Source organism: Aythya ferina, assembly GCF_964211825.1.
Source record: "Aythya ferina genome assembly, chromosome: 23".
Classification (NCBI taxonomy): domain Eukaryota; kingdom Metazoa; phylum Chordata; class Aves; order Anseriformes; family Anatidae; genus Aythya; species Aythya ferina.
In genome coordinates, this window is record NC_140321.1 from 6906167 (window position 1) to 6961773 (window position 55607).

Here is a 55607-nt window from a genome sequence, read left to right on the forward strand (position 1 = left end):
GCACCCATCACTTTGCAGCATTTGGGATGTGCACACACACACGTACAGCAGAACAAACATCTCGACCGGGTCGAGCCGAAACCCTGGGGATCTGCCCATACAGCGAGAGATTTTATTATTATTGTTGCTGTTGCCAGAAACCAGCAAACTTTACAATCCAGATGTTTTGAGAGTGTCAGAACAACTTGCTGCTGCTGCTGTTGTTTTTATGGTGAAATCAAAAGCAATCGCAGTAGTTTATAATCCGAGAGCATCCAGCCCCGCAAAGAATGCAGGTTGCTCTTTGCTTTATACCTATCTAACCCAGATGCTCCGGGTATCTCCCACTGTTGACAGCCGTTTTCTTCAAAGGCTTGTCTTCAGTGATCCATCAATTAGGATAAAAAATGAGCTCTCATTCTCCTGCATTTGTTTTGGGAAGAGGGAAATTATTTAAACAACTGTATCTCCATTAAATGAAGGAGCGAGGGAGGAGAGCAGATCCCCTGCTTTCTGAAATGGAGCGAAATGCTGTTTCACAAAACATATGCTCCCTGGGCTGCATACCACCTCTCACAAATGATTATTAGCTCATGCACAAGAACGTGTACAGTAACGAGCCAGAGAAGCAGTTTTTCAAGGGTAGGAGGAGATGCCTTTCCCCTTCATTTCCTCACGTAGTGCGTGAAAAGACAAAGGGTGAATATTAATGCTGATGTCCACTCTAACCTTTTTTATTTCATTCATCCCCGCTGATTACATTTTAAAGGCCTCGCTTCCTCTCATTGTACGGTGACCAGACCTCGGCACGAAACGAGGCTACAGCTTCCCAGTTCAGCCGTACGCAGACACCCGCACACATGGATGCACGGAGAGAGAGAAGGGGAAAGAACTGGGGTGCAACTGGGCATTTTCACTGATTTTCTGTTTGCGTCCTTAAAGGAGGTTGTGATTTTAAACCTGAGCAAACTCAGTAACTTTGTGAAACCAAACAACACTTACCGAGTATCACCCAGGCAGCGGGGAAACTGAGCAGGGCGAGTGTCAGCCGTTCCCCTTTTATTGTCGCCAATTAGGCACATGGTGCTGCAAAGAGGGCTCCGGCACTTCCAGCATTTCCCGTACAGAAGATAGCTGCAATCCTCCAGGACATGTTCCTTTAAACACCCCTTTGCCTTTTTATTTACAATAAACACATTTTTGTTAATGAAACCCTCGCCCACTTGCAATCACGCCTCCCCTCCCCAAGCCCCATAAAGCTCCAACTTTGCATATCTGAGCCCTGTTCTGTTGGGCTGGGTCCTTCGGGGGTCCCAGGGTCACGCTGGGGGCAGCAGGGTCATTGTATAGCCATCATGGGTCAATAAGCAACTGGTCAGGCTCTCAATCCACATCAGGCCTTGAAGAGGACTGGGAAATGGGAGAATCCATTCATAATAATAATAAACTTGTCAATCAATAACAGGCAGGAGAAATACTTTGTAAAAGGTAAAAAAAAAAGTTTTTCCTTTTAAAGTTTGACAACATGAAACTTTAGACAGTTTAAAAATGCTCCAAGACTATTTGTCTTTCACGGAGGAATCTTAAATCATAATTGCTTTAATATATAACGTTTAAAGGCTTAGGAAGAAGTGTTGTAGGTATGAGTTTGCTGTGCAATTTAAATAAGAATTGATAAATGTTTTTTTTTTTCAAAGAATATAAAATGCTCTTTGAGAGAAAAGGCAATATCTAAGACCATTCTCTGTTTTATAAAAGGACTGAAAGATCGTGGGTTTCTTGCCTTGCATTGCCTCTAATTTCTACTGATACCAGCACGCATTGAACGGTGAGGAATAGTTTTGGTTTAAGCTTATCTTAGCAACAAAAATATTTTCCAGCATTCTTTTAATTCTAACCTGAACTAGTGAACACAATCATGCGTTAGTAGTAAATCAGTAGGTTAGACATAATGAGACTTTTCCTGGTTTATCCAGGTTGGATTTAAGGGGAAAAAAACACAGAAGCAAAGCAAGAATTAAGATTCCTTTGCTTGAAATTTGCTACAGAGAAAATGTATGGGGTTTATTATTTAACAATCTGCTTTTTTTTTATTTTTTTTATTAATAATTGTTCCATGTGAAATGAGACAAGAGACTGGATTAAACAAGAAGGGCAGAAACGACTAAATCACAATGTAATATGGGAAACATCAAAAGGCGACGGAAGAATAATGCAAATTCTCTGCTGGCTTTAAGATCGAGGCATGAAATCTTCGATCTACAAACTCGCTGTCCCTCTCTCTTAGAAGTCTGCTTGGTTTTTGGTGGTGTTTGTTGTTGCTCTTGCCTTGTTTTGTCTTCGCAAGGCGCACACTCAGCTGTCACAAAAATCATCTTTGAAATCGTCGGGAAAAAAATAGCTTGTGAGAGGCAGCAGGAAAATGGAGGTTGTCCCCCTCCAGCCTCCCGGCGCACCCCCGGCAGCTGCCGAGCTCACCAGCACCCTCCTGCACGCCTCTCGGCGGGGATTTCTGCAGGAGAAGGAACCCTCTTGGAACTGCTCAGTTGTATTTGCTTAGGAAAACAAACAAACATATTTTTTTTTCAAGCGGCAGTGTTTATTACTGTATAATTTCCTTCAGCTGCTCTCGAGAAAATGTGGTTTCTTTGTTAGAGGATGCTGAAAGACAGTTTATTAAGAAAGATAGAAGTAAAGCACAAAGTGAAAGAGTGCCCTTGGGATGGTGAAAGTAAGGGGAAAGATGGGTGCATTTTTAATTCCCCGAGCTGGGACCCTCCTCCCACACCAGTAAAACCCTGCAGCGCAGGGAGAAAACACGGCTCGGCCGCCAAAAAGGCACCGACTCGTTCCTTCTCCCCTCCAGCCCCGACTCTGCTGTGGCCCCACATCCTCTGCGGGCACGGGGCGGCTTCCTGGGACCTGCCCGCTTTGCACGTAAATCTGTGGGTTTTACTCCGAGCAATTCTCTAAATGTTTTAAATGTCGTTGCAGTGGCACCATTTGGTCTGACGCAATTTATTTCTCTCCCTAGGCCCCTCCGGTGGTTTAAATCCCCCAGTTTTCATCAGTTTGTACTTTTTATTTTTTTTTTCTTCATTTTTTTTTCCTTCTAAAAACATGTTGTTTAGAGGAAAAGGGAACAACAGCAGCACACAGCCCTAGCCTGCAACAGAGCTAGCTGAGCCTACTTTCAAAATAAGCACACTTTTCTGTCTTTGTATGTTGAAACAAAAGAGAGCGAAGCGGGATTTGCATCTTTATAAATTGTCACTAAATACTGCTTTTGTTTGCATGGGGTAGTACCTAAAGGAAAAATCCCCAAAGAACCAAACATCTACTAATAATGCCCCGTGCATCATAGCACAAATTCGCTGCAAATTATACGAACTGGTTGCATACAAATACAGAGCTCTGCGAAGGTTTATGCTCTGCCCTTCTCTCCAGCCACTGGTTTTCCCGAAGCCTATTATAAGCATGAAAATAAATAAATGGCTAAATTCACATATTCTTTTATTAACAGCAGGATTCATTAAAATACTAGTAAATGATGATGCAATGAGCTTGAGGTTTAGATGAAGAGCCGAGAAACGTTTTTTGGTGGCTGGGTTCAATACGAATCACGAACTGCCCAAGGAGAGGAAACTTTCTAAGGAGAGAAATCCTGAAAAATAACTCTGTCCCATGGGAACGCGAGGGAATATCTCTGCCCTTGAGTGCATCTGAGAGCATTTTAGCAACCCCTGGCTGCTGGCAGCATGGAGCTGGGTTCTGGGGAAGGGAGGCAGTCGCAGAGCCACCACGGCCCCAGGCGAAGGCAACGTTTTCACTCGGGCCTGGCTGTCTGTCTGTCCATCCATCTGTCCTGCAGGCCGGGCTGGGCTGGTGGCGTTTGGATCTGCTTCTCTGGCTCCCTCCTGTAGCCTGTAAAATGTTACAGAGACGTTTAAAAAGCCAGTGCACCAAGTGATTTGTAGAAATATTTTCATCCCGGACAGTTTAAGTGCCTGTCAGGAGTAACTGCCTCTGATCAAAATATTACGGGTCTTAGGCAGTGCCTGGTGCTGAGGCTGCTTTCAGCTCCCTGCAGACGCGGTGGGCTGCCTCTGGGTCTTCTAAAGCCATTCGAAATACATGTATTAAAAAATAAAAATAAAAATAGCAATATTTTCCTTGCAACCCCCCTTCCTACCCGAGCCAAAGGCTTTCTCCATGATCCCCCCAGAGGTGTGGAGTGTCCTGCTGGGAGCACGAGGCCCTTGCTGCCCTCCAGCAGGGAGATGCAGCCTCGCCGTGAGGGTTTCAGGATGGGACCAGCTGTGTGGGTGCTTTCTGAGGGGTGCCTGCTCTGCACAGGGGCGCGCTCAGGCTGTCCCCTTGCTGTGGGGACCTCTGTGTGGAGCGATCTTGGCACCATTTTTGCCACCTCATTTTCTGGAATTTGTTTCCCACCAGAAAAAAAAAAAAAAAAAAAAAAAAAGATAATAAAATGATTCTGTGCAATTGACATAATTAAATGGGACCAATACTAATCACCTTTTCTGTGGTAAATCGGACATAGCTCCTTACTAAGTGCTGCCTGCTCCGTGAAGCTCCCTGGGCTTTCCCCTGCCCTCACCCCAGCTCCCCCCAGCTCTGTCCCTTTCCTTTTCCACCTGCCCTTCACACACATCTCCCCCCTTGCTTGCTCGATGGGCTCTCCACGAAGGCTGGTGAACTTGGGAAACCCCCAGGTGAGCTCTGGGCAGTGTGAGCAGACCCAAATGGGCCGTTTGCTGCCACAGCCTCACCCGTGCTGAGAGACCTGACATACCGGGAGCCCAGCCCCAAAATGCTTCCTCCTAGGGTCAGCCCAAGCCTATCTGGAGTTTTCTTGGGGTTTTTTGTTTTTTCTTTTCCTGCCTCAGCCTTTGATTCCCACCGGCACCCTCACTGCACGTCAAACAGCAAGCGAGGTGCTGAGGAAGCTGCCAGCTGCGGGCCCCAGCTGCTCGCCCTGGCCGAGGGAGGTGTTTGCAGCCTCCTTGCCTCCTACAACCTGAGAGCCTCAGCACTGCTGGCGAGGGAAGTCTCCTCCTTGCCTGCAGCCACCCATACCCTGTCCTCACGTGTGAACTCCAATGCCAAGCAAAACCACACCTAGACACAGCTAGACCTGCTTGGGGCATTGCTTGGGGGTCTGCTTTCCAACCAACCAGGCCCCTCAGCAGAAAGGTAGCCCGAGAGGCTCCCCCTCCTTTTATTTTGCTCCGAATTGCCCACGTACCCCAGCTAAAACACTCCTCTGCCGAGGGGAAGGGAAAAGGCTGGGAGGTGGGGGGCTGCTGCTGCACACCCTGTGCTGCCAGGACCCTGGGAAATGGGAATATCCCAACAACCTGGTAACTTTGATTGCTTCCTGCAGAAACTGCCAGCCAACCGACAGGTATAAGGCAGAAACGTGCCAGGGCCTCACGGGTGGCATCACCATGGTGACCCCCGGGTGGTTGTCCTCTGCCTTGGGCTGAGCCCCCCCTGCCCACCCCAAGACCTGCAGCTCCTCCTGTGTCCTCTTCCACAGCAGGCCTGCCCCGACCGCAGCGATGCACATAGGTACGTGTAAAAGCTGTCACACCCCTAACAGCTCCAGCTCCTCTACAAAATCATAAAGCAGCAGCGAAGGTGATAAGGCAAGGGCCAATGGGCTCGTTATGCATACAGTAAGTGACCTAGGGCTGGGGCAGCAAGGGACGCTTACGGGGTAACACGGAGCTGTTACGGTGCCACTGAAACCCGTGCGCCTCCAAACCACGGCCCTGCTGCGAGCACCCAGCCCACTGCTGCGGATGGGTGGGTTTGCAGGGTCTGCGTGTCCCACATCGAGCTGTCTGTGTCTGTATAGAGACATCAGCACGCGCACACGCACACATATTCCATCCCGAACTTTATTCATAGCCAAAATATTGTCAATCTGGGTTTCTATTGACGGAGATTTAATGGGAAATGACGTATCCATACATTTGCCTGTGCGTGGCTTGTGAGCCCTGTTTCCTCCTGGCTTGCGATCAGGGGTCTCTGTGTCCTCTCTAAAGCCCTACGAGCGGTCAGAAGCAGTTTATTGCGCTGCTCGAACTTGTATTTTCTTTACAAGAGCCCCTCATAAACCCCGCGGCTGCATCAGCCGCATCGGACAGGGATATTACATGCCAGCTCCTTCCCTCCACCCCACGCTCCCCTCCTCCAGTCTGGCACGGAGCAGTGCTCAGCCTATAGGTAAAATGGCTCTGGCTTTCTGTGGAAACAAAAATACCCAGGATCTCCCTTCTTATTTGCAAAGGGAAACTCCAGTCTGGCTGCGAGCAGGACTTCTCGTGGTCCCTCGCGGCGAGCTGCGCCGACAGCAGCCCCTCTGCAGCAGCCAGCTGCAGGATCCCCGGACCGGCCACGTTCCGTCCAGCGCGATGCAAACTCTCCCCCCTCCCCTCTGCCCAAACAAAGAGGAATTTCGTGTTTGTGTTGGACGGCAGACCTTTACTCACAGGAAACTCTCTGCCTGTGGAAAACGAGGGTGAAATGTGCTGGTTTAACGCAGCCAGATCTGGAGAATGTGGCATTTTCTTTTCTCAGCAAGGCCACGAGTTTGCGGGGTGTGTGCGCACATGTGTGCTAGGAAGGGGAAAAATCCTGCCATTGATTTCTTCTGCAGCAGGATCGATACGGCATCGGCTCGCCTGTGCGTGAGGCTTGCCTCTCGTCTATCGGCGAGAAGGTAAATGCAAATCAGGTGATCTCCGCTCCCAAATTAAAGGCAATATTGGAGTTATTTTAATTTTTTTTACACACGTACTCAGGAATGTGCTTCCTCCTCCTCCTCCTATGGGATTGTTTCTAAATCGGGATCATTTGTGGTTGATTGTACATATAGTTTAACAAATTATTATTATCAAATTACTCAGATTTTGCCATTTGAACCACAAAAAAGCAGAGGAAGACTAAAAGCAACTTTTCATGTGGGAGACAGACGAAGCTTAAAAGGGAACAGCATGCGCTGCAGAGCTGCAGCCTCCCTTCCCCCAAAAAGGTTTCCGAGGTAACTGTTTCCCCAAAATTAGCCTCCTGAGCAGAGAGTTAAAATCACTCGGTCCAGCCTCCGCGGCTGCACGCCCTTCGCTCAAGTAGCTCCAGGTTTATAAAGAAATAGAAGGGACGGGACAATGGAGCTCCGGGCTGGGTGAGGGTGGGTTTTTTTCCCCCTCCCTTGGAGACAGAAATCTGCAATCCTCCTTTTGGGAAAACGGCGTCTGGTTTGTAAGGCAGGAGCGAGCTACCAAATGCCGAAGAAGTCTTGAGAAGTTTGAAATAAAGTTAAGCAGCACACAAAGGCATGCAAATGAATTTCCTTTTTTTTATCCCTCTCTTTTTTTTCCTTTTTCGTTTTCTTTCTTTTTTCTTTCATTTTTTGTTTTCTTTTTTAAGAGAACGTTTGGAAGAAAAGATGAAAAGTGAATAAGGCAAGCGTGTGAGTAAAAAGGAATACGAGTATCTTTGCATTGCTTTTATTTGCACTGTTGCCGATGTTATTGTTGATTCTAAGCTCCAGTCCGTGCTCATTCCAGATCATAAATACAGTAATTGGCAATTAATAAGCATTCCACTCCGGGTTGCACGATGAATTGTTGCAGAGTCAATCGTTTTGAACAACTCGCTCAGAGTAAAACCTTTCACGGTTTATTAAATATATACGTGCACGCACACACACCCATCCCAGAGGAATTCGGGGAGATTTTTGGAAAGCGCAGCAACCTCCCCGCAGCCGAGCCGGAATGCCCCAGCCCGAACAAAGCAGAGGCTCCGGGCGAGCTGAGCCTGAAACTACCTCGAAAACGCAGCGTTTTGTGTGTGTGTGTGTGTGATTTTTTTTTTTTTCCCCATTTTAATTTTTTTTTTTCTTAAAAGAAAATCCCGGTGGCTATTGTGTGGGACTGCCCTGGGCTGGATGGGGGGGGGGGGGGCGGCGCGGTGCGGGGCTGCGCGGCGCGGGGCTTGCGCGGGGTTCGCGCGGTGTCGGGGCTTGCGCGGGGCTTGCGCGGGGCTTGCGCTGCGCGGGGGTGTGCGTGTGAAATGTTGGGGGGCCGTGACGTCACGGCGCGCCGCTGCCCAATCAGCGCGCGGGCCGCGGGCCCGGCTCCGCGGGGTGTTCCCAGGATGAAGCGGCCGCGGCGGCGGGGCCGCGGGAGCGGAGCCCGGCCAAGGTGGGAGCGCCACGGAGCCCCGGGGCTCCCCCGCCTCGCCGCGGCCCCGCCGCTGCCGCTTCTGCCGCCCCCCCCGCGCCGGTAGCTTTGTTTGCTCAAGCATCTCAGGGGCTTCGCGCAACGGAGCGGGGGGGGCTGCGCTTGTTGCTCCCCCCCCCCCCCCCCCACCTCTTCCCCCCCCAGTCGCCCCCCGGGGGTTATTTTCGGAGGGGAAGGTGGGGTGCGCGGCCGCGGGGTGGGACCTGGCTGGGGGGAGCCCGGAGGATGCGAGATGTTTGACTTCTTTTTTTTTTTTTTTTTTTTTTTCCTTTTTTCCTTTTTTTTTTTTTTTTTTTTTTTTTTTGCCGGGGAGGGGGAAGACGAGGAGTCGAGCCCCAGCCCGGGAGGAACGGGGTGTTTGGAAGATGTTGCGAGCCATTGACCGGAGCGTTTGAAGGGGTGATCGGCTGCTTTGGCTTTTTTTTTCTTTTTTTTTTTTTTTTTTTCTCCCCTCCCCCCTCCCCCACCTCTCCGGAGGGGTAGGGATGTGTGATCAGGGAGTGGAAACAAATATGTCCTTATTTTCAATGCCCCCTTTGAAAGAGACAAAGTAAACGCTCCTTGCAAAATGTTCCTGACCTGCGAAGGGACCTTCGGAATTGTTCCAGCCACCATGGATTACAATGGGGAAGCCAGGCCGGGGGATTTTCATGCCGGCTATCAAGAAATCGAAGGGATAAACTTGGGATACTTACAGATCAATGGCACCCAGATGTTTGCCTTGGCCCAGGTCCTCAGCGACCTGTTTAAGGATATCCCCAGGACCACCATCAGCAAGAAGATGGAAACCTTAAAGATCAAGAGCCGACGCTGCGATCTCAAGGAGCTCCGGACCCTCAAAGCCATCCACTCGGTGCCCACCCGCGCGGTGAAATGCTCGCTCATATCCAAGGCGGACCTGGAGGCTCTCTGCACCTCCTGCAAGAGCCTCAGCCCCAGGAGGAGGAAGAGGAAAAGGAAGAGCAAGCGGAGGGAGCAGCTGCTGCTGCCGGACCCCGGGGAGCTCTTCGCCTGCCCCCGGCCCCAGCTGCTGCCGCCCTGCCGAGCCGGCGCCTGCTGCGCGCCCCCGGCCCCCGGGCGCCCCAAGCTGCCCCCGGCCTTGGCCAAAGCGCGCTCGGCGCCGGCGGCGCTGCTGCCGCAGCCGTTCCACCACCGGCCCTTCCCCGGCCTCGAGAGGGCCCCCCGGGGCCGCCGGGGCTGCGGGCTCCCGGAGCGCGGCGGGCTCTTCGGCGGCGTGCTGGGCGCCTACCCCCGCGACCTGGCGCTGCTGCACCCCGCGGCCGCGCACCCCGCCGCGCACCCCGCGGCGCTCGCCGAGCCGGGCCGGCGCAAGCGGGGCCCCTGCTGCGCCAAGGGGCTCTTCCCGGCCGAGAAGGGTCCCGGGGGCGCCAGGAAAGGCCGCTCGTCCGCCTTCCCCGGCTCCAAGCGGCAGGGCACCTCCGCCGGCTACTCCAGCGACTCGGACTCCAGCCTGGACTTCGGCGGGTCCAGCCCCGCCACCTCCAGCGACTCGTCGGAGGAGGAGGAGGAGGAGGAAGAGGAGGAGGAGGAGGAGGAGGAAGGGGACACGTCGTGCAGCAGCGAGGAGGGCAGCTCCTCGGAGTCGGAGAGCAGCTCGCTGTGCAGCGGGGACTCGGTGCAGAGCACCCGGTACAGGCAGGCGGCTCTGCCCCGCTTCCAGCCGCAGCCCCCCCGGGAGCCCCTCGGCGACGAGCGCCCCGCGGAGCCCCCCCCGGGCGCGGGCAAGGCGCTGCGCCCCGACCCCGACCTCCTCTTCCTCTCGCAGCAGCTCTGGGCCAGGACTTTGCGAGCATCAACTTCGGAAAGTTTGAGCCCGGCTCCAGCCCTGGGCTCGGGGGCCCAGCCGCAGCCGGAGCTGTACGCAAAGCAGGAGGCCTCCCCTTCCTCCTCCTCCTCTTCCTCCTCCTCTTCCTCCTCCTCCTCCTCTTCCTCCTCCTCCTCTCCCCCTCCCTCCCCGAGCAGCACCCCTGGGGGGGACCCGCAACAAAAGGAGGGCGGCTTTGGGGACGCAGAGCCCTGCGCCAAAGGGAAGGATTTGCACAAAGATGCCTCGAACAATAGAGCCTCGTTAGGCCCCAGTGACCAAGCAGAGAGGCAGAGCGAAGCTTTAGCCGGCCGAGCGGCTTCCCAAGAGCCGGCCCCGGGCTCGGCCCCGCAGCCCCCGGCCCCGGAGCTGGCGGGGAGCCTCGGCCCGGCGCCCCCCGGGGAAGCGGGGGAGCCCCGGCGGGAGCACTTTGACAGGCTCATCCGGCAGTCCAAGCTGTGGTGTTACGCCAAGGGGTTCAACGTGGACGGGAAAAGTTTGCGCCACGGAGGGAGGACGGAGCCCTGCAAAGCTGCAGAGCTCAAATCCCCCGGCTCCAAAAGAGCAGAGAGCCCCAGCACCTTGTCAAACAAAGCTTTGAAAGGCAATGGCTCGGAAAGGAATGCCAAGCGCAGACGCCTTGCCAGAGGCGCTGAGGCAGAAAGGCAACAGAGCTCCTCTAAAGGGAGGCCACAAAAGACTCAAAGGAGGAATGCCAAAAAGGGAAACACTCATTGCAAACGCCTCGGCAGCGCCGGGCCAACCCCGCCTCGGAATTCCTTCAGCCTCATGGGCAACTTCCCCTGTATTCCCTCCCTGGTCGTGGGGGAAGATGGGGACCTGTGTCCTGCCTCCTCCCTGGGGGTCAAAAACTCCTGGGCCCTCTCCAAAACTCACCCGCTGTGGAGCTGGCACCTGGGGGGCAACGCCATCCCGGTGCCCCCCAGCCTCAAATTCCGGGGCTATAGCTTGGAGGATCTCTAAGGACCGCGGACGGCCCGGAGGAAAGGTTTACACGCAACAGATGCGAGCCGCAGGGCGGGCGGGGGCCGGGGCCGGGGCCGGGGCCGGGACCGGGCGGGGGGCGCGGGGCCGGGTGGGGGTCGCGGGGCCGCCCCGAGATGCTGAGCCCCGGGGGCGGCCGGGCCGGGCTCTGCCGGCGAAGGGGGCCCGCGGCGGGTGCGGGGCCGTGAACGGGTGCGGGGGCCGGGCGGGGGCTCCCCGCTCGGGCCGGGGCTGAGGTTTCGGTCCCCCCCCGTGCGCCGGTTTCACGATGCTGGAAGGAGCACTCGGACCGAGGGGCGCCGACCCCTCGCCCCCGGGCTCTCCGCTTTTGTCCCAGCGCCGAGCTTGGGGCGGGGGCGCGGCGCCAGGTGGGGGCGCGGGGGGGTCCCCCCGGGCCGAGCTCGCCCCGGCCGGCAGCGTCGCCCCTTCCCCGCCCTGGCCGCGCTCCGCTCCCCACCCCCGGAAGCCAAAAACCGCTGAAACGAGGAAAGAATAGAGCCGATTTCTCCCTTTGCCTCCATAAATGCAGTGGATTAAAGTAATAATAATCACACGCAGAGAGAAATAATGATGTCATGCAGCATAAACACTCCTTTTCGGCCCGAGTCAATCCCGGCGAAATTGGGAGCAGCTATTGCAAATAACTATATTAATAGCAATGTAATGTTTTCTGTCTACTTAAGAGACAGGAAGAAAACACAAACTTTAAAAAGACCAGGAAATTCTGTTTGCTAAAAGAAAACAGGAGGCTTTGAGAGGAAGTTATCTGAAACTGCTGCATGTATATTAAAAAAAAAAAAAAAAGTGGGTTGTTTGCTGGATAATAACCCTAACTGCGCTAGCCTAAAGGTAGCAGGCCTGTAAAAGCTTTACGGGCACAAGAAATAGGATCCAGGAGCATTAGCAATAGAGTACAGATGGACAATTTGATCTCTCCCGAGCTCCGAAGTGGAATGCGGGGAAGAATGTGGGGGGAATGTCTCTCCTCTCTGCAGAGGAAATCATATCCCAGTTTAACTTTTCTTGCAAACCACTGTCTTTGTAACTGGCTCTTTTGACTATTTCTGATGTGATTTCCACCCCGCTTTGGCATCAAAGCCCGCCGGGCCCTCTGAAGCCTGCTCGTTCCGGAGACGTTAGGCAAACCAAAGCTGCTGCGGCTCGGGGGAGCGGGGGTGGGTTTTCCCCCTTCTTTTCAACGGAAAATGTTCGCAGCCCGCGGCCGGGCAGGCGCGGCCGGGATCCCGCAGCGCGTTTCGGCCCGGCCCGGGGCCGCCGTTCCCCCCCCCGCTGCCCCCCTCCCGCTGGGAGCAATCCCCCGGCCCTCCGCAGCGGCCTCCTCGTCCCACGGAAAGGGAAGGGAGAGGGAAGGGGAAGGGAAATCATCGCAGGATTCAAAGAAAATATTCCCGTCTGCCACGGCTGATTTTGATTTTTTTGGTTTAATTCCACCAGCGGGTAAAAAAAATGGCATTTTTAAGGTCAAACGTATTTTGTATCTATTAAGCGATGTTTTTCTTGGAGCTGGTGAATTGTTGCTAAAAGCGGTGTTTGTTTGACTTGGGTTTGCAGCGGGTTTTTGGTTAACTGCGGTTTTTGTTGACTTCAGCCCGCCGCCCGGAGCAGCGGCGGGGCCGAAATCGCCGCGTCCCGGGGCCGGGCAGGCTTCGGCCGCAGCCATGGGGGGGTCCCCGGTGTCCCCTAGAGCTTTCGGGGCGCGCCAGGGCCGAGCCGAGCCGGGCCGAGCCGAGCCGAGCCCGTCGCCCTCCCGCCCGGCCCGCGCTAGCACCGCGTGTGCCGGGAGAAACGAAAGGAACCGCGGGGCCGGGGCGGCGGTGCGGGGCCGTACGGGGCCGTGCGGGGCCGTGCCCGCGGGAGGAGCCGCACAAAGGCGGCGCGGGGCTGCGGGCTGCAAAGCCCCGGCCCCAGCTCTCCGCGCCGCCGGCTAGCGCGCAGGAATTACCGAGCGAAAAGCGAAGAGAAAAAAAAAAAAAAAAAAGCAAAAAAAAAAAAATGCAAAAAACGAAAAGCAAAAAATAAAAGGCAAAAAGCGAAAAGCAAAAAGCAAAATTCGAAAACCAAATGCAAAAAGCGAAAAGCAAAATGCAAAACGCGAAAAGCAAAAAGCAAAACGCAGCCGCAACCGGAATCCGCAGCTCCGGCTGCCGCGGGCAGGGGCGCGCAAAGAACTCAGGAATTTCTCTGCGGGATGAAATCACCTCAAGCCGCGCGGGGCAGCGGCAGCAGCCACCACCCCGGGCGCAGGCCCACGGACATTTCTCTCCGTGGATGTGTGCATTTGTACACGGGGGTGCGTGGGAGCCCGGCTGGTAACACACGGCCTGTGCGTGCACTGTGCACGTACACATTTCTCTGCTCGCACACGTAAGTACGAGCGTGTGTAGCTGTGTACATCTGTATATAATGCAAGGGGGTTGTAGCAGGGCTGTGAATACAATACAAAGATTACCTCAAAACTTTCCACACAAACACACCTTGAATGGCTCCTCAAGCAGCAGAAACATCTGGTTCACAGCAGAAATTAACAATAATAATTCCCCCTATTTGTTTCTAAATGTTTCAAAGAAATTGAGTGATCCATAAAAATAATCTTCCCAGCAATCCCCCAGTAAGAGGCTGGAGAGGGGAGTGGCAATGCATCGAAAGTAAACTGAAAAAAAAAAAAAAAAAAAAAAGGAAACAAACTAAAAAAAGGAAAACCCAAATTGTTACCTGAAATAGCCTGGTTTGGACTTCAAAAATGAGAAGCCCGAGCAGTAGTTTGTTGGAAGAAGCAATACCTCTGTACAAAACAATGAGCCAGGAGAAGGGGACGCTTTGAGTGTAACAAACGAGTTCTGGTTTTGAGCAAAAATTCAACTTGCATTGCCAGGACGGTATAAAGGGTATAAAGGCACCTTTATAGTGACGTTAGTGAGATTGCTTTATTTCCAAACGGGTGCAAGAGAAACAAAACCTGTTTTTTTTTTTTTTTTTCTTTCTTTTTTTTTCTTTTTGTTTCATAAAAAATGTTTGTCTAGTTAGGAGAAAACGGAAAGTATCTTCTTGTAAAAAATAAAGAAAACTTTTATAAAGGGTGCTGCTTTTAAAAATGCAGCAAGCTTTAGACTCAGGAAAATCTCAGCTTGGATACGGTGTGGTGCTTTGTAATCACGGTTTGTAAGGGTTTTTTTTTTTTAGGGGCTGGGGGTTTCAGGGACCTTTGCTCTTGCTTTGCGTTGCTGGATTAAAAACTCACATCCCTCCGTCCCCGTCCAGTGGGTTTAAAAATGTCATGTCATGGGTGCTTCTCCTCTGGGCCCCGGCTCCAGGGCTGATTTCTTTGCGGGGTTGCTGCGAGTGGGGCGTGGAGCCGGTCCCCTTCCACGGGTCCCCGCTGGCATCAGGCCCCAGGGGGCTGCGAGCCCCCGGCCCAGGCTGGGCACATCCAGCTGCCGCCACCGCCTTTCCCTGCGCCCCGGCCTGGAACACGTGTCCAAAACGTCCGCCGCGGGGAGGAGAGAGCTGTCGCCTTTTCCAGCCTTGTCTTGGGTTTTCTGTTTAGATTTCCTGTACCTTTATTTATTTGAAGTTGTTGTAAGTATATGACGATGAAAGTGTTAATTCCTGCGTGCAATATGGAATCTAGGCTGAGAAATAAATACGTTTTTTACAGAACCGCCTGCCACTCGGCCCTGTTTGTGCGTGTGTGCGTGCAAGGGGGCGGGTGGGTGGCCGGCGCGTGCCCACGTGTGCGGGAGCTGGGGGTGAGATCTCGCTCTGGGGGGGCCGTGTGCTTGCACACCCGGGGTGCACATGTGTGTGTGTGTGTGTGTGTGTGCACGTGTGTGCACCCACGGAGGTTGGGCGCCTTGCGGAGGGCGCGCGTGCCGCTGCTCTATTTATAGCCGCGGCCGTGTCGCCGTGCACATCTGGCTGCGTGTGTTTATTTACGCGCCCTGCCGAAGCTCACGCCTCCGCACGCCCGCGTGCATGAACCGGCCCCTGGCCTCGCACCCGCGTGGGCTCGGCACCGGCTGCGCGCGGTGATGTGCGTGTGTCCGCCCAACGTGCCAGCACGTGGGTGGGTGGCTGCACGCATGTGTGCTTGGCTCCGCAGCACGGTGCTCCTCCGGACAAATTTTGCCCCCACGGAAGGTTTTTCCTAAACATTTAGTCAGAAATCACTAGCGACTTCCGTCTAATTTGTAGGCCAGACGCGAGGACGCAGGGACCGTTCCCCGTCCGTGTGTTTCTATTTTGAGGGCCTCAGGAGCTTGTGCCCCTCTCGGAAGGAGCACTTCAGATTTATTTTTAATTCTTTGGCAAAGACAAACGGCTGCAGACTGAGAGGGCTCATCAGAGCAGGGGTGGTAGGTTTAGACCCAAACACTAGAACCAGAACAAGGAGGAGCAGCACGAGGGACTTGTACCTGTGCAGCAGTTTGGGAAGGGCCTTGGGGATGTGACTGGGAAGGCAGAGATGCCAGCCCAGGGAGCAGCGATCCGGCTCTCTCCAGGGCAGAAATCTGCCAGATTATCTTTCCAAACCGAGAGAAATGGAAAGAGAAACGAATGGCACCCCCAGTCAGGACCTCATTAGTTATGATTAATAACTGTGCATTATTCGATTGCCACAAAACCGTCTCATGCCTTCGCTTCTGCAGGAGGCCAGGTAAAAACCGTCCCTGCCCTTAAAAATCTCAGACATCCAGATTACACCAGAAAATGGTTATGCAAATCACACGCTCGGCATTTGAAACCGATTTGCAGCCTTTCTTCGTCCCCCTTCTGGCATGGAGGAAAGGAGGCAAAGTCAAAATGACTCCCATTAAAAAATGTAAAATTCCCAAAGGCGAGGTCCGGAGCCCCCAGCCCCGACAGAACGTGGGAGCAATGCGGGAAGGATGCAAAGGGGAGACTGCAGTGGCCTAATCACAGCCAATGACCCTGCTATTATTATTATTATCTTTTAAAGAAGGTAATTTAACAACGACGTTAATTATCTGCTGGGACAAGCACAGGCCTTGCTGGGGAGTGGGCTCTGAGGGGAGCTGAGCCCCTGCGTTTGGGGCTTTTCCATGCCCAAAAGCTGCAGGAGAAAACCCGTGGGCACAGAGCAAGGTGCCGGGGGGCACCGGGGGGGGGCACGGCATTTATTTAGTTTAGTGTCAGGGTGTTAATGATGAATTAGATAGCAGAGGAGGGGCTCGGTAAAGCAGCAAGCTGTGAGAAAAAAAGCAGCGCCCCCCTCCCCGGGCGGGCTGGGGGCAGGGGGGAGCTGGGGGGGGGTGAGGGATTAAGTGTCACCGAAGGCCTTTCATTTACCGTGTTTACATGGAGTCAATAGAAGGGAATGGACAAGGGTTTATTGTGAGTTATGAGGCTCTTTCTAACTCCCGTGTTATCAATATCTCCTTCTTAAAAAAAAAAAAAGAATGCAAAAAATGAGTTTGCTTTTTGAAAAAAAAAAAAAAAAAAAAAAAAAACACCAACAAAAATTTCTCTGCAAACCTTTCTGGAAGGTGGGAGCCTCCCCACCCAGCCCACAAAGCGCTTCGCGGGATCCTTCAGCTGTTCCATATAAATCTACGGGCTCAATAGGTGGAGTTTATGCTTTTAGCAATTGAAAGAAATTGCCCTAAATGAGGCCATATGGGAAACTGTGCTCATCCTCCCCCTTCCCCAAAACCGGGGGAGGATTCCTCCTGCCCTTTGTCAGAAAGGGAGCTCCTGGGGCTGGATCTGGCTGCTCGGGGCTGCAGTGCGCTCCTCCAGCTGGGGGGAAAAGAGTGGCCAAAGGGGACGAGGAGCTCTGGGGCTGGGGCTGGGGTCCCTGCTTGGGGTCCTGGGGGTTTGAGCGGGCTGGGGGCTCGGGGGGGCCCACAGGGCTGTCCCCTTTCAGGGCCAGGCAGTGTGGGCACCCTGCACCCCGACAGCCCCTCGGCATCATGCCCTGCTCCGGCTCCTCCACGCGCGGGGCCTCGTGTGCCGGGCTGGTTCCTTCCTCCCCAGCTTTTTCCTCCCAGTTTGCAGGCTGGGATCACGCAGCCTTCTCATCAGCTGGAAATACCAGCAACCGCCCGGGCGACTGCTTGTAATTAACCATTCGTTACAGTGGTTAACCCCCCTCCCCAATAACTGAAGGCGTCGTGTAGGAAACTCGGGATCCCGCACGAGAGCGGCGTGCCATAAAAAGGGAGCGACCCGTCGGGATGTGCTCTGAAATCGATCCTCCCCGAGCAGAGTGCGGGGCCCGGGGCGGCGGGGGCCACGTTTCGCTCTGCGGCTGCAACGTGCCGAGGAGCCCCCCTCGGCTCGCGGTGAAGGTCTGAGCCGAGGATTCGTTTCAACCCGATCCTTAATTTCTCATCAGCGGTGGCTGGGGGGGGGGTAGGGGGTCGGGGAAATAACAAAAATGCTGCTGTTGGATTTGTAATTTTATACCCTCAGCTCCGACTGGTTCTGTGTGCTCCTCGCATCGCGCACATGGGCTTGGTGTTGTTTCTCCCCATGCTGCACGAGCAGAAAACGGCGGTGAGGAGGAAGGGAGGCGAGCCCAGAGGCTGCATTTTGGGAGCAGGAGGCTCCGAGGACGCACGTGGGAGCAGCTCGGGCCCCTGGGGAACGGTGAGAGCATGGGGGGGTTACGGGGGGGATGTGGGGTGCTGCCATCCCCCCACCCCAATGAGCATCCTCCTGCGTCCCCCACGGGGGTGCTTTGGAGCAGGGTTGCTTCCTTCCCCTGAATCCTCCGAATAACCCCCATTCTTTACTTACATATTTGTATTTTTTCTTGCTAATTCACGTTTTTCCCGATGCTTACCCAGGTGGGACTCCCTGCCCTGGAAGGTGCCCCAGGGGAGAGGGCTGCACGTGCCCGAACGCTGCCTGCACCCCCAGACCCGCTTGGGGACACCGGTGTCCCTCCAAGGGTGGCTGGTGGCCGTCCTGGGTGCTGTCGGGGGGCTGCGGGGACAGGGGGTGGGGGCCAGGGCAATGCAGTGCCCAGCAGCATCCCGGGGGGGGTCCTAGGCCGGCTGGGGGCTGTCACCTGGCTGCACCCCCCCCCCGTAAGGCAGCAGTGGGGTTGGGGGCCGGCTGCTCGCCCTGGCCACGGGGGCTCCCCGGGGTGTCAGCTTTCCCCTATCTCTCCCAAAAATCTCGGCGGTGTGAACTCTGTGAACCCTGGGCCAGGACCAGCTGTGCTGCCTGGGGGGGGGGCAGGGGAGAAGCCCCTTTCAGTTGGTAATGGGCTGCCCAAAGATGTGCCCCCCCCCCCCCCCCCCCCCCAACTCCCGCCTGTGGGGTGCGGGTCAGGACGTGGGACCCTAGGGTGCAGGTCGGGACCCCGAATGGGGGTGATTTGGGGAGATTTCCACAATTTGCAAGATTCTGTGTTTGTTTTTTTAATTATGCAGTTACAGTGGAGATTCGCTCCTGTTGTATGCTCCAATTTCCTCTATTTTCGTTATTAATTCCTACTGCTCCTACAACTATAACGATCATTTCAGCACTTATTCTTTCAGGAACGACGCCGGTACTGAATCTTTGCAAAACACTTCCGTGGAGGAGAAAAAAAAAATCCATTAATAGCAGTTTGTGACAGAAAATCGTTCGGGCTATGCTGTCATCATACCTCCTAATACCTGAATAATTAATGTCCTACTTTTTTCCCCCCTCTTCAAATATTAAAATGTTTGAATCCTTGTCAAAATTGAACGCCCCTCCTTGAAATTAATTGCCAGTGAAGATAAGAAGAGGTACACGGTTTACAAAATAGATTGTTTTTGTTGTTTTAAATGGGAGAAAAATCCAGGCAGAAGGATTGCTGCCTGGCAGCTGCTGCCTTCGCTGCGTTTCCAACTTTCTGCGCGCAGCGATGGGCGCAGCAGCTCGCACGCTTGATGGGTGCTCATGTGCGCAGCCCCTCGCATGGAGCACACGTGTGCACGAGCAACGTGCTGCTGGGGGGATCCGAGATCTCTTTTTTTTTTTTTTTTTTTTTTTGGGAGGGGGAGGACGGGGCAGCTCCTGGGGCAGGCCCCCCCCCTGCTGCTGCCCTAGGGTTGCGGCTGCTGGCTGACCCTGCTGGTGGCTGGGCTCCTTTAGGAGCCTTCTGGAATATCTGAACGGCGAGGAAAGGCTTTGGGGGGGCTTTTGGGGGAGCCCCACTGCAATCAAAGGCCAGATCCAGCTCTGGTGAGCTGGGGGGGTGCAGGGTTGCCCCATCCAGAGCTGCTGAGCAGGGCAGTGGAGCAGCCCCCCTCCCCACGTTGTCCCCCAGGACCTGTATTTCTAACGTCCCAAGGGTGCGGCGCTGTCTCTCTTGGTTTAAAACAAAACCAGACAGAGTCTTGAGGGTCAAAAGGGAGGTGGGGGAGGGCTTTTCCCTACCTACCCCCAGACAAAGATCCCTTTGAATCTAATCAAGCAGAAAAGAAACCCCTTTCCTGTGTGTTTTTGTACAAGGGGAGAGGGGTTAGGGCTGCCCTGGAAGGTAAAAGGAAAGGAGATCCCATTTTGCCTTTCAACAATGAGATCTTTATAAATGTTCTCAAAAACCCCTGGCCGTGGAAGGGGAAGGACGCTGCGGCGTTTTCCCAGTGGACAAGGGGAAGGTGGGGGCCGCAGGAGGGGGGCAGGCAGCGGGGGGCTCTGGGGTGCTCGCAGGGCCACATTTTGTGCTGCGTTTTCCACGGGAAGGGGACGTTTCCTGCCCCCATCCTGCTCCACCACCCCGCTGCAGGTCCGGGCACAGCTCCGCTGGTCTGGGTGCTGTGGAGGGGCTGATCCTGCCCCTGTCTGGATCAGCTGGAGAGCTTTACCAAGGCTCGGTGGGGATAAGGTGCAGGCGAGGTGATGCGGGGAGATGCTGTGACGAGGGCTGTGGAAGCCCCCGTGCAACCCTCAGCACCCCCTGCCCTGGATTTTGGGTCCAGTGCCGGTGCCCCCGGAGCTGCAGGATGGGGTCCGGCTGGTTGTGGGGCTGGGTGCTGCCCCCCTGGGATGGGACCACGCAGCTGTCCCCCTCCCCAGCCCCTGTGTCCCCACATGCTGAGCCCAGCAGGGTGCTGGTGTCAGCGCTGCTCGCTCTCTCCATCAGCAGAACAAACCCGGCCCTGTCCCCGCTGCAAAAAGCCCCCCGTTGGTGGCAGGGTGGGCACCTTCCCCACGGGGCTCTGCAGCCGTAGCTGTGTCAGCAGCCCTGGCCTCCCTCCACCAGCTCTGCTCTGCGCGGCGGACAGCCTCAGATGCTGCTTTTTACATCCTTTTAACTAATACCACATGACAGTGATTTAAGCTAATCAGCACAACCTCCCGTGTCAATGCAGGAATACTCATAACCTCCGTGTTTACATTAAGTACAGCAGTGTTTCAGCTATAAAAGCACTTTCAAACTGACATTAACTGCAGTGTAACGATGTTAGATTGACTGGAGTTGGGTCAAATGCCTACCAAAAGGCTGCTAGGAAGAAGCTGCTGTTGTATTTACTGCCAAAGCATTAGCGCGGCGTTGTCCTCACGAGGCTGCCCCCCCCCCCCCACCGGGGCCCACGTAAGCTGTTTTGCCTTCATGTGCCAACGCTCTGGGTCGCTTTCCTTCACCAATTCCCATGGGCAAATTCGCTGGGACGCTGCCCTGGGTGCAGAGCATCTTGCTGTGAGATGGGGGGGCCGCAGCACACCCCTGCCCTGCAGCACCAAACCTACACAGCGACAGGGGTGGTTTGCAGGATCGCTGCCCCACAGCCCTGGGTCTCCTTGCCCATACCTCACTGCCCCCCAGCCGGGTTGTGTATGGGGGGACCAAGGGGGACACAGCAGCCCCAGGCAGCTGGGGCAGGGGCTGATCCGAGCACCCTGGGGTGCCCCTGGGTGCCACCCGGCGTCCCTCAGCCTCTCCGAAGCACAGCCCTGACCTCCAGGTGCTGTTGGGTGGCCAGGGAAAGGGGTGTGGGGGGGTGATGCTTTTTCTGGTTAATCCCAGATGTTCCTGGGCTGCAGATGGTGTCAGGGCACATCCTGCCCCCCTTTTACAAGGCTCCAAACACCTGAATTTATGAAGCATTTCATAACCCTCGCTTACCCTGCGCACATCCTCGCTGCAGATGTCCCACGTGGACGGAGCCTGCCCGTGGGCAGAGCCAGCACCTCTCCTCCTGCACCAGGAGCGGGGTTTTTGGGGCTGGCTCTGGGACCTTTCCAGTTCCCCAGGGCAGGGGCAGGGCTCCTGGTGCCACCTCTGCCCTGGTGGGGGGAGCCCCAAACCCACCCAGCACTCAGCTCCTGCACTTTTCCTCCCCTGCATTTGGGTTTCTCAGGGGTGGCTGGCACCCCCTTCCCTCCCCGCTCAGGCCAACACTGGTGTGTTTAAAAATAAAACGTATTTTCAAATAAACAGCAAAAGCCTTTAATAAACAATAAAAACTTTAAAATGAAAAGGCTGTAAAAACAAACAAACAAGCTCTTATTTCCCGGGGCCCCCGCTCTGCAGGCACATCCCCACGTGTTTTCTGGCGACCAGGAGGGCAGAGGGGCGATGCTGGGGCTCGAGGCCCCTTCCCAGCCCCCCCACCAACCTCCTGCACTTGGGGGCTTTAGTGGGGGCAACACACCCCAGCTCACACACGTGTACACCCAGGTTTATCCGCATCCACCTCCTCCAGCTCTGCCTAACCCCTCTGCCCACGCAGCAGCAGCTTTTTATTTCACCCCAACTTATTTTTTTTCCATGGGTTTCGTGGCCGGGAGGGACCGGGGCTGTCATTCCCCTGCTGAGGTCCTCGCTGAGCATCCAGCACCCACCTCCTCGGGGTCGTCCCCGCAGCCCCGGGCCCAGGAGGACCCTGGCGAGGGCCGAGCTGAGCCCCCGGGGCTGGGGCTGGGGCCGGTGCTGGCGAGCGCTGCCCACACGGTGGCAATATCTGCCCGGAGAGCCCGGGCTGCGCTTGGATGCCGGGGCTCTGCTCGCACAGGTGTGGGCTTTGCTGCCCAGAAACGCGTGGTGGGGTTTGATATTTTATTTTATTTTATTTTATTTTATTTTATTTTATTTTATTTTATTTTATTTTATTTTATTTTATTTTATTTTATTTTATTTTATTTTATTTTATTTTATTCTTTTTTATTCTTTTTTATTCTTTTTTATTTTATTCTTTTTTATTCTTTTATTTTTCTTTGGTTCATTTGGTTTTCCTCTCCTCTTTCTCCACCACACCATGCCTGAGAGCTGCCAGGCACTGGGCAGGGAGGTGCAAGGTGCTGGGAGCCCCCTTTGCCCTGGGCACGCGGCTGCTGGCAGCGGGTCTGGGGGGGCCGCAGGGGCTCCCTCCTCCCAGGTAGGGCTGCCCCGGGGGCAGAGGCTGCTGCCAGTGCTTTGCCATGAGAACGGAGGCTTCCACACGTGTTCCTTGTCTTGGGCAGGGTAAAAACTCAACTTTTATTCTCCAGAGCTGGGGGAAAGTTTCCAGAGCTACCTGGCTGCTGCAGCATCTCTGGTGCTAGCACTTCAAAATATTGACTTGATGTTCTGATGTTCTTCGCCTGTAATTTAAATCGTGAAATAAAATGTTCTGTGGTTCAAAGGAAGTCGCATCCCACCGTGTTTTTCTTCAGTCCTTTTCCTTTAACTGGAAAACTTATCCGGACCAATTATTTCAGGCAAATGAATTCATTCTCGACGAGTTGGAATTTTCTGTGAAAAATGTTTAATCAAAACATTCCCAAACAGCCCTACTGTTAGCAACCAACAGATGTGTTCCCGCTCATTAGCCTGCAGCGAGCCGAGCAGCCTCGGGCCGAGCTCCATCCCCTGCTCCGTGGCCGTGCGCAGGGATTTGGGCAGGATCCTGCAGGTGATCCTAGGGAAGGGGAGCTGTAGGGTGGGCAAAGGGGTGCTCTGTGCAGTCACCTCTGCAGTTTGAGCTCGTTCTGTGCCGGCTCTGTGCCCCCCAGCCCCTTCCCCGCACGGATTCTGGCTGTGTTGGGGGGAGGAAGGGGTTTGGTGCAGGGGGGCTCAGGGCTGCACCCCTGGGTTCATTTGTTGCACACAGGGTGTTGGTGCTGGGCCCGCTGCCTTGTGTCCTGCCCTGCCGGGTGGGAGCAGGGTCCCTGGGGGTGGTCACTTGTATTTGTGGGTGCTGGGGGTGAGCACCCCAAATACACAGCCAGAGATGGGTCTGCCCTGCATGGGCGGGGGGGGGTGGGTTCAAGGAGCGTGGTGGGACTGAGCTGGCCCAGGGGGAGCTGAGGTGGCTCCTGGGGTGCTCTCAAGGCCAGAGAGGGAAGGGCTGGGACCTCCCACCCATCACCTCCAAGCAACAAGACCACCTCAGGGTTCATGGCCACAGCCTGGGACCCCCAGTGTGCCCAGCAAAGCTGCTGCCAGGGGTCTGAGCTGGGGGCGAGGGGGTCCAGGCCCCCTTCCCCTTTGCAGCCCCTCCAGATCGGCTGATATTCTCCCTTCTCTCCCCCACGGGGCTCCTGAGACAAAGGCCATATCAACCGCTTTTATTTCAAAACACGAAATAAAATTAACTGGGGGGAAGCGGAGGGAGCGCACTCTTCTAAAGAGCACCAAATTGTGTTGCCATGGGAACGGGAGGAGAAGCCCAGTAGCTGATGCTCTCCTGGGGCTTGGGGGCCGGCTGTACCAGCTGAGATGTTTTCTCATCTATCAGTCTTTCTTCTTCTTCTATTTTTTTTTTTTCCTGTGTTCGCCCCAGCCACCACCCTTTTGATATTTTCTCAGAGACTGAGCACCAGCCAGCAGCCCCGGCTGCCAGCTCGGGGACCGTGCCCTCTGCTCGCCCGCAGTCTCTGCCAGTGCCCATCTCCTCCCTTCCTGGGGGTCTCGGGGGCTGCTTGGTCTCCAGAGGTGAACCTGAGGAACACGGGAGCTTGGGGAAGGATCTCCCACCCTGCTTCGCCTCGTTCTGCCTCCTTGCACTAGCTCCACTCTCTAGCCCTGTTGCAGCTTTTGAGATCCAAATGTGCTGGAAAAAAAATACCCAAAGCCCCTCTCTGCTTGGAGCTTTGGGCTTTCCGCAGACTTGTGTGTGTGTTGCACACCTTTAGCCGGGGGAGCTACTGCTCCACTGGAGCTCCCATCGTTTTTGGCCAGGCTGGGTGCCTGTAGGTGTAACCGCAGGACTGTGATGGCACTTGGCTGTCTGTGAGCACACGCATGTCTGGTGTCTTTGGCAAACCCTACTCTCAGCACCTTCGGGTAGCTCAGAATCCTCGGAGATGCAGCCTCCCTGCTCCCAGTTTCCATTTTCTTACTTGTGAAGGGCTTTGAGGCACGGCAGGCTCCCCAGCCCCCATGAGCCTGCTGCTCCCAGCAGCTCGCTGCCCCCGTGCTGGGATCTCTGGTTTTGGGAGGTGCCAGCAGGTTTGGGTTTTCTCTGATTTCCCAAGCCTTGTCGTCCTTGACAGGAGGCTGGTGTGAAGGGGAACTGCTGATGCTGTTGTGGGGGAGGTCCCTGAGGTCTCCTCGTGTGGCTGCCTCGTGTGTGCTTGGCCTTGCCGAGACCCCAAAACTGGGTCAGAAAGACTCTGGGATGAGGACAAAGCCACTGCTGGGTGTGTGGCTGATGGCAGGGTTAAAGACGCAGGTGTTGCTGCCTTGCTACAGCAGGACCCTGCATTGCCACCTGCTGATCTGCACAGCAGAGGATGCACCACGCTCCCCTGCGTAATTCACACCCTTAGAAGCACCAGGGTCAAAGCAGAAGGAGCTGCAAGCTCTTGGCTTCAAGGAAGCATCAATTGAAATCCCTGCAAGGCCAACTCACCCTCTGGTCACTCCAAAATCAAATTGCTTCAGCCCATGTTCAGCAGAGCTGCTGGTACCCGGGGTACCCCCGTGCCCCCCTGTGCCGTGGCTGCTGCCACCTGCCCTGGGCAGCTGCGTTGAATTGAGTCTGGAAGTATTTAGGGGAGGAAAAAGTGCTGCGGAAAGTAATATTTAATTAGCCCCAAGAGGACCATTAATTGGCAGCCCTAATTTGAAGTCTTGCCAGGGTCTGTTGTATTCCTACCCACTTAGCATAAAGTGGGTCTAGAAGCTAATTTGTAGGTCACACTGATTGGGTTGCCTGTGTAGGGCTGCCGAGGGGAGGGGGCCGTGGGCTGGGAGGCTGGTACCATATGCCACCTACCCCATGAGCTTCCCTTCCCTCTGAAAATGGTGACAACGCCAGCACCCTGCTCCTGGCTTTGCTTTGGAATCCCCTGAGGTTCCTGGGTGAGCGTGGGCTGTGCTCAGCGCGTTCCCTTCCTTCAGCCTTGCTGAACCTCTCGGTCTGGCTGGATGTCCCGTGTCCTCCCGGCTGTGGCCGAGGCTCTAACTGGGGAGAAAAGCTGGGACTGGCAGGCTGTGAGCTCCTCCAGCTGCCCAAAGCTGTGCAATGCTTGGCTGAGGTGATGCTACCACCCATATGGGTGAGACCCATAAAGGTCCTGGGTAGGGTTGTTCGTTTTTTTTGCCCTGGATCTCACCCGGTCTGGGGCATCAGCAATTCTTTGTGGAGGCTGGAGGCTCTTGGACAAAGCACACAGGAGTCCTGTGCTCGATGCTGGCTTTTGTCACCCAGGTCAGTCCCAGCAGGGGGCTGCTGTCAGCCTGCGGTGAGGGCAGCAGTTAATGGTCTTGTGCCAGCTCTCCCAGGGACTTGCCCCTGGACCGCAGGTAAGCCGCCAGCCCCCTGCCCTCCCCGGCTCCTTGGGCATCCCCCAGGGCCCAGACCCACGAGGGGGGCTCACGGGAAGCTGTGCCCAACCTCTCCGGTGTCTGGCTCTGTCTGCAGAGACCGCTGCAGATTTATTGCATGACGGCATCGGGGCGGCACAGAGACGTCAGCTGGGTGAGAGGGGCCGGCTGCAGCCCCGCTGTCTGCGAGTGGCCGTAAACCACTCCGAAACCCCAAAACAAACGGCAGACCTGCACCCCGTGCCGAGCATCCCCTGCTGCCCTGCCCGCGGCCCCCTGTGAGCACCAGCAGCTGATGAGAGGCTGGGGGGGAGCGGAGGTTACGGGGGGCTTGGATCTAACTCACCTCGGTTTGTGCTAAGTGGCTGGCATGGGGAGAGCTCATCTTTGGGAAGGGAAATTCTGACACTGTCAGCATCATTTGGTGCTCTGAACTGCAAATTGGTCCTGCTTGTTTCCAGGGGGGCTCTTCTCACGTGCGGGTGCCTCTCCCCGTGCAGACAGAGCTCGTCTGTGGCTCTTAGATGCTCCTGGTGCGCCGTGACAGAGCTCAGAAATGGTGTCACTGGAGCCAGTGAGAGCCAGATGCATCCCAAATTTGCTAATGGTGATGTAAAATAAATAAATAAATAAAAAATCTTAGTGGTTTTCCCCACCCAAAGTCCTTTGCTAACCCAACAGTCCTTCCCTCCAGGAGCTTGCTTTCTCCTCCCAGACGCCTTCGCAGGGAGCTGGTGCCCCACCTCGAGGGGTGGCTGGTCCCCTGTTGAGCCCATCAATCCCGCTCCTCTGCGCCTGGGTTCCGGGGTCTTCACCTCTGCACATTGCTCTCGTTAGCTTTGCTAATGACAGCACTTTTCTGGTGATAGATGTGCTTGTTGTCTTAGGGAGATGGCTCTTCCTTAAAGGCATACAGCCTTTGGTGACACAGCTACCATGGAACCGCAGGAAAGGAGAGCTGGAGGGGACTTTAAAAGGTAATTTAATTTATCCCTTGCCCCAAGGCAGGATCAAGTATTCCTATGTAATTTCTGACAGATATTTGTCTGCCTTGTTCTTAAAAGCCTCCAGTGATGGAGATCCCACTGCGTCTCTGGGCTGTCTATTGCAGGGCTCTAATAGTCCTTATTATTAGAAAGTTTCTCTTACCATCCAGACAAAATCTCCCTTGCTGCAGCTTAAGCCCATTATTTCTTGTCCTTTCCGCAGCAGACGTGAAGAACAGATTATTCGTTCCCTCTGCTGATGCCCTTTCTGTGTTTGAGGACTTTCATTACGTTCTCCCTTGGTCTCCCTGCGGTCAGACCCGAGGCTCCCGGTACCGGCAGCCGGTGCTATGGGACAGGCTCAGCTCCAGCAGTGAGGTCAGTGTGGCTGGGATGAGATTTTTTATGGTGTTGGCCCCTGTTTGGGTGTCCCGTGGGGGACCCGAGAGGCTTGGTGAGGTGGTGGTGCCTTCGTGCAGCACAAGTGGGGAGTGCTCACTGCAGAGCTGCTCCTTGTGGGGCTGTGCTGTGCTGCAAGATGTGCTGTGTCCATCCGTGCCCAGGCTGAGGAGAACCTGGCACAGAGACCTGTCCCGTGCAGGGGTGTCCCCACGGGCATGAGCCATGTCGGGTGTGCTCCGAGGTGGCTCCAGGCAGAGGAGAACTGGGCGAGGAGAGCAGAGGACAACCGGGTGACTGCAGGTCTCCGGCTGCTGCCAGCCTCATCCCTCACAGCCCTGGGACCTGCCAGCCCAGGCGATCCTTTCCTCAGCATTATCCAAGCCTGAGGTCAGCCTCTGGGAGCAGGAGAGGCTTGTTCCCTGCCTGCTTTATCCTGGATTTCTCCGTTTCCAGCAGCTCTCCCCACTTCACCGGTCCGTTTTCCTTCTGGCCCAGTTTCTTAGCTCCTCTCCGCTCGCTTCTCCTGCTCCCTCTCTGCCCCTCGCGTCTCTCCTGCTTGTGGCTGCCCGGAGACGCCCGGCTCCTGCCCTCGGTCTGGGTGCTGATGCCTGGCTCTGCCCTTCGTTAGGCTGCAGCTCCCATTTGCATGTTTAATATTTAATGGCAGACCCGTCTGACAGATCTCTTCCCTCCCGTCAGCAGTCGGTGGTGTAATGATTGTTTTGTTTCTGACTGTCAGCTTTGCGGGAGGCAGTTTGCTGATAATTTGGGAGAAGAAATTTGGAGTTTTTCCACACCCACCCCTCTATTCTTCCAGGCCTCTTAAGTATATGTATAAAGTGTGTATTTTGCAGTCGTGGTAATTATTGATATTTAAGGGGGTTGGCATCCCCGCCCCTTCTCCCTGTACCCCTGTGGTGATGAGCTTGGTTTACTGGGATTTGGGATCTTTACACCCCATGTTTCACGTGTTTTTTATCAAAGCATCAGGTGGAGGGATGAGAACGCTTGGTTCTCTTGCAGTTTCCACCATTAATAGGAAAAAAATGCTTAAAGTGCCATGGTTTGGGGGATGCCAAGCATCCTAGCACCAGCAGAGAGGAGCAGCAGCCCCTGTGGACCCGCTGTGGGACTCCCTGGCTCCGAGTGCGGGTGGGGAAGGTCCTGCTTTCCATCCCTCTGACCGTAACAGCAGCTCCTACCAGCTCTTCTTTGGCTTGTGTGATCCACCACAATTTTGTGGTCCTGCATTATGGTTCACCAAGATTTTCATTAGGGAAATCAATGAGCCATATCATCCTGGCGCTGTCTTGGTCATTGGAAAAACATAAATAACGCTGCGGCCCGTTGTGTCTCCAGGGCAACAGGAGCAGCCATCAAACAGGTTGGTTTCTGTGCAGAATATCCGAAATCTGCCATTCCAGCGGGTTCTGGGCTCAGCAAACGCCCTCCCTCTGGCTCTCTGCAGCCTCGCTTGCCTGGTTGTTAGCACCAGCTCGGCGCAGGGGCTGGGGACGGCGCTGATCCAGGCTCGCCCTGTGAGCACATTCATGGCTTTGGGCTTTGCCAGCTGAAGGTTTTGGGGGTAACTTCCACCACATTTAGCTGCTCTGTGTGGTTAACGAGCTTTTTGTTTCCTACCACGGAGCCTGGCAATGCACCTGGTGCGCTCCTTGGCTGTAGCGAGGTCTGTGACCACCTCTGGACCTGGACTCATATGGTATGGGCTGTGCACCCAGGTTTGGTGGGGGACCATGAGCCATGGGTAAGGGTCCCAGCCCTGACCCCCTCCTGCCTGCAGGCACTGTCGTGGGGTCCCTTGCCCAGCCCTGGCCCCACTCCTCCCCTCCTGCCGTGCTGCTGGGCTCTCTCTCTCTCTCTCTTTTTTTTTTTTTTTTTTTTTTTTTTTTTTTTTCCAGGATTCATATAAATTGCTTTTCTGTTGCAAAATTGCCAGCAATTCCACTCAGCGTGAACCCGGCAGCGAGGCATCCTGGGATTCCTCCCTGCCTCCTCCCTCCACTCCTGCTGGCTCCAGCCTCCCGTGCCCCCCCCCGGGGAGCTGTTCCCGTCCCACTTCCCCCCGATCCCGGTGCTGGAGGAAGGGAAGGCACCTGCGTATGGAGCACAGACAGCTCCAGCTCCTTCCCTTGGCTGATGGCATTCATCACCCTGGGGTGCTGGGTGAGGGACAGACCCCTGGGCACGCTGCCCCTGGGGGTGCAGGAGGGGTCTTTGCCCACCCACCCTGCCCCAAATCTGCCCACAGGTGGGCAAAATGGGTGTGCAGGGTGGGCAGGGACAAACCTTCCCTGCTGCATCCCCAATGCAAGGGGTGAGCCCCCATGCCCCGAAATCCATGGGCTCCAACTTCAGGCCCGTCCACCCCAGGAATGCGATTTGTTTGCTGCATCTTCTGTGCTCAAGGGGCATGGAGTGGGCTTAGCTTAGCGGGGGGTTCGTTTCTAGGCAGGTTGAACTCAGGGTGGGAGAATGGCAGCTGGTTTTCCCTTTATGCCCTCACTTTTTCCCTGTTTGAGCTCTCTGGGAAGAATGGGCTGGGTTCTGGTCACGTCGCTGCACGGAGCTGGACAAAACCCTCACAGTTGTGAGGGTCCTTTTGGGTCCTGGCTTCACCCAGACCGTGTGGAGCAGCCGTGCCTCGGGACGAGGCCATCCCATTTCCCAGTACCCTGCAAATTGGTCCCCATCTTCCCGCAGAACGCTAAAAAAGCCCCGCGAAGCACAACAGCTTGTGGTAGCCTCCCCGCCACCCACTTTCCCTCAGAAGCAGGCAAGTATGAATTGCCCAAAAATAGAGATGAAGAGTCCCAGAGGGAAGCATATGGCAGATGGGACTAGATCCCTGGCTATCGGGTTTTCCGTCAGCGCTTCAGCTGCGTGATCATCTCCTCTTAGCTGCAAAGCATCGCGCTCCCCATGCCGAGGGGATCAGCTCTGGCTGCTGGGTTAATGCCTGGGAGGCATCCCAGGATGCCTGCTTTGTAGGACTACAAGGATTTAGCAATCTGGAAGGTAGATTAGGGAGGTTTCCCCAACATTTTAAAGCTGTGATGCCTTTTGAAGTCCGCTGAAAGCAGCAGCCACATGAGGAGCAGGTGAAATTAGCTGGAGGAAACCAGGAGAGAAGAATCGTGTTGCTGCACCGGAGCCTCCCCGGATTTCAAACAGCGCTTTGATAAATTCCTGTCCTGCGGTAAAGATCTCCTAGCACAGCGTGTGCTGCAGCAGCCTGGGTGACTTCTCCTGCTGCTGATGGGCCCAGGGAAGAGGGGTTTGGGGATGGCCCCCGTGGGGCAGGAACACGGCGCTTTGGTGCCCCCGTCTCCTCTTCCCATTTCTTTCTTCTGTTTTCCTTCTTCCTCTGCTGCTGAAGACAAGGGGTGAAGGGGTGGAAACCGCTTTTCCTGGCTGCCTTCTGCCAGTCCCTGCTGCTGGAAGTCAAAGCAAAGCTTCCTCTGCGGGTCTGCCCCACGTGTCCGGCTGGTGGAGCACAGCCCATGGGTGCCCTCCAGGTCACCCAGAGCCACATGCCGCAGCCTCCTCACTTTTGGGGTCCCAGTCACTTCTGCAATCCCTGTGCTGCACACAAAGTGACAAAATGCAAAGCTCTGGCACTCCCCTGGGCTTTCACTGAGGGACCTGGTGGCTGCTGATAGCAGCGAGCACCTCGCAACCCCAGGCAGCACCTCCGGAACCGCAGCAGCCGCTGCCTGCAGCCTCTCGCCCGCGTTATCGGCCTCCTGCAAGCACCGGGGGGGGGGGGAGCTCAGCCTGGGCAGACCCGAGGAGGGGGCTCTGGTGCTGGACCTGTGCACGCAGCCGTGAGCAGGTAGGAGCAGCGTGAGCTGGCTGTGGCAGATGTTCTTGCCAGATAGAAGAAAGCGCAGGCTGCCTCCATCCTTGGCTGTGCTACTGCAGGAAACAAACTTTCACTTAAGCAGTGACTGCATCCAGGATTTAATTAGCTCCGGCTGGCAAGCCCAGCCCTGATAAGATCAGGCTGAAGGGGGATGTGATTGGCATTTCTATCCTAAACAGCACCACGTTGGGAAGGCCTTTGTGGCTTAGATGTACGCAGGGAGCCAGCAGGGTCAGCAGCATGAGTGCCTGTCCTCCCGCCCTGCTGGCATTCCCACACTTATCTGGGGTGGCTTTTAAGCCTGTTTTTTTTTTTTTTTTTTCTTTTTCTTTTTCTTTTTTAAGCTCTGGCCCTTTTCAGCTGATGCTTCCCAGTGCTGAGCTGTGGCAGCAGGGAGGAGCGAGCCCTGCCCTTTGTGCAGCCTGCACCTCCTTGGGCTGAGCCAAGCCCCAGCCTTGGTGCTGGGTGCTGAGCTCACAGCCCCCCCCTGCACCGTGCCTGGCTCCTCTTCTACCCCCCCACCATGGGGGGCACCTTCACAGCCCCTCAGGTACCTGCGGCCAACTGGGAAGGGTGGTGGGGAGGTATTTTTACGCTGTAAAACAGAGAATGTACCATGAGTGCAGGAAAATGCTGCCACCCTCGTAGGGAAGAGGAGCGATACAGTCATCTAGCTTCAGCTTTTCAGGAAAAGATCTTTTTTTTTTTTTTCTTTTTTTTTTTTTCTCCTGTCCTTGTGCATTTTTTTGACTTTTCAAAAGTTTTCCTCATTTGTACTGGGATGAACCCAAGTTTTCTGGGAATCTTTGCCAAGAACCTTCTTTTGTATGGCAGGAGAGATAATCAACAGCACTTGAATTGCCAAGTCCAGATCAGAGAGTCAGTGGGAAGCGAGCAGAAAGCCTCATGCGATGCTCCTGTTCCCTGCCGATTGCCACGGAGCTCGTCAGCCCCAGCTGCTGCCACTTGGCCCTCCTGGGGCACGCACTGGGTGCTGCTGGAGGTGGCGCAGGGTCCTCAGCCCTGGCTGGGGACGTCCCTGGGGTCCTGGGCTCTGCGCTGGGGCACAGCCGAGCCACTGGCCACGCTCAGCCCCGCTCCTTCATTTGGAGCAGTGCAGCTTGCTCACTCCCCCATGCCACTGACGTCTCTCCTATCCCTTCTGACCCAGATTTCTGGTTCCTTCTGCACCAGAAATAGCCTTCAAACCCGCTACTTTTAGGCATTTCCACCCCCTGAGCCTTCCCCGCGTGGCTGCCCCGTGCTCTGCGTGATTCACGGGCTCTCCCCGCATCCTCCCATGGTGACCCCTCCTCGCGAGCTGGATGCTGTGGTGGGAGCACATCCCCCCGAGCAGGCAGAGCTCTGCCTCGGGACTTTGAGGGCCTGGAGAAATCGCCACCATCCTTCCTCCACCTCGAGCAGGGCGCTGGGAGGAGCAGCGAGGGTCTGCGCTCCGGCTGCATCCCCGCTAATGGCTCAGGGTTGCCTCCGTGCTGTCTCCTGGTGGCTGTCTAGCCACCAGCTCAAGCACAGCCACGCTAAATAATATTTAATCCCTGCCTCCGAGTCCTCTACCCTACTTTTCTCCTTTCTTTCTTGGTTGCTGCAGACAACCCCGCTCTGCTGCTCTGAGCTGAGCTGTGGCATTTACCCATGAGCAAGGTGTTAGCCGTGACTCAGCCTGCTCCTTGCATTTTCCCATCCACCGTGTCTTAATCTTAACAGCCACCTCCCCTCCTTTTTTTTTTTTTTTTTTTTTTTTCTTTGCTCACAATATGCCAGAACTCTGCTTTTTCCTGTCCCTCGAGAGCCCGGCTCTGGGATCTCCTGGACTTCTGCCTCCAGCAGCACAGTGCTCGACCTTGGCACTGCTTTGCCCCAAGCACGCCCGTGCTGGGTGCTGCTGTGGAGGTGGCTCTTTTGGCCTGATGATTTTGCTGCATTGCCCTTCCCTTTGTGCCTCTCTGCCGCCTTTCTTCCTCCTAGCACCAAAAAAAAAAAAAAGAAAAAAGGAAAGAAAATCAGCGTCTGCTTTTCACTCTGATGGCTTTTCGTGACCTCTCCCTGCTCACCCCAGCACATCTCCTTCCCTTCCAACTGTCAGCTTCTGCCTCTGATCATCCCGTGATAACTCATCTCTGTTGTGCGGCTGCTGAACTTCCTTGGCACGCTCCTTGGCTTTCTCCTGAGCTGCCGGGGTTTGGAGAGCCCCCAGCACAGCGGGAGGGAACTGAGGGTCCCCCACTGCTCACAGCCCTGCCGGATGCTGGTGACCAGTGAGGTGCTGGGGAACTGAAGTCACTTCCATCGGCCGTGTGAACGTGTCCTTGTGCTGTCCCTGGCAGGCAAAGATGGCACGTGGTGGCAGCATGGGCAGCGGAGCCTGGGGACCCCCCAACCATCCTCCCCCAGGGCTGCTGGGGCTGGTGCAGGGTTTCCTGCCTGGCCATTGGGAATATCGGTCATCTCTGCAATCAGCAAAGCTGCTGCTTCTACCAAGAAAATCCTCTTAGAGCTGCAGGAAGAAATCAAGCCTGGCCCAGCATCTGGCTTCGCTCCCCTGTGCGGGGTGGCTGCGGGAAGGGGCAGGCAAGGAGCAGCGCCGGTGGGGCTCTGTCCCCATCTAACGGCCAGACCTTGGGGACAGCCTGGGCCAAAGAGCCCATGGAGCAGTGCTGAGGAGGGCAGGGAGTTTTGTGAGGCTTTAGGGTGTAAAGGATTCATAGATGCCATAGAAAAATGTGGGACCCGGGGTGAAGAGGAAGGAGACCCGACCATCTCAGCCTCTTTTTCTTCCCTTTCCTCTGTTGTTCTCTTCCCTCCTCCTGCTCTGATGGCCATCCATTATGCATCAACAATTCTTTATCCATGAATTGCGGAGAGAAACCTGGCTCTGGGTGGGAGACGGGGCCCCTCCAGCGCTGGGGGTGCAGCGCGTGGGCTCAGCTCCCCGCAGCCACCTCTCGAGCCCGGCACCCACCCAGGGCTGGGCTGGGGGGTGAGGAAATGGGGTCGGGGTCCGGCCCCAGCTCCCCCACGGGGCCTTGCCCAAGTTCCCTGCTGCAAAATTTGGGCAGCTCGAGGTCACCACCCCTCCTCGCTCCAGGTCCGCAGCCGTTTGCGGTGTGCCTGGTACGCGGTGCATGGCTCAGCCCCAAATGTGCTCGGCGGCATCGCGGTCACGGCTGTCCTCAGTTGCCATGGAGATTTTTCCTCCTCCCGATGCCCAGAGGAAGGCAGCGCAGGGGCAGCCATGGGAGCTGCTGCCCCGGCCCCGTGCCCAGCCCCGGCCGTGGCTGTGCCGGGCACAGATTTTGGGTTTTGGACACGCAAACCATGGGGGTGGCTGCAAATTGCACCCATGTGCTGCTGTGGGCAAGCCTCAAGCCCAATACAACCATGTGGGGGTGAGGATCTGGCTCAGGCCTTGGGTTTGGGTTTGTGTGCTGGGGCAGAAGAGGTTTTCCTTCCTTAAGGAACCCAGGCTCTGAGTGGGACCGCGCGCTCCAGATGGGAAGGGATGTGGAGGCAGCGCAGCGTCCCTTCCTGAGACAACGAAATCTATTTGCTGGCGCTGCTTTTGCTCACACATCTGCCAGTGCGTGCATTGCTTAGCTGTTATTAAGCCCTCACCAGTCACCGTGAAATTGGGCAGCTCCTCCCGTTTGCATTCCTGCATGGAGCGGGCTGGGGAATTCCTTCAGCTCCTGCAATATTTCCCCCCCTCGAGCTCTCTTTCTGCCTCCCCAGCTCATTCCTGGAGCTCCGGCCTTTTCCCTGTGCTCCTGGAGGCAGAAAGGGGCTGGGCGGGGGCAGCAAAATGATGCTGGAAGGGAACCGGAGGACTTTGTTGGTCCTTTCAGGTGGATTTTTGGAAGAGGGTGGGGATGGGGGGCAGTGCAAAATGCACGTCCCCAAGCCTGCATGTGGCAGGATGAACACGGGGGGGGGGGGTTGTGCGTGACTGGGTGCATTATAAATGGAAACGTGTGGCTGTACGGCCAGCGTGGGCGGCGGGGCTGGGCACACGGGTGAATGTGAGCATGTGCAGAGGGGGGACAGATGTGTGTGGGATGGCTCCGTGTGAAGCTATGTTAAAAATACGAGCGAGGCAGACACTGGTGCTTCAGATGCTCAGACTTTGCTTCAAAATCTCCCAGGCGAGGCAACGAGGGCGCTGGGCCGGGGGCGGCAGCAGGGGCTCGCGGCGCCCAGGTGATGCTCAGCTCCGCTCACTTCCAGCCACTCGTTTCCTCCTTGGTGGTTTTAAAATGGGGCACAGGGAATTTATTGAGTTATTTTTGGGGGGGGAGTGGGCTTGGCATTGCCTTTTCTGAAGCTCCCTGCTAACTGGGGATGTGGCTCCCCAGCAAAGTGGGACTGGTAAGAAAATTTCAGCATCCACACGGGTTGGGAGCTTGCTGCTGGGGGAGTTTGCTGTGACCAAGAGGAGGGATTTGGGACTTTGCAGGGCTAATAATGCCCTACTGGCATCAAGGTATTAAACTTCTGGGGTCTGGGCCCCCAGTTTTGGGCTGACCCCACTGGATGAGGGGGGCAGGCAGCAGCATCTCCTGCTCCCCAAAACCTTTCCGATGTGCTGGAGCTGGGGGCGAGCTGCCTCGGGCTGCATGGTGGAGGAGGGAGGATGAGGATGGTGTGCTTCAAGGGGAGGGCTAATTAAAGGCAAGGAGCCCCCAAATCTCACCCAGGGGCCTCATTCCTGGCCCTGCAGAAGGGGATTGAGGTCTCTTTCCTTCTGGGCTGGATGGGAGGAACATGAAAGCTGAGCCTCGGCTCTCAATTATTTATGATCCATTTCTTTTTTTGTCTGACTTGTCCTAAAACGTCCTTTGAAGCCCCCGCACGTCCTGGTCCCTCTCCAGCCCCAGCGTGGCTCCCAGTCCTCTCTCTGCCTTCTCCGCTGCTGGGGCCTTTTTCCTGTGCCCTCTCTGCCCTTTCCCTGCCCAGATTTGCCTCTCCAAATGTGCAGGTGCTGCATGCAGTGGTGGCTGCTCCAAGGGCAGCACGAGGGTTTTGGAGCATCTCTGCTTCCCTCTCCTCTCTCCTTTGGGGGGAACCCAGCTGCGGTTCTCTGCGGGGGTTTGGTGCTGAGAGCATTTTGGGGGAAAAGAGCCGTCCGTGGCAGGATCCTGTCCCTGCAGCTCTCAGCCAAGTCGCAGATGTTGGCTCTCTCGGTGACACACCAGTTCCTGCAGCCGTGCGGTTACGCGCCGTATCTGCTCTCCTCTTTAAATTAAATTCCTGTCTCTTGTGGCTGCAGGACTTTCCCTCTCCCTCTGCAAAGCCTCGGAAAACAGAAATAAATAGACTTGTTCTCTTGCAGGCTTTCTTCCAAGAAGGCAGGGATGCGTTCAGGTCATTCCCGTGGTTTTGGGCAGGGTTGGCTCCTGCCCCTGCCTGGTGCTGGTGGCGGCAGCGGGGGCTGCGTCCGCCCCATCCCATCCTGCCCGGCCCCAGGGCTCGTGGCCATGGTGCCCCCCCGGGGCTTGCCCCTGCCCTGCCCTGCACGTGCTTTAATGGGCTTCTGGAAAGAGATCGCCTCGTGGTATCGGGTGTGCAAGGTTATTGGAAGGAGACCAGCAAAGGTCCATAACCTCTCTGCTGATGAGGATGAAGTGCTTGTTTAATACATTTCAGCTTTCAAATATTTCTCCTTAATGTGTTTTTGAAATGACTCGAGCTCTGAAGGGAATATGTAACTTGTTAGAAAATAGATGTGCCGATTAGACCGCATTTCAGCTCATTTAGAGACATTTCACCACCTCACTTGGATCTGCTGTGATCAAAACTCCTGCCTCCCCGTGAGCTGCGGATTTGGGAGCTGTCAGCGGCGTCGCCCCGTGGCGCGGTCCCGTGCTGGGGCTGCTCCATGGGTGCTGGTGCGAGGCTTTGGTGGTGGCGTGGGGAAGCTTTCATCACTGCTGGGTCTGTGTCGGGTTTTCTGGTGTGTTCCCTGTCTGTGGTCAGGGTGGGTCATGCCAGGAGGGAGCAGTTTCCACCTCGCTGCTTGAATTTCCCCCTGGTGCTCTGTAAAAATTAAATCTACCCCTGGGTTCCTGCCAGGCAGCAGCTTGGGGTCTGCCAAGGGGATCCCTGGGGGCCATGGGGAGAGCAGGATCTGTCCCTTGCTGCTTCTCCTGCATGGCTTGGGAGGTGTCCGTGCACAGATGGCCCTGGGGAGCCGTGTGCTCCCTCCAACACAGGGAGGTTTGGGCTTTCCTGGTGGCATCTCTGAGAGTGGCATCTTGGGGCTGGGTATCAGATGAGATATTTGAATGCTGGGGGAACGTCAGCTCCTCTAGTCTGACTGCCAGCACGACACAGACCGGACAATTTCACTTTGTGTTGTAAACGCTTCGCCTCTTATTACATCTCTGAGGCACTCCCGAATCTAACAGCAGTTCCAGGTCTCTTTCCATCCCATTTTTCATTCATCCTTTCTCTTCCCCCCTTTTCTCCCTCTTTCCTGTGCCCCCCAGCATGTGGAGCTCCTGCTCTCCCCCTCTCCCAGCTCAGCAGGATGCAGTGGCAGGGGTGTAAGGAGGAATTGGACTTGATGGGAGCGTGGGCTCATTACCAAGCAGGGACAAGTGATGTGCTGCAGCAGGACACGGCCCCCCTGGCCCACGCGTGCCGGGGCGTCCTGCTGCCAGGAGCACGTCAGCCCCATCAAGACTCACTTCGCTGGCTCTGGAAAAGGTTTTTGCCCCACGGACGTTCTCCTAATGGAGCCAGCGCTTCCACGCTCCCCCGTGCCGCTGGGCAGCGGCTCTCCTGCTAATGCAGCGCTGCGGGGAGCGCGGGGGCTGCCGGGGGGAGCTGGGGTCTCCTCGACCCTCCCTCCTCCTGGCTGGGGAGGTGCTGGTTGGGGTCACAGCCCCTGCCCCATGAGGGGGGGAAGCGGAGAAAATCTGTGAGCTGTCCTTGCCTGTCTGCAGAACAAAGCAGCTGCTTGCTGGTTCTTTCTCCTGCCCTACTCCTGATCTGGTTCTCTGGACTTCAGGTCCATTTTTCTTGGCCAGGAGGTGCCAAATGGGGTAAGGTACCAGCAAGGCACCTTGGTGCACCCAGCACACGGTGACCCTAAGGGGGCTGCTCTCCCCCAGGACAGTGGCACTGCTGGATGGGGACTCTGTGTGGGTACCCCATGCGATGGTGCTCCGCTACAGAGCGCTTTGCTGGCTGCTCACCCGGGGAATTTGCAACTGCCCAAAGGCAGGCAGGTGGTGTTGGATGCAGAGCTGGGACCCGCCGGTCCCATGGGATCAGGTACAGGACCCGGGGCTCTGCTGGTGGCACTTCCACCCCCTTTTGTGCTCATTTTCCCCTGACCTACCTTCAGAGCATCCGTGCTGCTGCCCACACAGGGCCACGGCAGCACGGCAGCCGCTGCCCACCCCACCCCTCTCCCAAGGGTGCAGGAGCGTGGCTCTGCCGGCCCCTCCGGAGCAGGGCGTCCCGTGGGTGCCGCTCCCCTGTGTCACCCGTGGGTCCCGCTGCCGGCGGTGCGCGGGGGCAGCCGCTCCCCGCCCCGCTCCCCGGGGGTGCCCCTGGGTGGGCACCTGCCGCCGAGCGCAGGCGGGGGCCTTTAAGAGGGAGCGGAGAGGGGGGAGCCGTCTCCCCGCACATTAATCTCTCATGAGCTAATGTGTTTTTCCCATTTGTTCCTTTGTACATCGCCGAGCTGCGCGCTCCCCCGCGCACACACCCGGGCGCGCCCCCGCTCGCTCGCGCTCTGCCGGGGCCTCGCTGGCGGAGGGACGGGAGCGGGAAGGACGGGAGCGAGCGGCGCAGCGATGGGGAATACACCCTCTCAAGGCATGTCACTCTCACTATGTGCACCCATTCTTAAGTAGCAGGTATTTTTTTTTTATTCGTGTGTTTTGGTTTTTTTTTTCCCTTCCTCCTCCCTCCACGCCGCCGGTGCCGTGCCGCTGCTGCCCGGGGCTCCGCCGCTCCCGGTGCAGGTGGTGACCGCCCGCGGGGGGCTCCGGTGTTTCTGGGGGGGGGGCCGGGCGCGGGGCTCGGCAGCCGGAGCCGGGGCTGCGGTGCCCCCCCCCCCACACACACCCCCCAAGGGCCGGGGGCGCGGCGCTGCTGCTGCTGCTCGGGGCCGGTCGCTGCCGGGGCCGCCGCGCTCCGAAGGGGCGCAGCCGCCGGTGGCGGTCCCGGGGAGGCGGCGGCGAGGACCGGAGATGGGAGCGGCCGGGGGCTCGGGGGGGGGCTCGCCGGGATGCTGGGAGCGGTTGTGCCCGGCGTTGCCGCGGCACCGTGCGCGGAACCGGGCGTTGTGCTGCCCCAGCCGGGCGGCGGCTGCGGGTTCGTGGGTTCCTTTGGAGGGGGACAAGGGGGGCGAGGAGGGGGGGCTGCGGGCTGTGCCCCCTCCCGGCTCTCTCGCCCCCATCCTTCCCCCGGCCGCTGCTGGGGCGCGCGGGGTGGGCGAGCCGCGGGGGCGTCCCTTTTGGGGCGTTCGCAGCATCCCCGGGGAGGAGGAGGAGGAGGAGGAAGAGCCTGGCACGTCCCGGGCTGCGCCCAGCTGCGGGGGGGGTGGGTGGGAGGGGTGGAGGCGGGCAGGGAAACTTAAAATAACTCCGGAGGCCCCCCCACGACCGGGGCTGAAGGAGCCGCCGAGGGGCTGCTCCCCCCGCCGGCTGGGCAGGCAGGGCCGCTGGGTGGGGGGGGTGCGCCCAGGGGTGCGCCCGGGGGTGCGCGGTGCGCTGCGGCCCCCGTCGTGCCCTGCCCCACGCTGGTGGGGGGCTGCGCTGCCCGCGGGTGGGGGCCCCTTTGTCTGCCCTGGCGGTGGGCAGCGCCCAGCCTGCGCCCCGCAGCCTCTCCCCTTCTTTGTTCTCCGCATCCTCGCCCTGGCTGCGGGAGGCGGGCGGGGGGGGCGGTGATGCTCGGGTCCCCCCCGCACCTGCTGGTGCCGGGTGGGTGCTGGCGCCCAACTCCCGGGGAAGTTGGGTTTGGCTGCGGGAGGCCCCGGGATCGTGCCCGGCCCCGGGGGAGTGTGTGTGTGGGGGGGTCGCATCCAGCCAGCTCCCTGCTGGGGCTGGGGCTGGGAGGGGGCTCTCCTCTCGGCTGGTCCCTGAGGGGTGTGGGTGTCCCCCACCCTGGCACCAGGTGGGGAATTCGGCTGGGTCAGTCCCAGGGACCCCAGATTTGCTGTCGGTCTCCTGGCCTGGCTGCCAGCGCCCAGATCCTGGGGGCACGGATGCTTCTCAGTCCCCCTGCTCGCTCCGTGGCTTTTGTGCCCCGCTGTGCTGCTGCTGTGGGGGCTGTGCAGGATCCGAGCTGCCCAGAGCCACCTGATCACGCCCACCCCAGCGGTGGCTCTTCCCTCATTTTAATGAGGAATACATTTTCGATGTGCTAATTATTTCCCACCAGACTGCCCCTGAAGCCTCCTCCATTCACACCATTGTGGAAATGGCTCCGTGCTCCTCCTGACAGCACTCGGTGCCCCTGGGAGCTGCTGGTGGGCTGCAAAGCCTTCAGGGGGCTAGGGGGGAGCCTCAGGGCTGCCGAAGGCTGCCTTTGTGCAAAGGGGCCTTAATTCTTTGCCAGGAGCCATCCCTTGCTGCCCGGCAGGATGGGTGGTGGGGGGACACTCAGCCTGTTTGCTCCTGAGCACCCTGCTCCTGGCTGGGGAGATGTCTGTGGGGACGGGCTGGAGTGACTGATGGGCAGCCTGGGTGTTGCTGGGGTGGGGGCAGAGCTGAGAACTGGTGGGGCGATTGCACTTGTCTGGGTGCTGGTGGTGTTCATGGCAGGGCTGGCGTTGGCTCCCCGCACGACCTTGGCCAAGCTGCTTGGCTCCCCCCATGATGTTTTTTTCCCTTTCTGGAAATGTGGATGAAGGCTCCTCTCCGCCACACGCTGCCGTGGAGCTGTGGATTTAGGCTGCCCCCCCCCAAATCCTCCTCCTTCCCTCTGCCGTGTGAGCATCAGCTCGCAGCAAAGGCCCGGCTGGTGGGAAACACCCACCCGTGCCTGCCTTTGCTTTATTTTCCCCCAAGAAATTCTCCGTGCCGATTCCTTTGCCATGGGAGCAGGGGTGCCCTGGGTGCCCTTTGCTGCTGCAGGGACCCAGGGGGAAGCTGCCTTGGCACCGGCCAGGAGCGGTGGCCCCCGTGGGACCCTGCCGGGGGCTGGAACAGCCCTCTGCCGTGGGGAGCGGGGAGGGAGGACGCAGCCCGGTGGTGCAGGGTTTAATTATAGAAATTGATTCTCCTCTTTGCCACGCATCGATCCCAGCCGGGGTGCACAGCAGCTCCCTGCGCCCCGGGGACGCTGCCTGGCACGCACGGACACGTGTGTGGTGCCCACAGTGTGGGGCAGGGCTGGGGTTTTGGGGGGGCAGCCCCAAGCACCAGGGAGGGGCTGGGGTCTGGAGAGGTGGTGAACACATGTAGGTGTCCGCAGGGTGCTGTGTGCATGGAGGAGCCCAGTGGGGCTCCCGCTGTCAATATTTTATTTCCAGCCATGCTGGGGAGGAAGGGGAGGGAGGCTGCGAGCTGGCGGCGTGTTTTGGGGAGGCTCAGGGCGCAGCGGAGCGGGGTTTGAGCAATGTGAGGATGGGGGGAGGAAGGGTGCTGTGCTGCCTCCCTGTTCCTGGGGGGGGGGGGCTTGGCTGTGCCCCTGTGGTGTCCCAGGCCTGCTCCTGGATGAGCACAAGGTGCTGATGGCCCCAGCCCTGCAGATTTTGGCTTGGAGATGCTGGACCCTCAGCAAAGCAGCGTGATGGGGGCTGCGCTTGGGATGGGGAGGCACGAGCATGGGGCTGGACATGGGGGGGTATCAGAAGGGCAGAGGCTCCCTTTTGTGCCAGCCCTGTGGCTGTGAAGTTCTGCCCCCCCAACGGTTTGCTCAGCTGGCTCTTTCCCAGCGGCTGTGGTCAGGTTCCGTGACAGTTATCGTTATTAAAACGCCCCTGGGTGGGGGCGATGAGCGATGCCTGCCGTGAGAGCCGCAGGGCGGAGAGCAGAGGCTGCTCGGGCCAGCTTTGCAGAATTATTGGCATGAAAAAGCAGCGGGCAATCCTGTTAGCATCACTTGGGGAGGTCTGGGGCCTGCGATGGGGTCACACGAGCGGGTCTTACCCCCCGGGTGGGCTCCTGCAGCCGCAGCATCGCCTGTGGTGCTGCAAGGTCCCAGCTCCTCACCTCCAGCATCTTCAGCTCCAAAGGGGCGAGCACATGCTGCCCCCCATCAGCTGCGCCTGCTCCCCACCAAAGGTCCTCATCAACCCCCCCTCCTGGCTGCATCAGGCTGCAGGTGCACCAAGGCTCAAAGAGGCACTCAGCAAAGGAGCTTAAATGCTTGTTAAAAAATTACTGATTTGCTCCTCGCCACCCAATGGGGATAATAAAACTTTGCTGTCAGCTGTTTTTATTTTTTTTTTCCCTCCCCCTGCGTGGTTTCCACTTTCAGAATAAATGCAAATGAAGATTTAAAAAAAAAAAAAATCACAACACCACCACATCTCAAACAGAAGGACTGATGGAAAGGGCTGGGTGGGGGCGGGAGGAAGTGGAAGGAGGGGGGGACAAACACTTATGGTTTGTTTGTGTTTTTTTTTTTTTCTTTTTTTTTTCCCCTTGTGCTGAAATGTTCTGATTGCAAAGGGAGGAGGGCAAAGGAAGATGATGCATCTGAGTTTGTAGCACAGCTAATAGTGCTCGGTTGGGAAATCGAGCATCTGTACTCTCCCCAAACTGGGAACCAGAGTCACAGCCAAACTGGGAAGGGGGACTTGGAGAGAAGCTGCTTTTTCTCCCAGTCCATCCCTGCAGCCCTCAGGTGGGGTGTCCAGAGGAGGCGGTGAGGGTGATGCTCCTCAGCCGTGACAGAGCCTGCAATCAGCTGCTCTGGCTGGTGTTGTCAGCCAGAGTTGCCCAGCCCTACTTTATATATTTCAATTACAGCCTGTTAAAAGCCTCGGTGTTTCAGGAGCTGCCCAGATTTACGGCTCCTGTCCTGCAGCCAGCTCGGGACTCCGCGGTGGTGCCTGGTGGTGCAGCACGGGGCAGGGTGCAGCAGGGCAGCAGTGGGCTGGCCTCATCTCTTGCTCTGCTCAGATTCCCTGCTGGACACCGTGTGCATCGCTGTGGGCAGTGCATGTTTCTAAAACCCTGGTGTGTTTCAGAGGCCGAATTCCTAAAGAATTTGTGCACACAAAGCCATGTGTCTTGCGAACCTGGCATCAGGCTTGTGGCACCTCCTTGCCCATCTCCTGCCCTGCCTGGAAGCTCCTCGGTGGCCCCGACGGTTCTGGGTGACCCCAACGAAGCCCCCGGCACCTGCAGGAGCCGAGGCTGCAGCTCAGCCACAGCGAGAGGAACGGGGCAAGGGTGTGAAAGAACCACCTGTCGGGTGGCTGTCCGTCCTTCCTTTCATCCTTCTTTCCGTCCTTCTTTCCTTCCTTCTGCAGCTGCCATCGCACTTGGCAAGGGCAGAGCAGGAGAGGAACAAACTCTCCCCTCCCGTGTTATTTGGAGGGATGCTGTCACGGCGCTCGGGGTTTTTATTTGGCTCGGTGGTTTTATGTTAATGAGCTCGCTCTCCCGCACGCTGAAAAGAGAAGGGAAAAAGTGTCACTTTGGATCTTCATGCATGGAAAAATACAGCACCTCCCTCCTGCAATTAGAGTTGGATCTCGGGGAAGGCGCGCGGAGGCAGGGAGGGCTGCAGGCACGGGTGTCCGCCTCGCAGAGGCAGCCGCCGGTTGAGCCCCCCGGGGATGGCTCCAGCCCCTCCGTGCCGGCCCGTGCTGGCTCCTGGCTGCACCGTTTGGCTCTCAGCATCCTGCTGGTCCCACCTGGGGAGAGGCCCAGAGCCTACATTTGCTTCTCTTTACCCATTGCTCACGTCTGTGCCCACGTGTGCACGCTGCATCCCAGCACCGTGGCACGGGGTCCTGCCAGCCCTGCACCGGGTCCCTTGTAGGAATTGGGGACGGGGCTCTTGGGGTCGCAGCTAAACGGCCCCGATGCCACCAGCGAGCAGCGGAGCAGAGGCAGCGCCTGCCTGCTCGGCCGTGCAACAGGCAGCCCCAGCGTTGCCCGAGGACTGCAGAATCTGTCTCATTTCAGGAGGATTAATGATTCCAGCATAATTTGAAAAACATTATATGGCTCATTAAAAACACATTGCCCAGACCAAACAGAGCGGGTGCGTGTTCCCAGGCCTGCCAGCCACCTCCCCATGCCAGCCCGTGGCATCGCCCTCTGCCCGCTGGGCCACGGGGGATGATGGTGAGGCCGAAGGCTACGCTCGAACCATGCCTGGTTGGGTGCGTGGGGCGGCTGTCACGCTCTTCCCTCCTGATCCCACTTCTGGGAGAGGTTGGGGGCAGCCAGCCGGGACACCGAGTCCCCTCGGGGGGTTTTGGTGATGCCGAGGTGTGGATGCGCTTTGGGGAAAAGACACGGGAGCGTGGATGTTGGGAGCACCCTCTGCCTTCACCTCCTGTGCACAGGGTGCCTGCATGGAGCTGCCAAGCCCCTACTGAGTGCAGGAGGCTCCTGGGGGGCCCTCAGCCCCCCAAAGGGGTCTCTTTTCTCTTGGGGCCCAGCAGAGAGAAGGGGAGCAGAGCGCCTCCTTCGCCCCGCACCCGCTCCCTTTCTCCCCGCTCCCTTCCCGCACGCCTCCTCCTTTCTCTCGCCTTCGCCGCTTCCTTTCAACTCTGCCTGCGGTGGGGGGAATCAAAGAGGAGAGCAGTTTGGGATTTTCAGTCCTTCCTCAGCCGCTGCACTGCGTGAAAAGCAAAGCCTCTGAAGGACACTCAAGGACGCTGCGATGGCGCGTTCCCGCTCCGCTCCCTGCCCTCCTCCTCCTCCTCTTCCTCCTCCTGCCCTGCCCAAAGCACCACCCGGGCAGCGGCTGCTGGTGGGGCCGGGGCTCGGTGGCACTGCCTGATGCGACACCTTGTCCCTGTGCCAGGTCCCTCGGGGCGGTGGCAGAGGTCTTGGGCGGGTGGCAGGGAGCCCTGCTCCTCCCTCGGGGCTCGCACTGGGGCACAAAGCAAATCGTCGCCCTGCTCCTGCTGCACGCTGCTGGGCTGGGGCAGGGTGGCTGCGGTCTGGGCACTGCCCGGGTCTCCGTCCCTGGGATGGGGGGACCAGGAGGGAATTGCTCGGCACCCCCCCAGTTCAGCATCGTGGGTGCTCCATGGATGACGACTGGGGTCTCGGCTTGGGGGTCCGTAGCAGGGGCAGCACCCAGAGCTTTTTGCTCCCCCCCACAGCACAAAAATTGTGAGGATGAGATCAGAGAGTTCATGGCAGAACGAGCCATGGAAAATCCCGCGTAAGAGGAGCCACGCTTGTCCCCCTCCTTTTTCTGTTTCCACCAGAAAAGCCACGCTTTGTCACTCGGTCTCATTGCTACCAGGGCATTTTGTGGGCACGACCCAGCTGTGGGAGGGGGCATCACCTCCAGCCCCTGGGCTTTGCTGCCCCTCTGGGTGCCCCAGCCCCAGCCCCCTGCCCTCCTGCCGGGTCCCACGGCCACAAATTCGCTCCAGAGCATTTCCTGGCACTTCACAAAACATGGCATCAGTAATTAAACCTCAACAGCAATTATCAAAACAAATGAATAAAGCCCATTTAGGAAGGATTTTCCACTTTTATTTCGTGCTTCTTGTTCCTCTCCCGTTAATGCCTCGCAGATTATTCACTCGCTCTGTGTGTGAAATCCATTCGCACACCACGAGACTCGGAATTTGTACCCCGTGCCCCAGGAGCGTGCGGCCCCAGCATGTCCTGGTGGTGGGAGAGAGGGGAGCACATCACAACCGACCCCCCCCTTGGTCTGAGGTCGAAGACCCCACCCCAAAAGCCAGGGTTGCCAAAGCCATCTGCAGCTGTCAGCTTCGCTCCCTGGGGCTGCAGCCATGGAAACAGCGCTCAGCACCCTCCTCCTCCTCCTTCATCTCCTCCTCCTCCTCCTCCTTGCTGGGGAGGGGGCACCACGGAGCCCCCAGCCTCCCCGGGGGGCTGCGCCCCGAGGGCAGCGATGGGAGCGAGGGTATGGGGAGAGGAGCCAGGCTGGGGACGAGGGGAATGAGGGGACAGACGTCCCACGGCGTGGGCGTGCTGGATGAGCTGGGTGCAATGAATGAGGTCCTTGTGAGCGCCGAGGTCTGGTCCCCTGCCCCCCCCCTGCTGTCCCCTACCCCCCCTGCTGTCCCCTGCCTGTCCCTGTCACCCCGCTCCCCCCGCACACAGGCTGGCAGCACAGTGAGGCAGGGGAAGAAATCCACCCTGGTGCCAAAGACAAAGGCTCCAAGCAGCCCTGGGTGAAAGCCCAGCACTGCCCGGGCTCTGTCCCTCTGCAGGCAGGAGGCTGGGGGAGTTCAGAGCTGGGGACAGCCGGGTGGGGGGCCCTGTGTAGCTGCCACCCCTCCCCGTGCCCACCCAGCTCCTCTCTCAGCATTGTTTTTGCCCACGGGAGCAGTCAGGGCGAGCAGTCAGTGTTAGCAGGCGCTTTTTGGTGCTGTCATTTTGGAGCCGCCGTTTGCCCCCGCCAGGAGCTGGTGACCCCGGGCTGGGCCGTGTTTGGGTTCGGGGTACAGCAAGGGCACAGCTTTGGGGAAGATCCCGGCTTTTTTTTTGCCAGATCAGGGCCACAGCAAACCCGTCCCGTCCGAGTGCCCCTCGCGTGTGCACAGCTCCTGCTCCCAGGTTGGGGACGAGCTGGGCAGGGTCCCCGCGGGGACAGCCCAGGAGGATCGGGGCATTTTGGGGGTGAGCCTCCATGCAGGGGGTGTGGGTGCAGGGGCTGCTGCTTGCGTGCCCCCATGGTGGGGTGATGCCGGGGGTCTCCAGGCACGGGGCGCAGCCCGGCTCCCCATCGCTGTGTTTCTTTCTCAGACGCTTTCTGCTGCTGCTCTTTTGTTTCAGATTTATTGTGTGTTTGCTTGCTCTGATTTATTTGTTTATCCCCCCTCCATCCCCGGCGAACTTTTCCACCCGGATCGCGTTCATTCATGAATCTCCTCCTTTCCTGTCCCTAACCAGGGCTCGATCGAATTGCAGGAGGGAAGAAGCCAGGACTCTGTTCCCTTTGTTTAAAGTCACCAGGTTAGTACCGGGGCCGGGGGCCAGCAGTGTGCTCCTCCCCACCCTGCGTGTTTCGTGTCCGTGTCCGCTCCCTCCCCGACCCCCTCCTGGGTGCAGGGGGCGGTGGGAAGGCAGCACCTGAGGTCCTGCCCGGGCTGCAGCCTGCAGCTGGAGGCGTTGGTGTTGCTCCCCGAGGGACCGGCTCTCCCCCAGTAATCCCCACAGCCTGCAAGGTTTGGGGTTTTTCCCCGTTGGGGACGGGGTGGGAGGTGTTTGGAGGGGGAGAGCTGTGCCGGCTCCCTGGGGTTAGGTGAGCAGGCAGGTGCCTTCGCTGGGAGCCGGCTGTTGGACGCGCGGCTGGTTCGGAGAAACTGTAAGAGGGAAATGTGGTGGAATCTGTTCAGTAGCAACCCCTGCTGGGTCTGTCATAATAATAGATTTTATTTCTGTGGCATCTGTCGGCCTCTAATGGGCTGGGTGTTCACATTGCCGGAGATGGTTCCAGTGTCTCGGCAAAGATTTCAGCGCTTCTTTTTGGGGAGGCTGAGACGGGCACCAGAGCCCTGTCAATCAGGGCAGCAGCTCCGAGCTAAAATTCTCCTGGGAGCAGCAGCACCCTTCAGTCCCGGCCCAGGAGATGGGGAGAGCGCCCGCAGAGAGCCTCCCTTCCTCCAGCAGCTCCTCGGCTCTCCAAGGGGTTCTTCCCCTCGGGGCTGAGCCCCAGGCACCATGCCACCCGTGCCTTCTGCTCTAGGTTTGGTTATCTGGGCCTTTGGTGACCTCCTGCCCTGCAGCAGGAGGGTTTTCTGTGCCTGAAGGCAAGGGGAACAGCACTGGGGGTCGGTCTGAGGGCTGCACATCGCTGTCGTGCAGCCGAGTCCCAGCAGAGCAGGGCCGTGCCGGGGAGGATGGCCTGGAGGTGGAGGAAATCAAGCTTGTAATGCGCGGGGTGTGCCAGGCCCGCTCACACGAGAGCCGTGGCGGTGGAGAAGCAAGGCGCTGGAACGGCGCGCTGTGATTTAATTGCATTTCCTGCACACGCCTTGTTGAGTTGTGATGATGCCTTATCCCGAAAGGGGAGTGGGCAAGCAGGATGCAGGCAGCAGCCCACGGCCGGGCCACGCACCCATATGGGGACCTGCCCACGGCGCTGAGCGCTGCTCTGGCTCGTTTGCTGTCCAGAATTACACGTGCAATTAGCTGCCTGGCTCCGAGAGGCAAGCACGCTTGCCCCTCAGCTGGAGAGCAGATTGCGTGCCTGCTGCCTCGGGACCCTGCAGGAAGGAGGTCCTGGAGCCTGTGCTCGTGGTGCTGTCGGTGGGGTTTGCTGTTGGCTCCGTGCACGGCGTCGCAGCCCTGCTGGTTCCACCACCAGTTTGTGGTCCCCAACCTGTGGGGGGCTGTGGGTCCTGCTGGTGCTGAGCCTCATCATTGTGGCGATGCTTCTCTGGGATTCACACCCTTGAACCATCCTGGCAGCGCCTGGGGGTGTTGAGATGAGCACAGCAAGGGGAAGGGCGCAGGGAAGGGATGGGATCCGTGCGTCTGTAGAGAGTTTGTGGGTTCTTTCCAGGACCTCAAAAGACCTTTCTGACAACCCAGTTTGATCCCACCCACGTAACACGGGCCTTGCAGTCTCGGCAGTGATTTCCTCCAAGACCATGGCTCCTGGCTGAGCCGGAGTTTGTCTCTCAGTAGAACAGCCTGCCTTGAGTGAACGGTGGGAAGTGATGGAGAAACCACCCCTTGGTGCAGGCTGTTCCCGGGCCCCGCTAAGCACATCTGCCTTCTCTTGTCTGTGTTCCTGACGCTTCAGCTTCCAGCTATCAGATCTTGTTCTGCCTTTGTCTGAACAAGATTAAAGAGCCCCTGCTCTCAGAAGCTGCATCCTTGCGGAGGTGAGCACAGAGACAGCTATAAGGTCATCCTGCAGACACGTAATGATGCCAGTTAATGAGCACGTCTCCCGTGCAAAGAGGCAGGTTCGACCCCTTCCCAAAGGCTGCAAGCCCTGGCTGGGCTGGCGGAGCTGCTGCTCGGCAGCCGCTGGAGAAGCAGCAGAAAGGGCAACAGCGACTTGGCTCCTGGCCCCGAGCCCCAGGGCCAGGTGGGGGGCAGCAGGGACCCTGTGTGTGTGTGTCCCCGCTCCCAGGCAGAGGGGCAGTGGCTGGATCCCACAGACCAGGGGGGCCTGGGCTGCCCCCCCTCTGTGCCCGGCAGCTCCCGCTCCCCTCTCGCCTTGCTGATGCTCCCCGAGTCAGGCTGCCGGAGCAGCCCGCGCTGTCTGAGTGCTTATTCGCAATCAAGCAACCCAAGGAGGAATAATTCACCGAGTCAACGGCTTTTTAATATCTCTGTGCTTTAAGTCAATTTTCAGTGCACTCATTTGCCTTTTAATTAAAATTATTGCTTCTCCCTCACATGCATCTCCCCCTTGCTTCTAAAACCAGCAAGCCAGCAGCCTCCCCACTTCTTCCCCGGTGCTGTCGGAGCCTCCCAGCCGCTGGCTCCTCCTGGGCTGGAGCCGTACCCGGGCTCCCTCGCTGCTCCTGCAGCTGGGGATGCTCTCACCTCTGTTTTTTGGACTGTTGTAGTAACACGGGTGGCTGTCCCGGGCAGCCTGGCCGGGCTGAGCATGGATCCAGCCAGCTCCCAGCTGCTGTTTTGGGCACCAGCCCTCCCCAGAGGCTGCAGAGGGAGCGCTGCGGGAGGCTGGGGCAGGAGCTGGTGCCCCTTCCCAGTGACAGCCTGGTGCCAAGCCCCGCGGGTACTGGAGCAGCCTCTGAGCACGGCCGTGGGGTGCTGACCCCTGGGTGATGGGGGACTGGGGGGCTGTGATGAGGTGGGGGTGCCCAGGACAGCCCGGAGCCGCCCCTGGGATGGGTGGGAGCAGCCTGAGCCCCTCTCCCTGCTCCGCTCCCCGCGCGGCGTCTGCGGCGCTGCACTGACAGGTGCCGGGCTGACGAGCTGCAGACTTGTCAGCGCCGGTGATGCACCTATAATTACTGTCTGATGTGCCAGAATTAGACTGGGAGCCGAGGAGTTTGATGCAGACGTGAGTGTCCTTGGCTGCCAGCGAGCGCTTTAACAAGTGCGGGGCTGTGGGCAGAGCCGAACCCCCAGGGCTGCGGCTGGGGGGCCACATCCCAGCCCCCCGCGGCCACCTCCCGGGGAGGAGCGGGTACGTGTTAGGGGCACAAAGTGTGTCACACCCTGTGCCACATCGTGTGGTGGTCCTCAGCTGATCCCTGCTGTTGGGCAGAGCAGGGATTTCTCTTCCCAGCCCCACACGCGGGGTTGAACCTCCCCGTCCCGCAGCCGAGCTCCTTCCCCAGCGTTTTGTCAGCGTCAGCCCCAGCTCACGGCTGTGGGCAGCTCCCGGGATGGCCGCATGTCCTTCAGTGTCTCGGCTCGAGTCAGATTTATCGACCACCTTCGGCTCCTGCCTTCCTTTCCCATTTCTCACCGCGGTTTCTGGTTTCTCGGCCCCACTTCCATCCGAGGCTCTGGCTCGCCGTCGCTGGCCCCGCTTGATGTGAGCGAAGGGCACCCCCAGCCTGCGCCAAGGTGTTAGAGCCTTTATCATGGTCCAAGGCCTGTAATTCACATCGCAAGAGCCAATAAATGGGAATGATTCAGAATCATTTAGCGGCTTCTGCTCGGGAAGAGAGAGACCAGGACCTCAATTAAGCCATTTGTAAATTGTTAATTTAAGCTTTTCACTCAGATGCCTTAAATTGTTCCCTCCTGCAGTTTACAAATGGGTAAAGAGCACAGAAATATAAATGGAGCAGTGGGGAAATGCCATTTAGTTACCGTTTTCGGCAGTGGTAATAGTACTGTAGCTAACAGCGCTCCGGCTTAAATCAGAGCAAACCAGGGCACTCCTGCACCGACAGCGCGCGGGGACCGGACCTGGACTGGAGGCATCGAAGCTGTGCTGCCACTCCAGGGTATGGGGCTGGGGCTGCCAAAACCCTGTGCAGCCCCGGGACTGTGCAGCCCCTGGTGTGGAGCCACCGCTGTCCTTCAGTTCTCTGTCACAGCCCCGTTGTGTCCGTCCCTGCGCCCACCGCTCCCTCCTCCGGGCCCCATCTTTCACAGGCAAGGACGAACGTGCTCCTGCTGCGAGGATAAGGTCGTGCCTTGCCGCACTGATAAGGGTGCGTCACATCCGTTGTCACCACCACCAGCCCCCCCGGCCACCGGTGATTGCAGCGTGGGAGGTCCCAGGTTATCAGCTCCGGGGCTTAAGCGATGTGGTTACCGAGCAGCCCCGGCCACGTAACGGAGCTGGGGTTGGGGCTAAGAGGCAAGCACAGCGTGGCTTGTGACAAGTGTCCCTGTCCCCATGAGTGGGGATGGGCTCACCTGGGTACCCTGTTTGCCAGGGGTTTTGGGAGAGGCTGATAATTTTTTTCGGGAGAGGCTGATAAAGCTTTTTTGGGAGAGGCGGATAAAAGTGAGGCAGGTGGGGGATGTTTTAACGCAGCAAAGGGCACATTTTCTGCTCCCTCCTGTGGGACGGGGCTCAGCCCAGATTCTCTCCACGTCTCACGGAGCAGGATTTGCAGCGTCTGCGCTCAGCAAGTGAACAAAGGGAGATGGGCACCGAGGAGCTGCGAGGGCTTGGTCCCGCGCCACCGCGCCGGCTGGGAGCCGCGCGCCGCCGGAGGTGTCGCTTCGGCAGCTCGGGGCCGGGCTGTGCTGCCAGGCATCGCTGGGACGGGACTGCTCGGGGGACGAGCTCTCACTTGACGCTTCCCCAGGTGGCTTTGGCTGCCTCGCCAGCTGGGGAGCAGAGCCCCAGCCCCGCGGGCTCGCCGAGCGGGAACAGCTTGGGCTGCGAGCGGAGCTGAGCCGCGGCGCACGGAGGCACCGGTGCCCGTGGGCGGCTGGCGGGGACGGGGCGCGCGGCGGGGCCCTCCTGGTGCCAAGTCCTTCCCGCAGCTCCACCTGCCAGCACTTGGCAGGTCCCGGTGCCGATCTGCGGCGCCCATGCCAGCCCCGCCAGCGCTGCCGCGCGATGCCAGCCTCGGCAGATGTTGCCGGCAGCCTCAGCAGGCGGAGCAGCCACGTGGCCCCGGTGTCTCACAGGGAGCTGTTCCCCTGCTCCTCCAGCGAGGCTGAGCCATCTTCAGGGCTGCCTCGGTGCCTCCAGGTTCTCGCTGGGGTTTAAGGAGTATTTATTACTCAAGAACGTATCAGTCATCAGTTGGCTGGGTTTAATAAGAAATTATGTTCCCCAGCCCTTCAACTGTGAAAATGCATTTAGCCGCGTGATGTCAAAGGTCTCCAATGGATTTTTTTTTTTCCTAATCTGGCTTCCTCTCATTTCTGATAGTAGCAGCCATGATCTGTCTGCTGGCGGGGTGCAACCATCGGCCTCTGAAATGGAAAAGGCCTTTTGGTCCCTGTCCCAAGCCTGGTGCTGCACTGTGCCTGTGCCTGAGCCTCTTCCCTGCGTGCAGGCACCCCAAGAACCGGGATAAAGTTTGGTCTGAGCAGCCTGCCCGTGGTCACACAGCTGGGGGACATCCTGCCCCTCCGGTCGGGGGCAGAGCTCATCCTCACGGGGGCTTTTCTGGGCACTGCTGCTCGGCAGCCCGTGATTTCTGGGCATTTGAGCAGCGCACAATAGCTGCACTGTGTGCGGCGTGTTAGGGCGCTGTGCTCATGAACATCGCTGTACAGACTGCGTGCGGAGCACGGCGGGGCTGGAGCTGTGCTGTGTGCGAGCAGACACAAAGCTGGGCTGTCTCGTGGTGCTCGGAGCCGGGTGAAAGGGGTCCTGCAATGACTGCCCCGCTGTTCGCACCGCAGCCGGCAGCGCCGGGGCAGAGCGTGGCTGCATTGTGCTGGGGCTGTGCGCGGGCATTGTGAGCAGTAATCGTGCTTCTGAGGAGCTCGCAGATGACAGGAGCCAGGAGGGGCAGCGCAGGAAAGACGGTGCCTGGAGCCTGCTCCTCCCCACCCCAGGGATCGGGGCTGTGCAGAGCTGGCCCTGACACCCTGCACCCACCCTGCGCCCCGCCGGGTGCTGGGGCTCCTGGAGGCAGCTCCTCGGAGAGCCCCTGAGAGCAAAACCGTGTCTGGCATCGCAGGTGCAAATGCAGGCGTCTCGCCCTGATGTGTTAGCTGCTTTTACCAGCCTCTCCCTGGGAGTTTGCTTGCTGGCACGCAGCTGCTCCGCCGCGCTGATTGCAGCCTCGGAGGGGCAGAAGTGGCACCTGGCCGCGGGCTTTCTGCGGGCACCGGCGGCTCTTGGTTTAACCTCAGCTCAGGTTTAGCACTGCAGAGAAGTCGTAGCCTTGGAAAGTCCCAAAGTAGGAACATCTGCCTTCGGATTTAAGAACAGGCGTTCTCCTCGCTGCTGAGCGCCGGCAGCGTGGGGCCCATGGGTGCAAGGTGTGAGGCAGCACCAGGGCAGCGCGCGGGCCCTTCTGAGCAGCTCTCCAGCTGCAGCGATGCTTATTTGCTCCTCATCAGCAGAGCAATCAGCATTGAAAGGTCACCCCATCCTCTGGCCCTCCCTGCAGCAGGACTGTGGGAGTGAGCCAGGTTTCAGGGATCAGCGGGAAGAACAACTAATCCTTGCTGCCAGCAGTAGCCGTGTTTGCTTTCCCAGCACAGCGTCCTCCCACCGCTGCACCCCCTCGTGCCCCCAGACCTCCAGCGTCAGCTCTGTGTCCCCGTGCTGCCCCCGGGAGGGAGGAGAGCTCATCTTCCCTGTCTCTGTGAGCCCTGTGGGCATCCATGAGCACTGGGTGACCTTCCAGCCCCGCCGCCTGCCCTGGGCTGTGCCTCCTCACCTCCCATCTGCATCTTTACTGACTCAAAGCTCTTGCACCAAGCCTTCCTATTCCCGCAGCATTGGCCCAGGTGATGCAAATAGCACCCAGGTTAGAGGTAACGCAGGCACCACAGAAATGCAGAGCAAGAGGTGCCCTTGGCCCCAGGGAAATGGAAGGAGGGGAAGGAGCTCGCCCTGTGCGTGCGCGGTGCCTGGAGCCAGCCCAGCCTCCTGGCTCAGCTCTGCAGAAGCGCTCAACAAAGAGCAGCGTGATTTTGGGGGTCGTCATGGCACAGCGTGCGATGAATCCCGCTTGCCTGTGCCAGCCGTGACTCACGGCTCTGACTCTTCAGGAGCCTGGACGGGCTCCAGCCCGGAGCCCAGCGCTGCCGAGCTGCTCCCTTCTGGCCCTGCTGCCGCTGGGCTCCGAGCTGGAGGCACGGCTGAGCCCTGGCTGGCACGGGGGGTCCCTTTTTAGGGTGAGCCTGGGATGTCTGGCAGGATGGGGGTGTCCATGAGGGACTGTGGGTCCCAGCCAGGACTGCAGGCAACGCGTGGCATCTTGTCCTAAAGCCCAGGACTTCTGTGTTTGGTTCTGCTAAGGCTCTGTCAGGTCTGGGCAAAGTCGTACCCTCCATCTGTGCCTTGGTTTCCCTATGGACAACAAGGAGATAAAGTCCCCCCTGTTGGTCCTGGGTGAAGGGTTTCTCTGCAGCCCAAGCCAGCTGGCTTTCCCACAAGAATTGTTTGGGCTGGGGTTTTTAGGCTCAAGCAGCTGTAAGTTCGTGAGAGAGCCTTTGGGATGCCAAAATGCGCTGGTGGCAGGGCATGGTCACGGGGGAGAAACACTGGCAATGGGGGAAGGAGGAAAAAGAGCTGAGCTTGGGGAGCCTCTTCCCAGCCCTAGAAGAGAGGGGAGAGATTTAGGACGGGCAGGGTGCGGGCAGCGGGGAGCTGCCTCGCGAGCAGGTGAGCTGCTTCTCTCCAGCCACGGCGCTTTAATTGGCTTCCATCTAGCTGATCAACAAAGCGCCCTTGGGCAGGTTTTAAATCTGCACAAATTGGGTTTCTCGTAGCAGTGCTGAGGCCGCCGTGCTTTCAGCTGGATATTTCATATTTCTGGCAGGTGGAAAACGCCGCTCTTGGCTCTTTTGTAGCTGGGGCTGGGGTGGAAGTGTCCCCGCAAGCGCACGAGCGTGTGATTTCGGAGCACTGCTGGCATTGCTGCTGCCCCGGGGGGCTGCTTGGGTTTGCTTTTAATTGCATTTATTTAGTGTTTGTGTGCTGCTCGGGGGCAGCTCGGCTGAAACGTGTCCGTGCAGGACAAGTCAGGGCTCTGCTGGTGTCCCCGTGGTGCCGGGGGTGCAGAGCTGGGGGACCTGGCACTGGGGTGCCCCCGGTTGGCTCAGGACCGTCCCCGGGTGAGCCCTGGGCCGTGTCTGCTCGGGCAGGGCAGGGAGGGGCAGTGCAGGCGCTGACGGCATGGGCACGGCTGTGCACTGGCTCCTGGCTCCCAGCCCATGTGATGTATTTGAGGGGGCACGCTGACATTTCAAGAGGAGAGAAAAAAAAAAAGAAAAAATACCCAGAGACCCACGGGGAGCTTTGAAGTGCCTGAGCCAAAAAAAGAGAGCAAGAGAGACAGACATCCGCACAGCGC

General features: G+C 57.9%; 1 protein-coding gene across 4 annotated transcripts; it reads left to right on the forward strand.

Moving 5' to 3' along the window:
* The first annotated feature begins 8501 nt into the window (after window positions 1-8501).
* Window positions 8502-18796, forward strand: EPOP (elongin BC and polycomb repressive complex 2 associated protein). 4 transcript variants are annotated; one of them, XR_014685493.1, is made up of 3 exons: window positions 8502-11083; window positions 17602-17709; window positions 17910-18796. XR_014685493.1 is itself a non-coding variant. In XM_084496068.1 (2 exons), the coding sequence occupies exon 1, from the start codon at window positions 8818-8820 to the stop codon at window positions 11056-11058; it is 2241 nt and encodes a 746-aa protein (XP_084352194.1). In that variant the 5' UTR covers window positions 8502-8817; the 3' UTR covers window positions 11059-11083; window positions 17533-18796. The 4 variants fall into 4 exon arrangements, 2 of the variants coding, with proteins under 2 accessions (XP_084352194.1, XP_084352193.1); XR_014685494.1 differs by having other exon boundaries at window positions 18609-18796; XM_084496068.1 differs by having other exon boundaries at window positions 17533-18796.
* The last annotated feature ends 36811 nt before the right edge of the window (window positions 18797-55607 follow it).

What these genes read in the sequence shown, in the direction of transcription:
- EPOP (XM_084496068.1), top strand. Translation starts at nt 8,818, where the DNA reads ATGTTCCTGACCTGCGAAGGGACCTTCGGAATTGTTCCAGCCACCATG.